The sequence below is a fragment of the Sander vitreus genome, chromosome 13 (assembly GCF_031162955.1).
Source record: "Sander vitreus isolate 19-12246 chromosome 13, sanVit1, whole genome shotgun sequence".
NCBI classification, from domain to species: Eukaryota; Metazoa; Chordata; class Actinopteri; order Perciformes; family Percidae; genus Sander; species Sander vitreus.
In genome coordinates, this window is record NC_135867.1 from 7,326,308 (window position 1) to 7,398,396 (window position 72,089).

General features: G+C 38.6%; 1 protein-coding gene across 1 annotated transcript; it reads right to left on the reverse strand.

Annotated features, from left to right (window-relative positions):
• Positions 1-14,758: 14,758 nt before the first annotated feature.
• On the reverse strand, positions 14,759-44,820 carry klf5l (Kruppel like factor 5 like). Its single transcript, XM_078265285.1, has 4 exons — positions 44,525-44,820; positions 30,913-31,858; positions 29,826-29,885; positions 14,759-19,571 (listed from the first exon to the last, which is right to left on the reverse strand). The coding sequence occupies exons 1-4, from the start codon at positions 44,663-44,665 to the stop codon at positions 19,393-19,395; spliced, it is 1,326 nt and encodes a 441-aa protein (XP_078121411.1). The 5' UTR covers positions 44,666-44,820; the 3' UTR covers positions 14,759-19,392.
• Positions 44,821-72,089: the final 27,269 nt, after the last annotated feature.

Sequence of the window (72,089 nt, forward strand, 5' to 3'; positions counted from 1 at the left end):
GAAAAATTCATAGTATAGCGTGTCGAAAAAAGAGATAAATAAGTCATATTATAGTAAGTCGAAAAAAAGTGATAAAAAGTCATAGTATAGCATGTGAAAAAAAGTTATAAAAAAGTCACAGTATAGAATGATGAAAAAGGTGATAAAAAAGTCATAGTATCGTATGTTGAAAAAAGTGATAAAAAAGTCATAGAATAGCATGTTGAAAAAAGTGATAAAAAAGTAACAGTATAGTGGATTGAAAAATGTGATAAAAAAGTCATAGTATAGCATGTTGTAAAAAGCGATATAAAAGCATAGACTGTATATTAATGGCCAACGCATCCGGTTCGGCGAAGTGCTGCAAATGCGGAAGTGCTTTAAACCTGCATTCTATCTGAATTCCAGCAGGGGGCGACACGTGCGGTTGCAAAAGGAGGTCGGTTTCTGTAGAAGTCTATGAGAAAGTGACCCACTTCTCACTTGATTTATTACCTCAGTAAACATTTTCATAATGAGTTTATGGTCTCAATCGTTAGTTTGAAGTCTTCTGCAACAAAGAATAATGTTAATTTTTTGAATTATGGTCTGGTTGATTTTAAAATTGGAGATAAAGCAGGGGGTGTTTTAGGGTATGGCTATGATGTGATTGCCAGTGAAAGTGTGTAACGTAACGTAGAGTGTAAGGGCTCCTCCCTCACTCCTCCCTCTCGTCTAAAAACGTCATGTCTGCAACCAGGATGGCTGCGCCCGTAACGGCAAACTCAACGACTCATAGCAGATCTCCACAAACCAATGCGTGACATCACACATGCGCTATCGATTAATATACTGTCTATTTATAAAAGTAATAGTATAGCATGTCGAAAAAAGTCATAGTATAGCGTGTCGAAAAAAGTGATAAATAAGTCATAGTATAGTATGTCGAAAAAGTGATAAAAAAGTCATAGTATAGCATTTCGAAAAAAGTGATAATAAAGTCATAGTATCGTATGTTGAAAAAATGGATAAAAAAGTCATAGTTATAGCATGTCGAAAAAAGTGATAAAAAAGTCACAGTAAAGTATGTCAAAAACGTAATAAAAAAGTCATAGTATAGTATGTCGAAAAAAGTGATAAATAGTAATAGTATGGAATGTTAAAAAAGTGATAAAAAAGTCATAGCATAGTAAGTCAAAAAAGTGAGAAAAGTCATAGTATGGTATGTTGAAAAAAATCAGTAAATCATGTAAAAAAAAGTATAGTATGTTGAATAAAGTGATAACTAATCATAGTACAGTATGTCGAAAAGAAGTTATAAAAAGTCATAGTATACTATGACGACAAAAGTCATAGTATAGTGAAAAAAGAGATGAAAAAGTAATTGGATAGCATGTCAAAAAGTGATAGAAAAAGTTATATTTAAAAAAGTCAGTAAATCAAGCAAAAAAAAGTCATAGTATAATACGTCGAATGAAGTGATAACTAAGTCATAGTATAGTATGTCGAAAAAAAGTCAAAGTGTAGTATGCAGAAACAAGTGATAAAGTCAGTAAAGCATATGGAAAAAAGTAATAAAAGTCATAGTATAGCATGTCGAAAAAGTCATAGTATAGTATATTGAAAAAAGGGATAAATAAGTCATAGTATAGCATGTCAAAAAAGTCATAGTATAGTATGTTGAAAAAAGGGATAAATAAGTCATAGTATAGTATGTCGAAAAAGTCATAGTATAGTACGTCGGAAAAAGTGTTAAAAAGGATAACACTTTATAATAACCATCATTAATAGATGGTAAATTGATAGTTAATTAATCTTTAGTTAATTGTCATTTAACTGTTAGCAAACCATTAAATTATAATTAATAATGTTTACTAATTATTAGTAGTGCTGTAAATTAACAGTTTATTGTTACACACATTATATCCCTCATATACTATATTAGGTATCAGGTAATGATTAAAAATGTTTGTAAACCTTTAAGAAACCAAACATTACATAGATAGATGGACCAGATATTCCCAACACTTTGTTAAGGCTTACTAGTTGGTTGGTAAACTGTCTTTAAACAGTGTCTGGATGGTTATTATAAAGTTGCAACATATAATATCTATATACATACACACATATATGTATATACTGTGTGTATATATATACATATATGTATACATATATGTATGTATGTATATAGATATTTATTTTGTATAGGTTGCAACTTTATAATAACCATCCAGACACTGTTTCTAGACAGTTTACCAACCAACTAGTAACCCTTAACAAAGTGTTGGAAAGTTATTTAAAGTCACAGTATAGAATGTCGAAAACAGTGATAAAAAAAGTCATAGTAGCGTATGTTGAAAAAAGGGATAAAAAAGTCAAAGTATAGCATGTCGAAAAAAGTGATAAAAAGTCACAGTATAATGTGTCGAAAAATGTGATAAAAGAGTCATAGTACAGTATGTCGAAAGAGTCATAGTATAGCATGTTGTAAAAAGTGATAAAAAGTAATAGTATAGCATGTCGTAAAAAGTCATAGTATAGCTGTTTCGAAAAAAGTCATAGTATAGCATGTTGTAAAAAAAGTGATAGTAAAGTATGTCAAAAACCTAATAAAAAAGTCATGGTATAGTATGTCAAAAAAGTGATAAAAGTCATAGTATAGTATGTCGAAAAAAAGTCATAGTACAGAATGTCAAAAAAAAAGTGATAAAAAAAAGTCATAGTGTGGAATGTTAAAAAAAAGTGATAAAAAAGTCATAGTAAAGCATGTCGATAAAAGTGATAAAAATGTGATAGCATAAATTATGTAAAAAAGTGAGAAAAGTCATAGTATGGTAAGTTGAAAAAAGTCAATAAATCATGACAAAAAAAGTATGGTATGTTGAATAAAATGATAACTAATCATAGTATGTATGTCAAAAAAAGTGATAATACAGATGTCGAAAAAGGTGATAAAAAAGTCATAGTTTAGTATGTCGAAAAAAAGTTATAAAAAGTCATACTGTAGTATGACGAAAAAAGTTACAGTATAGAATGGAGAAACAAGGGAATCAAACCTTGGTCAAAGTCCAACCTGCTGGTTGTCTGTTGAAGCAGTGCAAACCCCTGAGCCACTGTCCCACCAAAGAACCAGTATTGAAAACAGTCATAGTATAGTATGTTGAAATAAGCCATTAAAAGGTCATAGTATGGTATGTGAAAAAAGTGATAAAAAAGTAATAGTGTGGTGTATTGAAAAAAGTCAGTAAATCATGTCAAAAAAAGGTCAAAGTATAGTATGTTGAATAAAATTATACAAAAGTCATAAAATAGCATGTTGAAAAAAGTGATAAAAAAGTCAGTATAGTATTTCCAAAAAAGTCATAGTATAGTATGAAGAAAAAGTGATAGTAAAGTATGTCAAAAAAATGATTAAAAAGTCATAGTATAGTATGTCAAAAAAGTGATAAAAAAGTCATAGTGTGGTATATTGAAAAAAGTCAGTAAATCATGTCAAAAAAGTCAAAGTATAGTATGATGAATAAAAGTTATTAAAAGTCATAGTGTATGACGAAAAAAAATCATAGTATGAACAAAGAACTGATGAAAAAGTCATAGTATAGCATGTCAAAAAAGTGATAACAAAGTAATAGTATGTATGTCGAAAAAGTGATAAAAAAGTCATTGTATAGAAAGTAAAAAATAGTGATAAAAAGTCATAGTACAGTATGTAAAGCAAGTGATAAAAAAATTCATAGTATAGGACTAGAACCTGGGTCCAGTCCAACTTGCTGGTGGTCTGTTGGAACAGTGAAAACCACTGAGCCACTGTCCAACCAAAAGATTGCATTGAAAACAGTGATAGGTTAGTATGTCGAAATAAGCCATTAAAAAGTCATAGTATGGTATCTGAAAAAAGGGTTAAAAAATTCATAGTATAGGATGTTGATAAATGTGATCAACATTTTTTTAGTACAGTATGTTGAAAATAGTGATAAAAAAGTCCTAGTAAAGCATGTCAAAAAAAGTGATAAAAAAGTGATAGTAAAGTATGTCAAAAAAGTAATTAAAAGGTCATAGTATAGTATGTCGAATAAAGGGATAAAAAAGTCAGTGTGGTATGTTGAAAAAAGTCAGTAAATCATGTCAAAAAAGTCATAGTATAGTATGTCAAAAAAAGTTATAAAAAGTCATAGTGTAGTATGACGAAAAAAGTTATAGTATAGAATGGAGAAACTAGTGATAAAAAAGTCATTGTATATTAAGTAAAAAACAGTGATAAAAAAGTCATAGTATAGCACCTGGGTGAAAAAAGTCTTGTAGTATTGTACGTCGAAAAAAGTGATACAAAAGTCATACTATAGCCTAGTATGTTGTAAAAAAGTCATATTATAGTATAATGAAAAAAGTGAGAAAAGAGTCCGTATAGTATATTCAAAAAAGTCATAGTATAGTATGAAGAAAAAAGTGATAAAAAAAGTGATAGTATATATGTCAAAAAAGTCATAGTATGTAGAATAAAGTGATAACAAAGTCACAAGTATGTATGTTGAAAAAAGTCATAGTATAGTATGTCAAAAAACATGATAAAAAAGTCACAGTATAGTATGTCAAAAAAATGATAAAAAAAGTCATAGTATAGCATGTCGACAAAAGTGATAAAAAAGTCATAGTATCTTTGTCGAAAAAGGTCACAACAAAGTCATAGTATAGTATGTCGAAAAAAGTGATTTTTTTACAATGCGAATTTGATAACGTTTTTGTTCTTGTCTTGGACAAATATAAAATCAGGAAGAAAGGATTTTATATCAGCGAATTACAGATTTGTTGAAAATATAAAACTAAAAAACCTTTTTTTTTGGCATGGGAAACAGATGTTTACATTACCAAAGCATACATACAATAAGTAAAGATCTACAAGAAGAACATGTAAACAGAGCTGTGTAACTTTGTATTCAAACACTGTATATAAATGAAAATGGGTCAAGCTAAATTTAAAAATACTAACACACAAATTGTGAATTTTCTCCTATAAATAATCTAAGCATCTTATATTTAAAGCGATAGTGCGTAGTTTCTGCCGCCCCCATGAGGAATTCTAAGTAATGAAAACAAAAATTCTCCACATGATACAAGCCTTCTGTTATCGCGCAACCCCCCACCCCTCCTCCACACAGTTGCTAATAGCCAAGGAGGACACGGAGGATTAAAAACAAATGATGCCTATTGCTTGGAGATTAACAACTCACATATATGCCAAAATGAAACACTGCAATCAAAACGTAACACTCCTTTCTAAAAATGAAATTCTTGCAACAAAATCATACACACAAGCACCATTTGAATTACTCTTTCATATCACCAGCAACACACTGATGGGCTTTATAGAAAACACTGCAGTCTTTGGGTTTCTATTTTTATTGTCATTTTCTCAGACTCAGTCTTCTGTAAAACTCAAAAGTAGAATTTCTGCAGTAATCAAACAACAGTTTTTACAAAAAACAAACATTCTTACAGAAATAAAGAAAAATAGAATCACAAATCATCAAATTTAGCAACAAAACAAAAGTAAAAAAAACTATTACTGGATACTGTAAATTGCTATTGGGAAAACAAACCATATACTTGTTTTGTGTGTGTGTGTCTGTGTGTGTGTGTGTGTGTGTGTGTGTGTGTGTGTGTGTGTGTGTGTGTGTGTGTGTGTGTGTGTGTGTGTGTGTGTGTGTGTGTGTGTGGTGGGGATCTGGCCACAAGACCTCGTCAACATCAGAGGTGATGTCTCTTCCACGTCCGACTCCTCTCTCTCTCTCTCTCTCTTTGTCCTCCTCTTACTCTGACTCTCATTGCCTCCATGCTTGCAACGTTCTCAAAATGGTTTACCTGAGGCCTATTTGTAGTGCTAAGGCTCAGACCGATTGGTGTTCTGTTTTCTGTGCAAGTGTTTTCAGGTCTGTATGTAAGTGCCTACAATTGCCAGATGAGTTTTACATTTTGAACAGTGTTTTCCCAATGACAACAGGAGATTTCGTTTTTGAACAAAGTGTCTAATGTAAGAAAACGTGTAGTGTTTCGCAATAAGTGTGTTAAAGAATTGCAAACAAAGTGCAAATTTGACAATGTGTTACAGTTTTTTAAAACTTTCCCACAATTATCAAAACCTTACACTCAAGGAGCAAAACACTGGCCTAGATTTGCACAACTGTAAGCACATTGTCAGCTTCACACTTTTTGCTAAACATTACATACAGTGATTAGCAAAACACTAAACACACTTGTATGCATTTGACACAGAAATGTATCATGATGTCATGTCCTTGCAATTTCAAAGCAAAGCCTTTTAAATGAACACATCCATGAACCAATTGGTTAAACACAGCCACCAGGTACGCAAACATATGATTGCTTAATTGTAGACACACCAATCAGGTTTAAGCACTATATAAAATGCAGCAGGTAAGTTCACCTGCCTTCAACCAAAATGGAAGGAGTCAGAAGAAGAAGACTAAGAGTGAGAGGGGGAATGCACAGAGGAGGAGAAGAAGGTAGAGGTAGAGGAAGAGGAAGAGGCCCAGCCAGAGGTAAAGGCCGAGGTGGAGGTAGAGGAAGAGGGAGAGGGAGCAGAAGACCTGAAGCCGGAGAATATGCTCAAAGAAGAAGAGGACCAAATTTATCAAATGAAAGTCGCGCAACACTAGTGGACCATGTTGTGAACCACGGATTGATGCTGAGGGAGGCTGGACTAAGAGTTCAGCCAAATCTTAGATATACAGTGGCATCTGTCATAAAGATATTTCGACAAGGAAACAGGTAAAAGAAAATCTGTCTACAGTTACAGTAATCAGCTGCTCATTGTGTGCACCATATCAGCACTTATGATACTCCTCCCTGTGACATTTGAGGATTGAAGGTCGAGAACGACAAGGAAGAAGGAGGCCCATATTCACGCGAGGGTTTACGATCTCCGCCCCGAGGCCCTGGAACCCCCCTCATTCAGGCCATGGAGGACGCCTGTGAACAAGTCGACGCCCCAGCTGTGCAAGGATGGATTCGACATTCAAGAAGGTTGTCTTGCCAATGAGGATATTGCCTGTGATGTTGATGAAATTCTCTGGCCAGATCCAGCTAGGCGAAAAGATAATGTCTTGTATTTTCTGTACTTTTTCAGATAATTTTTTTGTTTGTTGTTGTTTTTTCTGTGATTGTAACCTGTACTGGATACCGTATTTTATGTGCTAACAATGTTATGCACACTACTGTAGTAGCATGAAAACTAGGACTTGTTTTGTTGTTGATTCTCCATGTCGACATGTTGACTGATTTGGGTATATGGAGAGAAATAAATTATAAATTATATGCATTGATGAACTTATTGTATATTTGTACTTGCTCTCTGTACTTCATTTACAGTACTCTAATCACTGAGAAGTAGAATTGCTAAAAGTGTTTTAGGTTAGCAACAGCAGTGTGCAGTGTGTGTAACTTAACGTAATTAAGTCAAATGAAACGTATGTGTTTCATATGGTAACAAAATATGTTTTTTATAAAATAGTGTATAGTTTTTGCAAGAGTGTTTCATTTTGCAAAGGGTCTGAGGTGTTCTGCTAATTGGGTGTGTGGTTGTGCTAATTGTGTGTAGTGTTTTGAAAAAGACAGTCCCTGTTTTCAAAATTGTGCTTAAGCAATTGAAAAGAACTGTAATACCACATTGTGGTTCTGGGCTGAAGGTTTGTTCCAGTGGCTCATACGGGAGAGTCAAGTCAGCATAGCGTAGACACACTTGCAAGTTGAGATGTCCTCCACAAGAGGGAGCACTTGAACAGAGAATGGGGCGACAACTGAAGGAATCCCACCAGTGAGGACTATGAGAGCCAAAAACATCCAACTCAGGTAAAAGAGGAAGTGTCAGCAGAGGTAAACAGCTTATCAGCTTGAGTCAGAGTTATTATAATAACTGGCTCATTTAAAATGCAAATTCTCTTTAATGTAAGCAAAAAACATAATTTGTTTGCAATTCAAACAGAAGGAGAACACTGTGATCAATCTAAGTTCATGAATAAAAAAATTACAGAATAAAGTTCATGAACAAAGTCATAAAAACCTTTTGTGTGTGTGTGCGCGTGTGTGTGTGTGTGTGTGTTGGCTTTGAATGAAACTCTCTTTGCCGTTTGCGCTTCATGAGTTTATTAGCCTCCTGCAGTCACGATCAGGCCAATCATTAACGCAAACAGCGTCAATCGTTGCATTCATCCAGATGGAGACGGAGACAGACACACACCATATAAATGCAATAAAGAAAAAAACTTTTGTGATTGTCAGATCACTGTAATGAATCATACCAGTTTGCTGTCTTTCTAACAAGCCTGGCCACAAAACCTGTCCGGACAGATTAGTGGAGAAAGCTTTTGCCTCTCACACAGACGATGAAGCTAAATCTGAATTTTGAAGAGTTAAAGAGCAGGATTCACATGATTTCATGAGACATTAAAATGCTCATGGTCAGACTGAATAACTGGCCAAACATAGTTAACATATTGTATCGGCTATAAGTTACCAAACCTAGGTTTATTGCAATAACTGTGCTTGTGCAACCGCTAACGACCGCTCTCTCTAACTTTACAACCCACTCAACGTTACTCAGTGAACTTTGCTTTTGCTACTCAACTGGTATAGAGAAGGAGCAGTCTCGCTTTGCCAGACCTTCCTCCACAGCGCTCGGAGGAGGGTCTGGCTAGTCCACACAGCATTCTGAGATGGGAGAGAAACACGCTCTGGTTTATTGGCATGTCTTTAAACCAATCACGCACATGCGCACGGAGCCCCGGTGCCGCTGCAAAATAGCCTCAGGAAGGAACTTGTTTTGGTGGAACATGTACATTCAAAAGTTGTTTTTGTTCTTTATTTTAAAAGGCATTCCACTTCTTTAACACATAGAGTATATCTCATCAAATAATAGACATTATTCCAGGATTATCCTAAGGACTATTTAATTTTCTGCCATGGCAAAAAAACACTCTCTCTAGCCATTGACATGTACATATTTCTCCCTGAAATAATGTCCCATGGTGGTCAATCAGAAGGGGAGGGACTTTATCTTCTGAAGGAAAGTTGCATTTTAGTAAAAAAATACTTTTTCTTTTCGTGTTTGACACAGCCAGTGTAGACGGACAGGACTGACATGACTTTTGGGCTGCCTGTGCAATACAACCGCTATAGACCGGTTGTTTTGACATCATAATACAATATATACTTTGTGGGTTTGGTGGGTCTTGTCCGAGCAGCTCTTTGCGAAGGAGCTAGGAGAAACAATACAGCATATCTGAGTGACAAGTCACAGTCTGCAGGTGGGTTGTTTTGACATTTATGTTGGCTGCTTTCCCTTTTCCATCTTCTCATATGTCATCTGGCCATGGTATGATGTGCAGGCAGCATTTGTCTGCAGCACTATGCCATAAATGTAACGGTTAAAACAACGCCTAAAAACTGCAATACCGGTCTAGCGACGTTGACAAAAGGATCCTGACCTTAAATGCCCTTTGACTGAGCCAGCTCTATTTCTACTGCTACTTTTGATGTTGTCTCTGGGCAAATGTCCTAAGAAAACAAAAATGACAACAGGTTTCTTGTAGATGACTGATGAAGAAATAAAAAGGAATTGTTATTTCTTTGTTATTCCAAACATGTAATGTTTCATTTAAAAGTTGTCATTAAAAAAAACTGCACTTTGAAACTTCTTCAAATGATAAGGAAATAATTCTGGAATTACAGACCTGTAAAAAAGTCACATAAATAGGTCCAATAGACCAGAACGTGAAAAGTGGCATTTTTCAGAATTATTTTTTCAGTTTAAACCGTTTGAGCAGGGTTGTGACATGACTGAACTTATTTTAACATTTTGCCAATGTTTTTTTTTTCTTCTCAAAGAATGACAAAGAGGGGCGAGCACACATGAGTACCAAACAACTTTTAACCAAACGTGTGGAGGGGAGAGAAAAGGACACTGTTAGTGTCTCTGTCAGACCAGGTGATCTGAATTCTCTCTAACAGCCCTTGACTCTGCCTCCAGGCTCTTTCAGGGTGGGAAGCCTGTTCAAGTCATCAATCATTTCATCATCATTTGATTGATTCATAAGATCATAAACCTGTGCACACCCATGCAGGTGTTTTACTTATTCCAGCTGATTAGACCTCTGCTCAGGTTAAAGTTGCATAGGATTATGGCAGGAATTACATGAGGTCACTGAAATCCATTTACTTAAAAGTACAGTAAAAGAGGAGGTTGACTCTTCCCAACCAGTGCAACAAAATTAACAGGGCAGTGAGGGAGACGTTAATTAAGAAGGCAAAATAAGTGAAAACACCTGTATGGACCATGAGTGTTTTTACTCTTGGGCTGTGAAAAAGGATGCAATAAAGGCTCAGGAAACAGATTTGAATACATCTCGAACTCACCCTGCCACTCACAGTCACAGGACGCCAGTCCACCGAAAAGCTAAAAAAATAAGAAATAAAAGGAGGTTGGAGATGTATTTGCTTGAGCGTAAGTTCCCAGGGTCCCATGTACCCCAGCCCAATATCCCTAATATGACTCATTAAGAAGGCACAGTGCAAGCAGACAAATCTCCACACACATTTGCAGAGCTCATGGCAGAAGTGTGTAGCAAAAGTCACATGTAAAAAGAGAGCCGATTGAGAGGCCTGCTGAGCGGTATCTGAAGAATTGTCTGTATTTCCAGCTTATGGAAGTTCTTACTTTTTATTCAGCCTTTGATATCTATGTACACATTTACAGATTTATGTACACATTTACAGATTTGTCTACACATTTTCAAATCTCAATACACTTGGAAATCTGAATACACGATTTGCAGAATAACGTTCACATGCACAAATCTAAGTAGACATTTAGAGATTATTTTACACATTTACAAATCGGATTACACACACATGAATTGAGAATGAGATAAAAAATCATGATCAACAATAGTTTTGCTACAATAATGGCCCCATAGTGAAACACCTACTGTATGTACGTAGCTACTGATGTACTGTTTCTCTTTTAATGAAGGTACAAGGTACAGCATCAACAACTCTTGAGAAGAAAACACAGATAGAGGACCATATTTTAGCTTGTGGTGTCAAAAAAAGATGCAGGTAACATCTCTCGATAACGTCAACTGTTTTTGTTTTATTTATTACAACCTTTGTATGAACTACTCATTTACACTAGTATTTTGCAGTGCCTGTTTCCCAGAGAGATATTTGACTCCTCAGAGAGGGTTGAGGGTAGTGCTGCAGAATCAGTCAGACAAGTTTTAACAGGAGTTTTAATGCTGCGACTGTGGAATGAGCTGGCCCTCAGGTGGAAGTATGAGGCCAAAGAAATGTAACCAAAAGCAAATGGCAAAGCAACTGATTGTAGATAGACAAGTGAGTCACCTGGGTGCCCGCAGGGAACAGCCTGTAGCACTGCTGGTGCCAACTTCAGTGCCTTTTGACATCTATAAACAAAACAGGTTGCCAATATGCAAATCTCTTATCTGTTAAGTTTTTCTTCAAGGAATCAAAGTCATTAGTATTTATTGCCTGGGAACCATGGATGTCTGTACTAAATTCTGTGTCAATCCATCTAGATGTTCAGCAATTATGTTAAGTGATATTTCACTGGATAAGTGAGAGGTTTTATCGGATGGTGGCGGGCGATAAAACGTCAGAGGATCACCAAAGTCAAAAGATTTCATCCTCTGGTGACCATGAATGTTTGAACCAAAAGTTTAAAGGAATCCATTCAACAGTTGATATATTTAAGTCTGGACCAAAGTGGTGGACTGGCCGACTACAAAATGCTAATATTATAAAATGTTCTTATTGTATTTATTTATTTATATATGTGAAATATCAAATATAGATTCTGTATCTGTTTTTTGACTGAACACCATGTTTTGATGGCTGCACCATAACATCAAAAGAAAAGATACTGGATGTCTTATGCATGATTTTATACACATTTCCTTTACAACATGCTTTAAAATAAGTATTCTGTATCTTTTGTAACTCTGGGAAACATGAGATCTTGAGTAGATTGCAATTATGGACCGATTGCAGGGTTTAGCAGGGTTAAGGATGTTAAATAATATGCAGAATAGACACAGGTAACATTTAAGTACCAATGGCTATGTTAAGTCTAACAAAGTTCACAGCAGAAAATAAGCAAACTTTAGATTTACAGGGATTTACATCAAACACGTTAGAACACCCTTGCACACACATGCAGAGTACATTACGTGTTAACATTAAGGGCGTTGTCTCAGATGATGAGGCAAATCTCTGAGGCTCCCTGCTTAAAACATCTTGGCACAAACCTAATGATTAGGCTACTTTCCCTGCCAGCGACATACAGTGATGGACTCCACCCTCTCTGCCTTTATACCTTTATTTTCAGACTTATGCGTCTCGCTTTATTGTTGACTTTCTTGCCCTGTTAAACCAGCATGTTATTTTGTGTCACACAGCCCCAGCAGAGCTGCCTGCCAGCGGGGGTTACCTTTCACCTGCCTCACCTATACCTATCTCCAACCTACTGAGCCATAATGGATCAGAAGAGTCGATGCAGGGGAATGATTAACTCTGCTTCCTCTATGTTTTTGTCAAAAGCTGTCAATATCCTCTTTGTAATGTTTGACCCAGTCTCCTCACAGATAGGAAGTTATTGTGGTCATGCAAAGAAATCAAATCTTTGAAGGAGAAGAGCAAATGTGTGACTCATATCACACAATTCTGAACTAAAGAAAAGCAATGCCAAAAAGTGTAATGTACAACGGACACTGACAGTATGGTTTTTCTAGTCTGAACCATGTATTGTTGTATTTGGTTCATTTTAATGCACACCGCCCAAATACAAGCCATACCAAACTCGCAGCCTCCAAACCATAGGGATTATTATTTTTCTGTCCCGGGAGCAGAAGCCCACTATCCTGGGAATCCCGGGAAACTGACTTGTTTTTAAAGGTCCCATGGCATGAAAATTTTTTAACATTAATATGAGTTCCCCTAGCATGCCTATGGTCCCCCAGTGGCTAGAAATGGCGATAAGTGTAAACTGAGCCCTGGGTATCCTGCTCTGCCTTTGAGAAAATGAAAGCTCAGATGGGCCGCTCTGGAATCTTCCCTCTATGTTGTCATAAGGGGAAAGGTTACTTCCCCTTTGTCTTCGCCCACAGCTGCCCAGAGAATTTGACCCGTCTATGAGGAAATAGAGCTACAACTGTAGCTGCAAACTGGTCAAGGCCACACCCCCACCCTCCACTTTGCCCCCCCTCCTCCTCAATAGCATTTAAAGCTACAGACACAGAAATGGCACGTCCTAAGTAAAGCTCATTGTAAGACTGGCTCTAGTGGTTGTAATTCTGCACCAAGGCTGAATTTCGGGAAAGAGACTTCAGATACAGTATTAGGGGACCACTAAGGTCTATATAAAAGAGACTTCAGATACAGTATTAGGGGACCACTAAGGTCTATATAAAAGAGACTTCAGATACAGTATTAGGGGACCACTAAGGTCTATATAAAAGAGACTTCAGATACAGTATTAGGGGGACCACTAAGGTCTCTATAAAAGAGACTTCAGATACAGTATTAGGGGACCACTAAGGTCTATATAAAAGAGACTTCAGATACAGTATTAGGGGACCACTAAGGTCTATATAAAAGATACTTCAGATACAGTATTAGGGGACCACTAAGGTCTATATAAAAGAGACTTCAGATACAGTATTAGGGGACCACTAAGGCCTATATAAAAGAGACTTCAGATACAGTATTAGGGGACCACTAAGCCCTATATAAAAGCATCCAAAGAGCAGCATGTCATAGGACCTTTAAGGTATAACTGGTGGTGGTATTAATAATTATTATTATTAAGACAAAAGAACCCCATTTATGTTAATCAACATTATAATGCACTTAACATAAACTTTGCATGAACTTAGCTTGAACTTGGCTGGCTGCAAGGAATAGGAAATGCCAAGTTCATTGCCTGTGAGCTGTCTGCTGAGAACAGCCTCATGGAAGTGATATTAAACAATTTTTTCAATGTGTAAAAAACAAACAAAATTCATTAGCGCAAGTCGTTTGGGATTTTCAAAGTCATTCTATTAAGCTGAGACAGATTCCGTATTCTGTTAGTGTTAACGTTACATTTTCACTGTTCAATCTTTTAAAGTATTTTCAGGCATTGTGTTGTGGTTGTTGAAATTAGAAAAATAGATGAATTTGGCGGGCCAAAAGGAAGTTACTGTTGTGCTGCTAAAGCTTTGTATCCCTGCCGACTACGAGAATTGCATATCGACGTGGGCGTATTTTGTTCATATCAGCCTTTTTGGTTAAAGCGGATTTCAGCCGATGTCAACCAGCTGCGGACATTTGTATGTTTTCTGAATATTTCTTGTGTACCTTCCCGCTCACGTCAACCAAACAATATTTAGCAAAGACTTGTGGGAACTGAACTCTGAGGACATTAACTAAGGAGAGCTTTAATAACTTCCAAACCCTTTCATTCAACAAAGGGGTTCCTTCGATCATTGGGACAAATGTATCATCAGTTTTTTTTCATGGGTGATTGACATTAGCTAATAGTTTTTTACAGTATTTCATGAGTGGCAATCTTTTTGGTTTGTTTGTTTAAAATTGTTCTATGTTAATTACTTCGTCAATGATTTTCTCTCACTCTTTACTTTTGACGAAAAACTCATTTCTTTACAGAAAGTATCCAAAGGCGAGGTGGACAACATGTGCTCGAAAACCAAAGAAACAACAAAACAATCTATCATTTTTTGACTCCTTTTATTATTTCATCGCAGAATCTGCACAAACAAAGCAAAAATACACCATTGTTGTTCTTATCAATTTGTACACAAACTGATACATTCTCTTACACACGAGTATCAAAACTAAATTAAACAAACATTCACATACAACTAATCTAAAATCCCATTAGTTAAAAAAAAGGAAACAAAAAATGAAACCAAACAAATATTTACAAAGTCTTCTGTTGAAACTAAAACTACAGTTATGTACACAGTGGGTGGTCAGCGCTCCCTCCATGAGAGAGACAGGAGAACTTTAAAACAATCACAGTGTTCAAATATTCAATTTTTCCCGCAAATGAACACGTTGGACAGACCTGTGTCAATCAATGCTTCATAAATGCTTGTTTTCATGGTTTACCAGGTGGAGCCGACAGCCTCAGCACAATACAAACAGGGTGCAATGACAACAGAATCCACCATAATGACTTACAAAAAGTTCCTGTGACTGTCTTCATGTTCTGTCATTACCAATCTGTTACAGTTGAAGAAAGTCAAAGTATCTGCTTGTAAAGTTTGTGATTTGAACAATCCGGCCAGTATCATCCTACGTCACCTACAGGCAATACAAATAACAGCAGCAGCAGTTTAAAACTACTATTGTAGACATGGCCACCTGCAGGCAAAGAGTGTTAGAACTTTTGTTTTTTAATAACTACTTTTGGAGGTTTTTTGATTTTACATTTTAAACCTTTGCTAATGAGAAAATAAACAAGTTCTGTCTTTGAACTGTGATTGTGGATAGTGTTATTGACATGATCTACATTTGTTTATTGCTGGAATTGCCTAAGTGCAAACTGTCTTAGTGCCTGTAAAAACTTTAAATGGCCTATATGGATAAAAACAAACAAATAAACAAACAGCAAAAACAGCAACTCTAAATAATAGTGACATTTAACAATCATTGCCTGCAGGCATTGCAATTGCAGGAGCTATTACTTTCTTTGCCTGTAGGGGGAGATATTGAAATGTCAACATCTGCAGGTGTAAAGTGCTGCTGTTAGGTTCCTTTCCTATAGGAGGCGCAGGTTAACAGGTAGAACTGTGAGTGACAAGACAGTTCCATGACGTTAAAAATCAATGGCATATTTTCTGCTCTTAAAGTCTATCTAATTTGTAGACATGACATTACTAACACACATTTTTGTTCCCTAACATGTATCTCTGTATGCGTTACTGTGGCATCTGGGATTTCTGAATTTTTGTAGACTACATGTTATGATAGCATGTATCATGTCATTACGCCGACAAACAGGAAAATGTTTGCATGGTTTTCCTGCAAGAGTTAATAATGAAGTAGCTCCCTGAGTATAACGAGTAATCTCATACCGGGAAGGTTTAGATTTACAAAGCAACAAGTCTTCAAACTGTGTGTACCGATGTTACTGTTTCTTTTATTTGAACTTTTAATTTCATTTTGTCTAAAAGAGAAAAGGTGGCTGAGGATTCTCAGGTAGAATGATGGTGACATTGAATGTTTCAATATAAGAAATCAAATTCTGGATTTGTACTGTTCAAGATTTTTTTTGCTATGCCCCTGCTGTAAAATGCGTGGGCATCCCGAGCTGGCAGAAAATACTTTTTTTCAAAGACTGCGGGAGCCACAACTGACAATTAATGTCGTGCAATCAAGTGAATGTTAACCTCCCATTCATCAGGACTGACTCTGCAATCCGTGAGAGTGTATGTACCAGCCTCACAGTTCATAAAAAACAATCAGGAATGATTACATAACAAGCCTATCCACCCACCTGTATCTTCTTTTGAGTTGAAGTGTTGAACAAATACAGGAGAAAAAAAAGAGGGGGAAACAGCGCTGAATAGAGACTGCAAGCAACTGTCGTCAGAGGAGCTTGTTTGCCGTGGCAACGGGTAATGTCATGGATACAAACATTGGCAAATCGCTCTGCTCTCTGAGCTCGACAGGTATTACCTGTGCTGAAACAAGCATAACTAGGCGATTATTAAGTTTTCCATGGAGAGTTCCCTGATTGTGTCAGTTGATTGTTTACTCTTCTTTCTTTTTTTAGGCCCTTAAAGGAAGATTATATCGCAAGGAAGTTTCAACATGGAATATTACTCATATTAACATTTGATGTAAATAAAAAAAACTATAAATCTCAATACATTCATTGTATTCTCACACACACATATATAAACAAGTATTTACAAAGGCAGGATGGAGGGACATACATCTGCAGCTCTCCTTCAAAGTTCATACCTCAAAATGATAAGAAACGGTGATGATTATGATGATGGAGTTGGTGGCGGATTTGTAGGCAAAAAAATAGTTCATGTTGCTGTTGCTGTTTAGAAGAATAAGGTGTTTCCAGGTTGTAATCAGAAGGAGTCCCAAATGCTTCAAGGAGCCTGACACCACAGTTTTGATAAATGCAATATTTGCAGTAAGTAATAATGCGTGAATAATAAGTGTGTGTGAATGTGTATGTATTGCGTGTTTATAGGAGTTAGACCAGTGCATGTTTTAAATCAACATCTGTTTAGGGATGAGAGCAGACACCAAAATCATCTCTGAGTCCCTGGTAGATCATTAGCTCTGGTGTTAAGACTTCAGCAAACACAGTGTTGACTGATAGCAGACGACCAGTATTATCTCTGAAATATTGCATGCTATAGAGCTAGCAATGACAGTTCTGTTCACAACTGCCATAAGAAAGTGAAACTGCAACTAATGATCCCAATTCCAATTTGCATGACCTGTCAGATATTTTCATCTTTAGATCCCTGAAAAACTTGCCTTCAACTTTTCTTTTTCTTGCATTTTTTCCTTCCAACCCATAGACTGTTAATATTAACGGACAAAGCATCCAGTTCGGCGAAGTGCTGCAAATGCGGAAGTGCCTTAAACATGCATTCTATCTAAATTCCAGCAGGGGGCGACACGTGCGGTTGCAAAAGGAGGTCGGTTTGTGTAGAAGTCTATGAGAAAGTGACCCACTTCTCACTTGATTTGACCTCAGTAAACATTTTCATAATGAGTTTATGGTCTCAATCGCTAGTTTGAAGTCTTCTGCAATACAGAATGATGTTCATTTTTTAAATTATGGTCTGGCTGATTTTAAAATCAGCAATAAAGCAGGGGGTGTTTTAGGGCGTGGCTATGATGTGATTGCCAGTGAAAGTGTGGAACGTAATGTAGAGTGTAAGGGCTCCTCCCTCACTCCTCCCTCTTGTCTAAAATTGTCACATCCGCAACCAGGATGGCTGTGGCCGTAACGGCAAACTTGACGACTCATAGCAGATCTCCACAAACAATGGGTGACGTCACACATGCTATGTATTAATATTATACAGTCTATGTTCCAACCCCGTTGATCTGTGGAAGGTGTAAACCACCAGGTGACTCCTCTGATACTCATTTATCAACAGTGCGTAGAAAATGTTCTATTGCATTTATCGAACCTGTGCAAGCCATTAGTACGCACATCAGTAAGTATTAAATCTTGATAAATCCCACCTATTCTTAACGACCATGCTCGTTCACGATTAAGCCATTTGCATTCAGAAACGCCTCCAATTAACCATATATGGTAACAACACATCCCTTAATCAACCATGTGAACGTGTTTTTTTCCCCCCACTGCAATAATAGTAAAGAGAGCAAAGCAGAGGAACTTCTCAAACACAGAGATGACCTCCATCTCTGTGTTTGAGAAGTTCCTGCTACTGGTAGATGAGGTTGGATCCAACCAACAATATTGTTTGGTTCACTCAGTGCAGGAGGAATTACAAAAAAAAAAAAAAAAAATGCTGCATGGGTGAAGGTCATGGATATCATGACACAAATCCAGCAGTACATTTTTGGGGAAGCGACACCTACTTAGAAGCCACTCTGTGCCCTCGCCAAGCAGATCAGCGCGATCTTTGAGCGCGTTGTTTGCCAAGTCTTCCCGTAACGCAAGATAAGCCATTGCACTATATTTTAAACATTTGTCACAGCTGTCTTTTATAGGGTTTGACAACAATTCGCAACTTGTCTGTTTAAAATAAGACAAATGACTGAGTGTTTTCTAAAAAAAGGAAACACAGGACATATGTGGATGTTGATTGCGTCATGCATACTGTGACACTCTTAAATGCTTTTTATTTGTCGTACTGCCATTCTACCACTAGATTCTGTTCGTAAGCATGGCCAGACCTGTGCTTATATATTTACACACATCCGTAAGTGTAAGTACAAGTTGGTAAATTCCACACTGCGTGGCAATGTTATTACGCATTACATACGCACACATCTGTGTGTATGCATGGTTGATTAATGATGCCGCTGGAGTCTGCCTCTTTTCACATGCCAGGAAACCCTGACCAACCAGTAGGTGCAGCGACAAAGACGTGATGATCACTGGTTCACCACCTGCAAACACCACTATCTGTGTTTGTTGTTGTCCTACTTTGGATACTGCTAGATGCCCGTTATCGCTCAATTTATGGTAGCATGGAGCACCAGAATAAACATGGGTGCACAGGGATGATTTTGGTACTGTGCCTGTTAAGTTCAGGTGGCTGTAATGTATGGATACTGCTATATTTGCGTGTGATAACGTGATGGTTTGTACATACAGGTATGTTTAAGTTAGTTCTGGTGACGCTTCATGTGCAGGGCCAAGTGGTCAGAACGCGAGAAGCAGCGGCTGCAGGCGACGCACTTGAATGGTTTGGCTCCGGTGTGTTTCCGGTAGTGTCTGGTGAGCTCATCCGATCGGGCGAAACGCCAGTCACAATTTTCCCATGTACAACGGTACGGCTTCTCACCTGCAAGAGAGAGAGGACAGGATGGAGGGATTAGAAATTTACAGAACATTTTCTCAGACTTTTTGTATATTTAGTCTGTTTTACAATGTTAATTTCCAGCAACACCCCTGATTCATTCAGACAGCGTCCAGTTGTGCTGCTGGTCACTGAAAAGCCACACTGCAGTAAGCGCCTTGCTCAACGACACCTCGGCAGTAGTTTTAAGGCAAGGGAAGAGTGTTACCTTACCCACATTTTCTCAGGGACAGAGCTAACACCATGACATATTTTAAAAGATGAAATGGGTTTGCATGATATAGCTAAATAACTACAAAATGCCTGTATTGCTTTACATTAAAAATAGGAATTATTTAGTATTTCATTCCTTCCAGGCAGGGATTGGTTTTCCGTTTCTATCAATTTGCTATGAAAATCTATTTCCAAGACTTGAAACTTGCTCAAAATCGATAATTTATCCCACTTAACAATGTGTGACCTTTATTCTTCTTTTTGTTAAACATATAGTGTATCATATATAGTGAGCACGGCAACGCAGTCGAACAGGAGCTCTTTTATAAACTCTACATGTTGAGGTGTTAAATGCATTTTGAATATCTAAAATTTGAGAATTGGCTGTTGAACAATGAAAGAAAAACAACCAAATAAGCAGTAGTTGCTGATGTTTGGTGGTTTGTTCTCAACCTGTCTGTTCCTGCCCTATTGGACAAATACAGCGATGTCAACACATCAATGACATTGGTGACAAAAATGTCCTTTCATAATAAAACCTGAAAGTGTGAGTGTGTGTCTGCCTACACAATGTGTGTAGCTGTATTTCTAAAGGGGGGTAATCAGTATTTGGGTATTTTTAGCATTGTTTTTTAGCAGTGTGGGTGAGACAGTATGTGCTTGTAGTGTTCACAGCTCCCTCTTATTTCCATCAAGCGAAAATCCATCAAATATGAGACAATGGGCTCATCCACAAGAGCATGTAACAAAATGTTGTGGTTGTTTTGCTCTGTTAACACGTACAACAATATTTATGTGGTATTCCTCATTAGATTAGAGAGTCAGAAAGAGAGACAATATGGCATCTCCGAAAATAAAAATAAAAAAGTCTAATTTAAGTGATTTTCATGTCTTCACTTGACTCAAAAGAGAGGACTTGGTTGCTTCATTCACAAAACCATTGCAGAACGAAAAAACAAATGCATCATTGCAACCACGAGATTATGCTTAATAAAATAAAATAATAATAATGTTTAATTATCAAATTCCTGAGCAGTGCAGTTTGTGAGGAGCATTCTTACTCTCTGATACAACTTTCGTTTGTGAAGTTATTCATTTATGATGGAGGCAATTTGCATTCTTCACAAGAAGCAGATATCTGACCAACTAATGTATTCTTTGAATTTATTTCACACTGGGGTAAATGCCAATATGCTCGAAGGGTTTCGTCTGTACCTACTGAAAAACCTGTATGTGAGAAAATGCTGCTCAGTGGAAACTTCAGGATGTAAAATCAGGATGTGCTTAGGAAAATACAGGACCTAGAATGTCCCTCATAGCTAAATGACAACATTGGTTGTTTACAAAGACAGGCTGTGTGAGTGTTAGTAAGGCAGCCACACTGGTAAGACGAAGACACGCCAACAGTAATTGCTTCAGGTTTTGGCAGTAGGCTTTGCTAACGTGCCCTGTGGAGTTTTTGACCAATAGTCGGACTATGGAGCAATGTTTGATGAATGTGTGCCTGTTGTATTTCAATCTCACGCTTGCAAGCATAGAAAGAAACAATGCTACAGTTTAAAATACTCAACCAAATATTGAATGAGGAAGGAAATGCTTTCATAAATAAAAGCATATACTATTGTTTTATAAGTATAAAGTAGTCCTGGATGAGAAGGTATGAAAACAGTGAACCTTTAAATGGAAATTCAAAGCACTGAAGAATAACGAGCCATGTAAATCTTAAAACAACACTTACCCTACTCCACCCAAACACTGACATTTTTCTGCTGTGCCACAACGTGCTATTGCCAAACAGTGAGCTAATGATCAACAAAGAGTAAAAGCTCTGTTGAAAAGGTGGACACGCAACAGGAAAGTAAATGTCATCTTTCATAGCCGAGGTGGAAATTAATGTCTGAGAATCAATGCAAGGCATGAGCACAAACCAAACTGAGAAGGAGATAACTAAACAATAAAACTCTGCTGAAGCCAAATTCCTTAAACTGGGGTTTGGTACTTTCCAGAGCCAAAAGTGAAAGAGTTAACGTCCTTAACAAAGTTTAAAATCTCTGTTTTTTTCATCTTAAAGTGCATCATTTTAGAATATAAAGGATCCCGTTTGTATTTATCATTGGTTTTTCCCTCAACAAGGACTAAAAGTAATAGATTTTAAAATAATGTTTTGTCTTGTGTTAACTCAATGTCCTCCATCCTTTTAAAGAAGAATGTTGTTTTCAGTTTTTTTTGTCAGATGTTATCCCATAGATGTTTAATGCCACCAAATGTAATTTCTACACTGCGTTCCTGGCTGAAAATCCCAGAGGAAACTCTTTTATTAGCCAGTGTCGAGGGAATGTGGCTGTCTTTGGCTGTTTGGGCCATCAAGTTCTCATTACCAGTATGGGCCTCGTTAGTGCTGATTAGATAGCTTCTGCTTTTGAACATTAATCACTCAGTGACAGCCATTAGTGGAACAAGGGGGTCCAAAGAGCACACAGGGAGGGTCAGGTGATAGAAAGAACACAAAGTATAGCAGAAAGTGTGTTTTTTGTGTGAGAGTCTCTTAAAATGGCATATTTTTAAAATATCTCAGCCTTACTAGTCAAAAATATATAAAAGTGAGTTATAAACACATTTGGATTATTTCGTCTAACCCGACACGATTAAACCCGGGAAGCCTTTTTTTAAACAGAACAGAAAGCAGTTTATTGCCATAGTAGTGGAACTACATGGAATTTGCCTTGGTGACTGGGTGCATGCATACAAACAAACAAACAAACAAACAAACAAACAAACATACTTTTATCCAACAAGCACCTAAACCCAACACATCAGAGGCTCAGAGGAACTCCAGCCTCCTATCAGGACAATATCCTGTTTCTAGAGTTAGCCGCACTTGATGTGTGTGTAGAGGTGGAGTACAAATGTCTCCATATAAAAGGCCGAAGCTCTCGAGCTGCAGGTGTGTTTGGTTTTGCTCTATAGCTGCACTGTCGGGGTCAAAAGCACAGCCGCCTCTCTTAGACTATTATCGCTGAGGGCTAGCAAATAGGCTGGTGAAATATGACACATACACACACACACACAGAACAAACATACTTGAGTGGTATATATTCCTAAAAAAGCTGCCAAAAGGTCAGGTGAAAACCTACCCCTCCACCCATCTGTACATGCTTTAATTTTCCTTTGTCTAAAGGAGAACAATTATTAAAATATAGATGTAACATGATTTATTTTCAGCTAAGTGAGTCTGCACTCATTTAGTCTGCAGTGATTTATAGCTATGCAGTTTCTCTTCTCCCATTTTTAGCTTTATATATATATATATATATATATATATATATATATATGGAAGCATGATACTGTAACTAACACATATATATCTCTTAACATGTCAGTTCACCATGCTGCTCTTGCTGAAAACGTGCAAGTCTCCTCTAAAACTAAAAGGCATCAGCGCTCAAAAGCCTTTACAGGCCTTTGTGTTAGACGGACAGCAGCTGTTTGATCAGGTGGCTGATTAAATACGGCCAAACTATTATCTCTCTCTCTCAAACACACACAACTACTAATGAGTGCATGCACTGAATACGTCATAAACCATAATGGACACTTTCACAAACACAACCAAACACACACACACACACACACTCAGAAATGTACAGGCAGTGTAACAATACATCAATCACTTTGGGACAAACAAAAGCTTTTGCTACTGTACATGTGAATATGAACTTTGTAAGGACCATATATATATATATATATATATATATATATATATATATATATATATATATATATATATTTACTCTATAGGGGGCTTCAAGTCTCTCTGACACCCTGAATCTGCTGCATGAAAATTTTGTAACAGCTCTTGTGATTACTGCTGATTTCTCTCTGCAGTTATAACTAATGAGGACGCAGTGAGGTTCGAATGAAGTCTGTATAAAAATAATCTACTCAAAAAAGGGTAATTAATTCACTCGCACTTGTGGAAAACCTGAAATAACAAAATTGCTTTACTTTCAGCCAAAGAAATTAAAGTGAGCGTTTTTTTCTGAAGTGTTCTTGTCCATTAATAACTACTACATTTGCTGCATATAGCAACTTTAATCTTAAGCAATTTACATTTCAAATAAAGGCATTAAGCTGATGGTCTTATTAAGGCTAACTCAAAAATTAGTCTAACATTTTAATTTAATGATTTAAATTCCTAAATGCAAGTGACAAAATCACAGTGAAATAACATGAGTTATATGACAATGTAGTATAATACATCAGGATTATAATTATAACATTTTATAACCATCTCTGCCTGGTTTTACTGAGTCAAAGAGCAAACACCTTCAGGCTCTCCAGGACGCCCATAAACTCTTTGTGGACCTCTTAACTTTATCAGCTCAGTTAGTGTTTGTAAAGAGGGCTGGAGGGTTCCCTAATCAGGCTGATAGCACTCTACTCTTTACACATACATGTACACACACACACACACACACACACACACACACATATGCACACAAACCCAATAACAAAAGTCAATGTGTTGAGCTCAAATGGCTGCTAAGACCATAGTCAAGGTTTCCTGTACCAGTGGGAGGGGCAGTTTGAGCTGTCAATAAGTGCAGATAGTGATGCATTACAACAACATGCACATCAACAGCTCGCAGGTGGTTTATGCCTTGATCAAAGGCACCTTGGCAATGGTTGCTCTTTCCATTTATAACATTGCATCTGTGCTGGTGAAGGGATTCAAATCGGCAGCCTGTACGTGGTCTGCCAAACAGATGTTAACAGAGGTGGAAGAGGTATTCAGATCCTTTACTTAAGTAAAAGAAGAAGAAATATCATAGTCTAAAAATACTTCACTTTACTTGAGTAAAAGTACATACCTACGCAATCACACAACTTCCTGATACTATCGCCTTAAGGTAAAAGAAAAAAGTCATATCTCACTTCCAGTGTGTCGAAACAGACAGTTTCACCATATTAATGATGTTCTGCTGACACATGACAGTGTTGATGCAACATCTATATTACTATGACTGTAAAGAATGACAGCATGGATATAGAAATGCTTATTCTGACTCTTCTAAAAAAAAGTCCACATAATGATTAATCAATTAATTGATCGTAAATGGCAACAATTTCTCATTTTCAGCTTCAGCTTCTCAAATGTTAAAAAATGTTGCGTTTTTTCCCTAAACAGAATATCTTTGGGTTTGGGACTGATGGTCTGACAAAACAATTCCAATGTCAATTTGGGCTTCTGGATATTGTGATGGGTATAGTTGTTCTGATAGATATAGTATTCACTGTTAAATGAAATGTTTAACCCCAACCCAGGAACTGTTGATGTCTGTAATGACCATTAAATCCCAAAATCACATTCTAATGGGGATACAAAGATTGTATTTTATTTTATCAGTAAGTCTGTCAATAACTGTCCATCAAATGTAAGCAAGAACGCAAACAGACATACTCTATGTTAAGAATCTATGTGAGGAATAATAATCAAAATAATAATTATGTCTGGAGCCAGGCAACAAGAAAATATTTAAAATCAACTGGAAGCCAATGTAAAAAGGCTACAATGTTATCTTTTATATTTGCTGTTGATCGGAGACTGGCTGCAGCATTCTGTATGAATTGAAGGTGTAACAGGTTTTACTATTCAAGTTGGCAAACAGAGAGCTGCACTAATCAATTTTGGAAAAGATAAAGCACAAATGACTACCGTCTACAAGTCAGAGAATGAAAAGAAAACATTTTTAAACGATTTTAAGTTGATGCTACGACGGAGCATTAGGGCCACATCAAAGGAAAAAAAATAAGGAGGAAGATATTTTTTTTATTTATTTTGCTTTTCGAGAATAAAGTCGAAATGTCGAGAATAAAGTCAACATGATGAGAATAAAGTTGAACTATACCATTTTGAGAATAATGTCGAAATGTCGAGATTAAAGTTGAAATGACGAGAATAAATTCAACTCCTTTATCACTTAATCACATTAGAGCGACTGTCCGCCATGCCAGCTGCCATGTAGGCAGCATCATAGATATGGGTTACATCCTTGGAGTGCCGCGTTCGCCTGAGCGCCACTCCTTCAGGATCAAACAAGTTGATCAATTGTCTTATTGTGTATTGTGATACAACATATCCTCTCTGTATTGCACGTAGGTGTAACCATCGATACCCTTGCATCTGTCCATTACAAGCTATTTCAGTTTGCAGGAATACGGCCACCTCTTCCAAGTTTGTGTGGTTTCTCCGCCTGAAGAGACGCAATTTTCGGCACAATCTCTTCAAAGTCCTAATACTTATCACCATACTGTGTTTATGCGCTAAAAGAGAAAGAGTTCATGCACTTTGTAGAATACTATAGGTAAAGTTAGTAGTTTGGTTTATTCTCAAAAGTCCGACTTGATTCTTGAAATATCAAGTTTTTTCTCGACATGTCGACTTTATTCTCGAAAAAGTATTTAAACTTTATTCTCGTCATGTTGACTTTATTCGACATTTCGACTTTATTCTCAAAATGCAAAATAAATAAAACATCTTCCTCCTTAATTTTTTTCCCTTGATGTGGCCCTAATGCTCCGTCGTATGATGCAAACAGGACTGAACTAATTTAATAATGCAGGTTTGCAATGCAAGTTCAGAGTAAAAAAACTGTTAAATGTAAATTGTCAGATTAGCAAATTCATCAAATATATGAGTTCAGTGAGCAGAAAATGACTAATCTTTGAGTTGGAGAAGAAATGTTAAGGCTACAGATGATTTGTCCTGGAGAGAAAACACACACACACACACACACACACACACACACACACACACACACACACACACACACACACACACACACACACACACAAAAAGAGGACCTTGCGGTTGCGGTGAAGCACGTATATTCAAAACAAAAAGAAAACCTAGGGAAGAGCCTTGAGGCACTCCACAGTTAAGAAGATGCAGAATAACCCAACCCTTAACAACAGTGTTTGATGGATAAAAGATGAACAGATTTAGAGTAACAGTGATGGCATAAGAGACAGTAATGAGAGAAGAGGCAGTATATCACTGAAGATCTATGCCATGTACACACACTGGTTTGGGTTTTGTTAATTTGCTTGATTTGCCTGGAACATATTCTGCAGGTTAGGTCATTCAGCTCAATGTTTCGTTTTGTGCTCAACTCATGAGTCATCATTAACTGAATGCAAAACAAGACTAGGCAAGTCTGGTTTTGCCAGATCAGAAGTAAAGCCTGATTGTGATATTCACCAAGTGACCGGAATGAGTAAACCAGGGCATTTATTTTTCCTTGATACATGGCAGTCTGTTACATGGCAGAAGGGACTGCAGAGTGTACACGGCTTTATTCAAGGGGACGTTACTTGGCTGTTTATTGTAGTCGTAAAAGCTGCCAATTCTAGAAATACAGTTGCTAAGTTATCAACACTGGGTGATTTTAAGTGTGTCTTATTGCAGTAGATAGGAAAGGAAGAAATAACAAATGGTTGCTTTAATTGTTGCTTTATCCTTGTGAATAACTGTAAAATGATTCAAATAAAGCAATCTGAGAAGGAGTAACCTCTCAACCTGGACACAACCTGTAGACCATTAACCTGTGACAAGTGATCACAGTAAGGCATAGCTTTCTTTTGAGGGATCAAAATCCAAAAAAGTTGGGAGCCAATTGGATCTCCTTGAAATTATTGTACATGCTCATCTTAATGATGTTTTGGTCTGTCAGTCAGGAAGATTCACTTGCCGACATTCATTTGCCACATCGTGTTAAAGACTAGCAAAAAGAACCACAAAAAATAGAATCATGCCTACTGTGAACAGAGGAATACACAGTTTAAATAATTTCATATCAAACCTCGTCCAGGTGCCAAATTGTTTTGCAGCTGTGCACTGATAGGCAATCACAGATGAATCAACTATTGACCACGTGGTACTTAATATCATAAGTGTCAAATATCAAAGTGATACAGTGACAGTGAGAGCGTTAAATCTGACCATGTTATACTGGCTACTGGAGAATGTACTGTATAAAATACTGAAAAGTTTTCATTTTAACAAAAGATTATTATTTAAACTTAGAGGACCATGGTAACAGTGTAGCAGCCACTTGGTGTGCTGGTAAACTTAATAATGCAAATCTCTCCAGTATGATCCATACATGACATTTCCCTTACAGTTTACATATGCACTGAAATTGTCAACAGCACACTTGTCTGTCTCTACTCTCTTACTGCTTTATTTTATTGTTTTATTAACTATTCTCACTGCATATTTTACAGTCTTTGTCTTTTGCGCTGCTGTATCCTTTTGCAACAGCCCAACTTCCCTACTTCCATTACGTTTGATCTTATCTATTTATGACCATAGAGAGATCTGTTTCTATTTGCACATTCATTCATGGGATCGCTTTTTCTCTCACTGTTGTCATACTGGAGCTTGTGGCTTTTATCGCATGAGTAAATCTCCAAAATCCAGGTCTGAGGTTCCTGGGAATCTACAGGTTTCATCTTACAGAAGGGAAACACATCGAAACCAGCCTTCCCCCACTCTGCAAACCCCCACCTTCCTCCTCCTCCATCCTTAGAAAAGGGACTGAAAAGCAGGAGTAACTGGTTTGGCCTTCGTTTTAACAAGACGTCTTCCCTCTTTTTTCCCTCTTCCCTTCATCCTTCTCCTCCTCCCTCGCTTCTTTGTTCTCTCTTTCTGGGGAAGCTCGGAGGACAGGTATGAGCATGTATAAACATGGCGGAGAAAAAACAAAGACTCCTGAGCAAACTAAATGTTGTTTCTACGTTGCTTTTCCTCTTCATTATGTTCTTCCCCTCTATTAAAGTTACTGGGCGTATCGAAACTGGCGATGTGACAAAATATGCAACGTACAAATAAATAAGCTGAAGCCAACTAAGCGCTGAGCTTAATGGTTGCAGTGGTAAGATTGTGACTGGACAGTCGCATGTTTTGAATCCGAGGATTAGTTAGGATATCTAGACAGTGAATAAATGTGATTTCACAGGGCAGCACAAAGATGTGAATTTGTGCCTGAACTAATAAAAAAAAAATCTTTATTATTATTTTCTTTTACAAGCCAAAAAGAGAAAGCCATTTTTTTTTTTTTTACATTAAAGAATATAAAGTCGTATTTAGTACTATTTACAATCAGACAGCCAGTCAGCCAGTCAGTCAGTGACTGAATCTCTAATCAGAAAATCCAGTCATCTGTTGCAACTGATGGGGTAGGTGAATAAGACCTAAATCAGCCAGATAATTCTCTACTGTGTTGAATGGATTATTGTGTTAATTCAGGAAGAATTTCTACTTCACCATTAAAAGCTTATTCATCAGTAACTTGGCCACTAGCCGCCCCACAACCCATCCAATCATACCAATTTTGATAAAAATGCAGATTTTACTAAAGTGTCTGTGACTAAACTGTATGCAGATAAAGTAGTAGTTGGAAAAGACCATTCAGAATTACCCAAGCGGCAACTTCCGGTGCTGATAAATGAAGCCAACACGGAAGTGGCGAAAAATGCAGTTCCTTGAATGACCACTTGAGACTGGCTTTGGTCAGGAACGGTTTTGGTCCCTATAGCGAACTTTCTAGTTGAGATAACTGTACAGTTTTTTTTTTTTTATAACTCACTCATTTAAATAACATCAAGGCTTAAAATTATGCATAATTAAGGGCATGCCCCTTTGAGTGACAGGTGTTTGCCATCACAGGAGACTGAAGGCCCGCCTCAGATCCATTCACGCTCCACCTCTTTGCCCATTTTTAAATTAGCGTCCTTAGGCAACATCAGACACTGCCAAGATGGCGACAGCTGGAGCCACCGGGAGCCGCCCACTTTGAGCTTCATTTAGGCTTTTCAGTACACGGAAACTATGTCCATCTTTGATACAGTCTATGGATTTAGCCATCAGAAAGCTGATAGCGGACAGTAAAGTGCAATTATATTTCATGGCAAAGAAACTGTCTGTCTAATTCAAGATAACCCCCCAGAGAATATTTTTCTCACCTGTGTGCGTCCTTTGGTGTGCCTTCAGATGAGAGCTCTTTGTGTAAACTTTGGAGCAGCCTGAAAAGAAATCACAGAGATCATGAGCCAGGCTGACAGCAGAAATGTGCTCACCTGACGCAAAGTTTACGTTGGCCATAAAGCTGTTATCCGAAGAAGAAAATGTTCCGTTTCTTGAGTTGTTTTTCACCCATGACCCAGTGAGACAACACAGGAACAACAAAAGCACTCCCAATTAATCAAAATCTTGAAGGCTGAATAATAGACTAAATGACTTATTGATATCAATGTTTTTGCAGCATGTTATCAAGAATGCTAGCAACCTGGTTTCAGTTTGTAACATGTAAGAGAGAGGCATTGTATTACTGACAGATTCACATTTGTGCTTTTGCTTTGGGAGTGAAGTTTATTTACATAACAGTGACATTGGTAGAGAGCAATTTGAACCAACTTGTTGGAGTGGTTATGTTGAAACTTGTTTTCATGTGTTACTTGTATAGCAAACTGTTAAGAAAGCCCAGAAAATCTTACAGGGTTCCAGCTTCTGATTATGCATATTGTGTTAAAAATAAAAGTATACAGTAGTAGCGTGTATGGGCAGATATTTGAGTGCAAACTGTTTTGAATGTTGCCCAAGGTGCTCTACATGTGATCAGTGGTACATGTCGTGCTCACTGCAAGGTGCACAGTACAGAGGCAAAGTGTGGCGTCGCCAACCTGTGCCATGTAGCAGGAAAGCTATGAGGTAAGAACCTGACAATGAAAAAGGGTTTGTGTGCATGAAATGCCCTTTTCATCCATCTTCGGTTGCTTTCAGGTTATGAGGTTTGGTATGTAAATGAAAAGATGCTGCCAATGAAGCTTTAATTTCAGTGACACTATCTTGCAACTGGTAGAATAATCTGTTTAGTTTGAAGACATTGTTAGAAGTCTAAAATCCTTTAAAAAAGTAGAAGAACTGTTAAAACCGAAGATGTGTCTTGCCCCCAAGGGAGAATTATTAATCTCACTCAATGAAAAATGATTCTTAAATTAAGACAAACATGTTTTACTGTGATGTAAAGTTACATGTAAATAAAACACAGACCTGGGTAGTCACAGAAGTGGATCCTCCTCTTCTCCAGCTCTGGGTTGTTCCGCCTGTTGTATTTGGGACCTGTCAGGACACCCTGGCCATGTGTCATCAGCATGGCATGCGGGGACAACCCCGTCACTTTCATCCCTCCCATACTCTGCAGGTATGGAGGCTGAAGTTGGGGTGATAAGCTGAGCAGCTCTGCCTGACCGTCTGGGCTCCCTGGCTGAGAGTTTGGGGGTGAGGGTGGCAGGCTGTGGGGCGCTGTGTGCTGGGATGAGTTGGCTGGAGAGGCTTGGTAGTAACCATGGTGCTGGGATAGTTGGTGCTCAGCCATCATGTAGTTGCTGAGATTCAGCATGGTTCTGCCACTAGTGGAGGCATGTGATGACGGGCTGGCGTGGGACAGAGTCATGGTGAGGTCAGCACAGCTGGTGATGGGCATTTGGGCATAGACCTGCGACTGGGGGGCCGGAGGTCCAATGTGAAGCTCTGTATCCAAATTTTGCTGCTGGTGCTGCTGCTGGTGCTGCTGCTGCTGGTGCTGCTGCTGGTGCTGCTGCTGGGACCCTGCATCCCCAGTTACAACTCCTCCAGAGCTCATCTCTGGTTTGATGAAAACGTTGTTGACTACAGGCGGCACGGTGAAGACAGAGGTGAAGTCCGGCAGGGCCTGGGTGGGGACGGAGCAGGGCACCTCCAGCCCGGGCTCTATCTTGATCTGCTGTGCCATGAAAGTTCTGGGGTTAGACCGGTAGAGGCCTGTGCGGAGGTGTGTGGTGCTGGGAAGGATGACGTTGATGTTGAGGCTGTAAGGGGCAGCAGTTTTGTCCTCTGAGAAGAACTCGTCAACCACAGAGGCGCTATCTCGTCTGTATTTCTTGTCAACAGTGTCGATCAAGTTACTCAAGAGAGGACTGTTGACCTGGGGGAGGTATTTGTCCAACTCTAATCGAATCTGAAAAGAAACAAAGAAGAGAGAAGGTTTAAGGAAGAGTTCAATATGTGTAATTCAATTGCAATTTACTACAATGTTTATTGTAAATTCCTTGGGACTGGGTGTATAACTAGTTATTTTCTACAACCTGCAAGTGATTTCCCAAATTCTTTACCATGCATTTTGCTTTACACCAGTATGAACCTGTTTTCAGTCAGTGGTCAGAGGTGAGCTCACTGCCATGTAAACAGAACACCCGAGCCAACTAGTTCATGAACACTGAGGTGTGTCCTGGATTGTGGCTGTTCAAACTCATAAATCCTAGTCTATTCTATGTCAATGTCTGTATCCAAGTCCGAATTTCTCCTCTCCCTGTATGTATTTTTTAAATGTTGATTGGTGCCAAACGGCAACTTAAGAGAATAAAGCTCCAGAACATGACCACAGCTATGCAGGAAAATTCTTTTCAATACAGGAGAACTATCACTGTATAAAATGCTGCACCATCACTGCCAAACACTGTCGACACATCCACAGCAGCAGCAGCAGCAGCAGCTCCCTTTGGGTGCAGTATTTGGTTGGAGTACTTGTTTAACGGCTGTAATTATTTTGTGAGATTAATGGGCTACAGATCAATAAAGAGAAGTCTAAGTCTCTAAGTCGAAGCACCTGCTGCATGTTTGGAGATGTATTAATCAGTGAACTGATATTGTGTTAGGTTGGAATTACAATCTACAAATAGTCGAGTCATAAAAGCAAACAGTGAAGAGCTATTGATGTTATTGCTCTTTTCTTTTTTAAACGGCATTCATCAGCTGATCTTTGGGTAAGTTTTGGAGTCGCAAAAAACCGCCTACCTACTACCTACACAGTTAAAGGCTTTTCCCTTTACTAATTTAAGATCGCACAGTCCAACTGTTGCTTGACACAGGAAGTGGTGCGTGTACATTTCCATTTCATTTGGAATAATATAATCTTATAATAATATGATAAAGATGCAATCAAGCCACAAAAAACGTGTAAAGCTGCAATGCAATACATGTCAAGTAAAGAAAAGGTCTTTCATTTTAGACTGCGAGCTTACAAAATTTGACCTGTGATTGTCACTTTGGTTGCTGCAGGTGAGTATGGTGGTGTCATATGAACACACTATTATCTGACATACTGGTTATTTTTGCACAAAACTCTTTTCACTGGTATTTCCACGCACTAAACTGAACTGACAATAAATGAGTAAAAAAAAAAAAAAGGCCTCATCTGATCTCAATCCTGATTAACTGGTATGTGTGTTATTCAGAGTTTGTGAAGCAGAAAGTCACTCCTTTAGAGGTGCACAGGCCGTTATGTTCAGAATCTGTGCTGCAGAGACCACACACACACACACACACACACACACACACACAGGTATGCAACTGACACACAAACAGAGTTCCCTCCATGGGTGTGGTTGATGGAAGTGGTTTGCTGCGTGAAGACAAGCCAAACCAAACCAAAATAAAGGCTGAAGGCATGAGAAAGACATAGCGAACCTTAAACACTGTCAGGTAAAAATAGACCTGCCAGACAAATCTGATCTACAGAGTGACAACAGACACACAGCGCTGAAGAAAGGATGAAGGGGGGGGAGGAGGGACAGCAAAAAAAAAAAGAGTAGAAGAAGGGAATGAGAGAAAGAAAGAGAAAAAAGTGAGTTAATTATGAAACTGATACTGAAGCGTGAATGAGGGCGGCTAATCTGATGAGGAAATCAGAATGGATTCAAAGTAACTGTTGATCAGGAAGCTGCACACAAACTCGCAGAATTCAAAGAAACACATTGAACATTTTGCTGCTGCTGCACGGACGTAATGACAGCTTTTCATCACAACACTAATTTTCCTCAGTTGTGTTACTGAATGCATGTTTAATTGAGAGGTTACTCTTTACTTTTTTATCATGGCTAAGATAACAGTAATCAACAAATTAATTTAGAAATGATGATGCTTAGTGAAAATGATCTTAATCATTTGATTTTATTAGTCCTTGATTAAATCTAGAAAAACAAACAAAAAAGCGTGTATATTTACATAGGCATGCATATATATATATATATATATATATATATATATATATATATATTTCAATTATACGGACATCAAATACAGTGGTGGAAGACGTATTCAGATCCTTTACTTTAAGTAAAAGTACTACTACCACACTGTAAAAATATTCTGTTACAAGTAAAAGTCCTGCATTGAAAAGGCTACTTAAGTAAAAGTATTTAAGGATCATCAGGAAAATGTACGTAAAGTATTAAAAGTAAAAGTACTAAATGCAGAAAAATCCTCACATTTTAGAAACTGGAAACGATCAAAACAGTTCTGTCAATTAACTCAGTGTTTAATTTGCTAATCATTTTAGTTGATGGGTAGCTTATTTTATAATCAAACATCGTATTTTATATATGTGTTGTGTGCAAAAATCTTAATTTGTAAAGTAGTAACTCAGATTAATGTAGTGGAGTAAAAAGTACAATATTTCTCTCTGAAATGTAGTAGAGTAGAAGTAGAAAGTGGCATGAAAAGAAAAGACTTCAGTAAAGTACAAGTACATCAAATTTGTACTTAAGTTAGCGTACTTGAGTAAATGCACTTAGCTACATTCCACCACTGATCAAATGGGAGAAAAAAGGAGGCAGATCATCAAATCTATGCAGCTTATTCTAACTAACTTGAATACCTTTCTGTACATTTTGTGCTATTAAGAACCACATTGAGTTTCGGGACCTATCAATGGGAGGTGAACTGTGTGAACTGCAACCCATAGAGAACCATAACCCAGTGTACAGTGGACTGAATCAAATGATTTGGGACAAATGACCTAACGAGGTGCTGATGTGCTCGAGGTCGTGTTCAGCAGCTGAACAGGAGGCACAAAACAGCAGAGAAGGCCTTTTTCAACACTGTTATTCTGCAGCACTGCTTCAAGTGCCAGCACTGTCAGCACCACACACACACACACACACACACACACACACACTTCTTTGTGTGTAATACTGTATAAATGTGTATGCGTGTCATGTGATGTGTTTTAATGTGGTCTTGAAATTTTTGTTTCTGCTTTTATTGTCGACTAAATAATTTTAGGCTTTTCAGAGTTTTAATTATAAATGCATATTCAGTTCACCATAATATCAGTTGTCAGTATTTGCAACAGTTATAGTTTGAAAACAAAGCAACACATCTTTTTCAAATGGTATTCAGTAGAAACAGAAAAAACATGCAGCACATTTTTTTGGGTATTGCATATGCATGTGTCTCGGTTTGTATATTTGTTTTATGTGTGTATGCTTAAGTATCTGTGTAAATACGTGTGTCTGTGTGTTTATTCATTTGTGCACGTAAGGCTAATAAATCTTTTATCGCTGGTGAACTCACACCGCCTTGTCATCAGTGCAATCTGAGTCCTCGGTGAAATTAAAGTGTTGGATATTTACGGTTTCCTTCCCACTGAGAGCTCCTGTGTGCCTTTCAGGACAGGACACAAACAGGCCCTGTGCTGCTGGCAGCTGTAACCCTTGGGTGCCCTTGGTCACTTCCCCTGCTGTTGATCCCTCTTGCTGTCAACCGCCGCTCTCTGAAATGCTTGTGTCTTTTCTCGCTATTGACGTTTCCCTATTTAGCCTATTATATTTATATTTTCTGTGCTGTTCATGCAAAAACGTCATTGTGCAGAGAAAGGTCGATGTTGCCAACAGAGGATGCTGCTGCAGTTTCCTTATCAGTGAGTCGGGGGCTGCATTGCACCAAAAATTTACATTTTTAAGTTGTTTTGAAGTTTAAACCTCAAACAAACTTATGGACACCCTTATTTATGTCTGCACGCAGTTCGAAGATGTACTAACGGGTTAGCCTGGCTTAGCTCAATTTATGTGTGGCTATGAGATGAAGTAGCAGCTCCACCCAAAATAAAATAAATCCACAAAAACAATCTCCTAAAAATGACGGTCTAACGGCACCAAATTTTGTATTTGATGTATTTATAAGCCACTAGCTTTATAGCACAGCTAAAGGCAAACTCTGCCATTTTCAATAAAAAGGTGTGGGTGTTTGTCTTTTAAGTATTTTTAAAAGAGCCTTGTTAGTAATGTTAACAGTCCCCAAAACATTACACAAGAGGCTCGGCAACCTTAAAGGAAACTAGTTGATGAACTACAATTCAAAACGTCTTTGTATCATTTTATGTGGTAAACATGTAGGATATCTTCGGGCCATGACTTAGTTAATAATTGGAGAACATGTACAACTGCTCTGCTATGAATCCTTCTGCCTGATAACAGTCAGTCTCTTATCTTACCTTCTGTTCAGGTTTATGGGATGGAGTGGGAGTTTCCACACGTCCAGCCAATATGACATCCATCCTTACAGAACCTTCATGTTTTAGCCCCATTTACTGCACAGGGAATCTATTTCAGCAGTCATATCAGTGTTTTAGATTTTTTTATGTTGTTTTTGTTTGGCTTACAGCCACTAGTTTCCATTCAGTTCACCAACAGTCTGAAAAACAACTCGCAGACTCTTGCGTGGGACAGTAATCCACCACACTGAACATCTCGTCTGCTTTTGCTGACGGTTATATTATTGTTGAGTGCAGCTGATAGGATTTTGAAAAGTCTGCATATTGTTACCACACAACAGCCTGATTAAAAAAAAAGCAGACATGACGTTCACTGATGCCATAACGTAATCACAAGGGTCAACCGGCATCTCTGTAATTTCCCACACTTGCCACTTCCCCACCTGTCAAAAGAACCAACCTGTCTCTTCCCACATTGAACAAATGAATTGGCTGGTGGATCTTACATATCAGAACTAAATCTGTTAATAAAATCAGATGTCAATAAAATCCTCAACAGATGGTTACACCACATCTACCCATGTCAGCCTCATAATGAAGCAATTATCCTAATACAGAAAAATAATAAAAACAACCCTTTGACCCCTCTCCTCTTTCTCTGACCTAAACGACTCCAAACTACAAGGTCTGCCATCTTGATCAGACATTTTCCTTTGCTAATTACAAAACAAATGGCTGCGTCTGCACTCCAGTTTGCCTTTATGGCTCTTAGGAATGCAGAAAAATGGTGGCCATTCGCCTTTGGATCTCCATAAAAAAACAGAACTGATAGTGTCAGGGGCCCTCGTCAGTCTACACGCTGTGAATCAACAGAGCAGAAATCATGACAGGGTCATCGGAGCAAAAACAAAACCTTTGAAACTGTGGTGAATGTTTTATGGCCGCTAATGGAGGAAGAGATATGGAGGCTTGCATTGGCTTCACAGGACAGTGAAGAGTAAAGACAAGAGTTAATTGCTGGATGGCCAAAATCCACTTTAACTCTTCAATGTTAAACATGTGATCATTTGCTACTTCTATTATACTTAAGTGCAAAAACCAAACTCTCTTTTCATTTTCCACTGCGGATAGTATCCCCTCAGTGTAGGGGGTATTCTCAGCTAATCGCCGTGGCGCCGCCGCATGAAACTGTCATGACATCTTCAACGCAACACTCGCTGAATCCTTTCACCAGCAACCAAACAGAGAAATCTCCTCACTTTGTCAATTGTACAGTGAACTGTATGGCGTAGTTTTGCAGGCTACCATTTTAAAAAATCTAGGTCGAGTGAATCAAAAAATTGGGATCGCTACTATCGGTAGCTAAAATGATGGCTTCGTGCAGGATGTCCTGTGTGATGCTAGTGACGGTTCTCTCTGACCAATCAGTGCAGTGTGTTAACTAAACCTTCTAGTATTGGCTCAGCTTGCTTGCTTGGAACCTCGACCGAGGTGGTGCCAAAAATAGTATCACATACTATCCACAACTTTTGCTAATGGAAATGCAAAATTAATGATTCTAATGTGCAACAAACTGAACTGCTTGGTGTTAACACGGTTTATACTGTATAATATTTATGTATGGGTGTATAGGTGTTTTCATGGTTGACAGTAATCCCACGTTCCAAAATACCTGTGTTGGCCGATTGAGAAATTTCTCAGCAAACTTTGTTCGTTGTGTTAATTACTTTATGGAGCATCTTAGCTTCAGCCCTTTTAAATCATAATGAGCTGAAACATGAACTAACACACCTCTCTAACTCAGTCTCAAAAGCTCTTCTTTGCCATTAATCATAGTATAAACACAAATAATTTCGGGACAGAACTCTTTGGAACAGAACTGCAGCATTATATTCACGTTTGTCCAAACAATAACCTCTCTCCTGCATCATTCTATTTCGGTCTCTTATTTCTTGTCACTCTTTGTTCTATATTGTCCCACAAGACAAAAAAAGGTCCTTCTCAAATGCAGTAAGAGGGCGTGGGGTGTTAAAGTTCCTCTACTGGTATTTTGATTTCAAATGTCACAAGATACTTATGAATAATCGCTGTGCATAAGGATATATGTACAATTGCATTACTTTACATTCTAAGGAGTTCAAACTGCCTGAAGAAACTGGAATAAAGACAATGTGGAACTTTGTTGGGACGATGTGGACGAACATCCACTTCCTGTACGTAACTAAATGTTTAGAGACACTGAAAGATTTCTTGTCTCACCACAAAATGATTTCACCTTTTGTTTTTATTCACCGGAGCAATTTCTATTGTTTTGTCCAGACAAGTGAAGGGTTAACAGTGCTAGTCATTAAAGAGATTTTGCAGCTTCAGTAGATGAGTTTGCAGACCACAGGCATTAGGAAACAGTAGAACAGGACTGCCTGCGGGCTGCGTGTGTTGTCTTGTACACAGACACAGCCGAGCATGATGGGTACAGATGACATCAGCAGACCGTTTCTAACAGAGAACAGCATGAGTCAAATGATAAATCTCTGCTCGATCCGCTGGTGAACTGACACTTTGCAGGAGGATCACACTATTATGGTCTGCTTTATGGGTCTGCATATGTATAAGGCTGATATAATAAAATGCTTGTTCATCAGCCAGTAATGACATTTTTTGCCAACATCATGCAGCTTCATCACAGCTGAAAAAAACCTCAGAAAAAGCTGCGGAAAAAATAACTTAAATGTGCACAAAAGCCATTGTTTTTTTGTTTTACTTAAGGTGTTTACGTGGTTCTGAGGATTATATGATTTATTTAAAAGTCATATCAGTTCATTCTGGAAGGATGTGAGATAATATGCAGAAAAATTTAGTAGGTTTGTTAGTTTATACAGTTTTTATGTATTGATGAACAGTTGAAAGCAATAGTTTGTGTTTATTTGCTACCAAATCAATGATTCCATCAAAAAGAGAGCCCAACACAAATTCCTTCATTAGAAACTGGAACTGTCCTTTTGCCTCTAACCCAGTGTCCAAAACATAAAGACAAAAAAGTCTAAATTAGCTCAATCTTCCTTCCCTAACCCATCACCAATCAGTGTGAGATTCTGCGAGCTGAGACTCAATGTCAGCAGACACCTGCTCAGATGCAAAGCAGCCGTGTGTTGTTCTGCAAGTCAAATCATTAGGCAAACCAAAACCATTTCATTGGACAGCAACAGTGATCTAAAAAAGACCCGGGAATGAACAATGAACAATTCCCGAATGGAAGGCTGACATGACAGGAAAACATGTAGAAGAGGGTCAGTCTGGTCAAAACCATGACATCAGAGGCATAAACTCAAACAAAAGTGAGGTCCCAGTACAATCCCAGGATGTAAAAAAAAAAAAAAAAAAAACATCTTGAAAACCACTTTAAACCATATCTGAGTATTGATCTTCAGGAATCATTAGGTGTGACTGGCAACACACTCTTGATCTGTACGCCATGAAGTTACTCTGTAACTTCCCCTGTCTATGCTCCGTCTAACAGGAAACCCATTGGTGATTTAACAACAAAAGAATCTGGAAATAAGTTTCATATCAGTTACTTATTCTGTCATTACTGCTGAGGTACATGAACAGTTTAATTCCAGAATAAACATGCACTGTTTGGAAGAACAGTACAAGGATAATCTTCCAAAAGACTGACAGGCATCTTTAAGACGTCACATTGGACTCTGGGAACTTTTGCTGGGCATTTTATTACCGTTTTCTGATGTTTTATAGACTATATGACTAATAATGTAATCAAACTAAACTGATCAACACATTGCTCGATAATGGAAATAATAGTTGCAGCCCTGTAACTAACACATGTTCCACCATCGAATGACATTAATTCCAATCCAGCTGATGTCGGTTCAGTGCAGAAACATCACAGACCAAACATAACAAATACTGGACCTCTAAGTTGACCTCTTTCAATCATGACCCTGGTCACCCATGTTAGATCTCCAAACTCATCAAGCAGATTTAGTACCAGTGTAGTTAAATGCCACTGCTATAGAGCTCTATTGTTTGCTTGCTGCACTATACAAACACAGATTCATTAAAAACAGGCGATTCCTCCATTGATTGGAGTTATGCAAGAGAAGCATCTACTGCTCCTGTTTTAAAGCTGCACTAACTGATATCTTTATATTAACAACGGATTAAATGACTATGTGTAATGTGAAAGGGGTGGCTCATAGTGGTGAACCAACAGAGTATTATCAACTGACTCTGCAGTTCCCCTCAACTCTACAGACGTTTTAGCATCTTTCAATGCATTGTTATGGTTTTGATGCCTGCAACTTTAATGTTTGGTCCACTTTCTTAGCTCTCATCAACCTCATTTCCAGTAGCAGCAGACAGGTGTTTTAAGGAAAAAAGCTCTGATAGCTGATTAGGGCTGAGTGGGTATCGTTCAAAAAATTTCGATATGCGTACCGATACCAATACCGTGACTTCGATACCAATTCCTAAACAATACTTTTTCAAACATGCTGTATGCTTATTGGCTCACTGACGCTGATGAGATTTACTCCTTTAGGTATTGAAATTTGGTATTGAATGAAGAGGCATTTGAAACTGGCCTAAGAAGTATTGAATTCGGTACCCAGCCCTATAGCTAATACACTACCTGCCTACGTAGCACCACATGGCAGACATAAAAGTTAGTGATTAGCTGGTCAATATGGTGGAGCATTTAGGAGCTTAGAAGTCAGATTTCCTTCAAGGGTTGGTGATCATAACAGGCCATAACAGAGATAAAAGGAGGTGATAATGTCAGTGCTAGGTTTAGAGCATGTCACGCTGAACCCAAATGGCCAATATATCAATACTAGGGCTGCAACAACGAATCGATCAAATTCGATTATTAAAAAAGTTGGCAACGAATTTCATTATCGATTTGTTGTGTCGCGTGGCACGCCACTCAGTGGCGCAGATAAAAGCAATTGAGTTGAGTGCCGTGCGGAGCGGCGCGGCGTGAAAGAAAAGAAAAAAGAGCAGAGCGGGTGTAGAGGAAATATGGAGAGAGACCGGAGAGACCCGTAACATTGTTCTGAAACACATGGCGGAGGCAGAGAAATCAGTTCGACCTAAGTCATCCAAGGTGTGGGAGCATTTCACACTACATAAATTGAAAACGTGTTAATTGCAAGATAAGCAAAAGCGACATGGCATGGCACAGGCGCACCACGGTGATGATTCAGCACCTCCTAAAACAAACATGTTGGAGTCCTTGATGCGGAGGAAACAGCAGGGTAAAGTCACTACAGAATCCTACTTTTGTTCCATTTTGAAGTGAGGAACGTAACGTCCATCTTCTGGTGCTGGTGTGGTATTTACTCGTTATCCAGCTTGACAAGCATGATGAGCTAGCGTTAGCTCGTTAATAACAGTAGTAAAGCAGGGGTGGTATAATTTGCAAGACTAAAGACACGTTTTTATTCACTCGCCTTTTTTGGCCCATTAATTTTTCAATCTGTTATCATGTATATATTCTGTGCTTTATCCCATATCAGTTATTGTTGACAAATATATTTGTGTGTGTTGTAGTTCTTTTATAGCACTTGGTCATCTTAAGCTGTGTTTAAATGTGGTGTACAAATGAACTTAACTTGCACTTACTACAATGATGGTAATAATTTAATGAATAAGTGAACGTGTGTGTGTGTGCGCGTGTGTACACAATTATTAACTAAAACAACAAGTATGTAAGTATGTATTGAGTCGATGTAAATTAATGTTTTTGTTTTTTTTATCCGATTCATCGATTAATTGAAAAAATAAGACAGATTAATTGATTATTAAAATAATCGTTAGTTGCAGCCCTAATCAATACATAATATTTAAAAAGAAAACCCCTTCACTAGAACTCTTAGAAAAGCTCAAGACTCCAAGTGTGCTATATTTAATTTTACTCCATCTTCTCAAGATTGAACCGCTTTAACAGCCTCCTTAGAAACTTTGGCACATTTAAAAACTGTGGAAAACTCCATTAGGTGCAACAGACGCAAACTAAAAGATCGGCGAGTCCATTTACAGACAGGTAAAGAAATCCTTTGGCGTACACAAACGCTGATAGAAAACAGTGAAGACAACTACAGTCCTGGTGCCTTTCACTGCTGCTTTGACTTTCTCATGAGGTCGGCCTTTATGATCCTCCCTATTGCCTCGAGGCGGCCCACGGAGATGCGGGCCCTGCTCAGACAGGTCGGGCAACATACTGCTGTCACGACACCAGCTCAGTTAAGCGCTCTTTAAACCCCAACACAATGACACAAAGACCCAGTCTCAGAGAAGGAAAAGAATTAAGCGAGAAAAAAAGACAAGAAGAGTGGGAAACCCTGTCTGTGAAACAAAATTAGGAGAAGAAAGAGGGATGAAATGGACAGTGAGTGAGAAAGCGACTGGAAAAACAACAAGACAGACAGAGAACGACCTGAGTGATCTGTGAGGAATGTGTTTGAGAAACAATCTTCATGCACATTCACCTTTTCAGCTGCATCACATTGTGATTTATGGAATAGGGTGCTGAGAGAAGGGCAGGCATAATAAGATGTGGCTTCAGCCTTTGCCTTTTTGTGCATTTCTATTATTATATCTGTTTTAGTTTATTTAATATTTGAGCAGCAAAAGTTTTTTAAATATATAAATAAAGGTATTCTATTCAATTTAATTGTATTAATAGCGACAATTTATACAAACCGTGCATAGATAGAAGACATATAAAAATACTAGAGTTATGCTAGTTGTATGATAAAGTGGCTAGGTACTTATACAAGACAAGACAAACTCCTGATCCAAAAAGATTGAGTATCTGAGTAACACTGCTGCACAATGCCCACTTAACTTAAAAGACAAATTGTACAGACATGCAGAAACAGATAGGTTTGACTGCTGCGAGGAAATGTTGGTTAGCTTCTATGATCGCACCTGCCAAGTCGTCAATGCCAACAAAGTCAGTATGAAACAGCCTGTGACCGCTTTCATTTTATGTATGCAAAATATTCAACAGCATGCGCCCGGCCTACTCAACTGATGATGCTTTGTGTGAAAAAGAGTGCATCATATCCACATGCATCAGCACTACCAGAATAGAAAAGAGCAAAGTGAACAAATATCTTTAACCTATCAAATCCAATGTTAGACTCAGGTCTCAGGGTCTGCCACCTGTTTACCAAACACCTGGCAGGAGGCCAAACTCAGCACCTTACGCAGGCTTCTGGTTACAGTTTGCGCTCTGTTGTGACCATGCAGGATTGATCTACAATTCACAGCCATTTAACTTTAATGCAGTTGTCATGTCTCTGCTGTGATCGCGTTTAACAAAAGAAGGTGGTAAGGGACGTCGTACAGTGTTGTAAATACTTTTGTATTACTAATTTTCTGCGACTGATTAGGCCATCCTTTGATAAAACAAGACACTTTCTGAAATGTTCAGGCTCATATCTGGCATCAGACAAGTGACAAGTATTCACTGATAATCTTGGACAGACAGATCTACAGAGGAATGCGATGATGGATGGAGAAGAGGCCATGGTTAACAAGCAGCTTCATGTGTCTTTAGCTCCTCTCCGACCAAGCCGTGTGGTGTGTGTGTGTGTGTGTGTGTAATAGTCAAAGTAGAAAAAGCCAGCAGGGTATTAACTTCACAATACATTTATATCAACAACACAGTAGATTTTTTTGTGGGCAAATACACTCAAACAATTACGAATGACATCAAGCTTGTTGTTGCTTTCCCATAAATATGTTGTATGTGACAGTAGGCCTATGTAATTAAATAGCATATTTAGAATAAATGCAATCAATAGGTGTCTTGAGTGTGTGTGAATGCCATTGTGTTAATAAAATCTTTAAAACAACATCAATTCATAGCAACTTCAAACCAAATATAGGCCTACTAAAATAAATCTCCCTTACATTACAGAACTACAATTAAAGTTTGCTAGTTTGCAGAACTGCCACTAGTTGCTGTAAAGCTTCCAGGTGAACTTTACCTGCGTTTTCTAACATGTCCGGTGTCTGTGAAGGACTTTAACCTGCCTGTCTGTACAGGTGAGCGGTTTCCTTTGACAGGTAAAAGCAGCTTGATAAATGTAAAAAAGAAAAATGTGCACAACATGCAGCTTAACTGTAAATCAATGGTTATTAGCAGCTTGGGTATCCTCAAAACGACGTTATATTTCGACTGAACAGCACCTGCAGCCACACTGTCCGTTAACATGAAAGTGAAGGCAAAAGAAATAATGAACAGTGATTAAAAAACCCAGGAAGGCCGGGCCTCCGGTTCACCCGGAGCCAGGCCTTCCTCAGCGGGTCGGCGAAGACTCTCACCCCGGGTTTGACGTCCTCAAACACGGAACCATCCTCAACGCCGTCCGCTGCCGGCATCCTCACCGGCTTCAGCTGAGTGAAAACCGCCCTTTCTTCTGTCGTATGCGGTGGATTCATGGCCAGTCCTACCCTCGCTGCCATTGTAAAAATTACTTATAAAAATATATCTTCCTGTGAATTTGAGTTATAAGTAGGCTACATAAAGAGTTATTACTGCTAAATGCGCCTTATTGAAGCTGAAAGCTGCGTACCTTTCCAGATCCCTCCCTCTCTTCTGTTGCTCAGGTAGGTTTTACCTGAGCTCACTCAAGTATGGACCTGCTACCGGTCGACATACAGCCAATGAAAGCAGAGGATGAGTCTTGTTATCCAATCAGCTGCGTGCAGGGAGGCGGGACTCACCTGAGAGATCCAGAAAGTATTTATCTCCTCAACCACTCACACACACACACACACACACACACACACACACACACACACACACACACACACACACACACACACACACACACACACACACACACACATCTCTCTCTCTCTCTCTCTCTCTCTCTCGCTCTCTCTCTCTGTTAGTATAATCATACAATTTATTTTCTGAACTTCTTCCTTCTCTGACCTGATGGAAGCCAGCAGGTCAAAATAAGCTGTTTTTAAATATATATATATATATATTTCTACAACAAACTAACTGCCAAATGAAGACTTTTGTTTTTCTGGTCATCTTTCTTGAGTTTGTCATTTTGGCAATACCGTGTATCCCCGTTACACAAAAGGAAATAAATGAGTCATGCTGATAAAGTTCACCTGAGGCCGTGTGCACCGTTAAAACCTATTGTAATCGACAATAGGCCAAAGAAATAATGGAATTAGCAGGTCAAATTGGAGATGAAGCCGACAATATACCGTACCTTTATGACTAGTGGCTGTAGCCTGTCCTGTTGTTCATCCTAATTAATTAGGTTGGATACTGTAATAACGTCTCCACGTGAAAACACAGGATGAAGTTAAAAGGTGCCAAGACTGTATTGCATGTTACAGTGGGTTCATGATAAATCTTTAGTCACGGTGAGTAATAACAGCAGCAGCACAGAATAATTGTTTAATAGAGGTTTAATAGAAAAATATATATAGATATATAGACCAAGATCATGTGTATGATCAGAAAACGCAGTGTGTTGTTTATGACATGGGCCAAAAAAGCAGTCAAACAAACATGTTTTGAGGCAAAAGAATAAAAGATGATTAAAAAAAACAAATACAGTGAGTCAGTGCTGCGATAAGAGAGCTAAAAAAGATGGATGGAAACATCAACAAAGCCAGAAGGTTTTCATCACTGATCCTCATCAATTTCATTTCTTTCACTTTTTATGGTTTTACAGGATCAGTATTCTGGGCATCTTCTCCTGTGAGACATTACAGCATGGTGGCACAATGGTTAGCACTGTGGCCTCACAGCAAGAAGGTTCTGGGTTTGAATCCAGGTCGTTCCGAGCCTTTCTGTGTGGAGTTCGTATGTTCCCCATGTTTTCGTGGCTTTCCTCGCGGTGCTCTGGTTTCCCCCCCACCATCACCCTGTACTAGGTTCTCCAGTCAGTTCCCTTGATCAAGGCACTGGCTCAGATCTGGAGTTGGTCCTGGGGCTGTAAATGGCTGCCCACTGCTCCCTTGAGGGATGGGTTAAATGCAGAGAATGAATTTTACTACGTGTATGTGACAATAAAGTACCTTTACACTAAGGGGGCAGGAGTTTTAGAGGCTTGGCTCCAACTAGGTGCAACAGGATAAACTTGCAGAAAGCTACTGTGTTCATTACAGTAATGTGCTTCTGCCTTCCAGTGTCTCCAAAATAACGTACATGCTTATTTATCTAAAACACATGGGAATAAATTGTACTAAACATTTTTTTATATTGTTGCTTTGATAAATGACAACACACTCTTATCTGGGAAAAAAAGTAATAGACTACTTGCTCAAATATAGATTGAGATAAGCCACAGCCACATGCACTATAGCTCAGCAGTGATGCAAGCGACAGATACAGTAGTGATGCAACTCACATTCTTTAGTGAGCATTGACAGATGACATGCCTCTCATTTGGGCACTTGATCGAGCTGTTCCTGCTCTCTGGATGTGTGCACTTAGTGTACCACTCTGTATTCAATATGGAACACTGTATTGTGAAGCACATGAGGTTAGGACATGGTTTTACTGGGTCACAGGAAGACTTGTTGCCAAAACCTGTTGTTTTTCCGAGGGTACATCACCACTGAGCGAGTACAAAGTGGGTTGTGTTGTCCTGTTGTTTATTTAGCTATTAGACAGTTGATTTATTGTATTTTTCTCTTATGGCATCAGTTTAATATGAGGACTGTTTGCCGCAAAGACCTGGAGCATTCACGATACAGTTTAGTTTATCTCGCCAACCAATTTGTCAGGCAATTTGTTCATCCTGTCCAAGGTTTCTCCACATAACGGGGAAGACATTTGTCTGACATTGTTTTCTAACTGGTTGTGGTACACTTGTCACACCTGATTGGAACATTTTGTCACCACATGAGTAAAAACAACCACTGGGGCGTTATCGTCTGATCGCAGTTTACTTCTGTCTAGTCTCGATTTGCAAGACCATCCACACGCTGCGGAGAGGAGGAGGGTCTGGCTACTCCACACAGTGTTCCAGGATGGGAGAAAAACATGCTCTGGTTTATTGGCATTTCCTTAAACCAATCACAACTGTCATGGTCATGGGTCGAGCTAAGCTCCGCACAGAGCCGCTGCAAAATAGTCATGCGGAAGAAAACTCAAATTGGACAGATAGTCTAGCTAACTGTCTGAATTTACCCTGCAGAGATCTGAGGAGCAGTTGACCATAGTCCTCATAAATCCACCAGAGTTTAAAATTACAACACAAAGAAAGAAGAAGGAAACGGAAATCGGCGAAAATACAAGCATCCAGTGTAATTTCCTGCGGCACCGGAGCAATCCCGGAAGTGGAACGTCAAGGATGTAGACTAACTGCTGTCAAACCCGAGGTCTGTGTGTGATTATAAACAGTGAGTAAATTCTGTACTGGTGTGGATTCTGTTTATACTGACAGGGGCTTTTCTGATCTGGTCTAGTTTGTCCTACTGGTTATTAGCCTGCATATTTGCATGGTATAATTATACCACAGTAGAACATGGCACGCTGGTAATATATACAAAAGCTGATACAATATCCTGTGCAGGTTTCTCCCAACTGTCAATGGGAGAAATTCCAGGAGGTCTATTAAGTTATTCCAAATGCCTGTTGAGTATTGCACAATAACCCATCAGGAGGGTCAGCCCAGCAGGGAGATCCTGGCCTATCTGCTATATGAGGCTGTTCTTTATTTCTCTTATTGTAAACAAATCCCATTAATAGACCAAAATCAACAATGTGTTAGTCTGTCTGCATTACTTTCTGACTTCCCTTACCTCTCTGTGGTGCCCCAAGCCTATTACTTTCTACTGAAGATATAAATCCTTAAAAATTGAAAACAAATATATAGATTATTTTCTAAACAAGACAGCCATGTCAGTAGCTCTGTGTGGCAGTTTTTAGCCACAGCAGTGGTTCGAGTAAAATGCTAACACCAGAATGTCAACATGCACAATGACAATGCTAACATGTTGCTGTTAAGCAGGTATAATGCTCGCTCACCAACTTAGTTTAGCATATTAGCATGCAAACATCTGGTAATTAGCACTAAACACAAAGTACAGCTGAGGCTGAGTAGTCATGTATTTATTTATGAATGAAAATATTGGTTAAATTCCCCAAAAGACCAAAGGGAAGGTCAGGGGATCACCAAAGCCATTAAGTCACAACATCTGGGCACCATGGATAGCTTTACCAAAATTCATGGCAATCCATCCAGTAGTTGTTGAGATATTTCAGTCTCTTGGCCAAAGTTGTGGAACAACTGACCAACTATCATTGCCATCCAAAAAAAGCCATGCAGCTAGCATGGCTAAAAAGGCTGGTTTGTTAATTAAAAGCAAAAGTAACTATTTTACCACCTCTAGGCAACATTTGGAAATAGTAACTCAGTTATGGCTGCTGAGACTCAACTTTGCTCATAATGCCGAGCTTTTGTCTACCAAGAAATGCTTTACTGAGACTTTACTAAGAACTATTTTGAGGAGGAGTACAGGCTGGAGCCACAGAACCAGTTCTGTCAGCTACATTTTTGATGATTAAGATTTAACTACAGGGCATAAAACTGACTTATGCTACTTTTGTTGTGCTTTTGTTAACCAAACATAATCATACCATTGGGAGTGGCTTTAAAATGATACTCCACCTACAATCTTTGTGTAAATTATATGAGCTGAGCCTTAGTACATGGGGCGCACGCTCAACCAGGTGAGCTACCAGGGCGCCCCAATGTTTCTGTCTTTTTAGACAACGAATGCTGATAACAGAAGGGGTTTAACCCCTCAGTCATTACAAACTCACACTGTGCCACTAGACGTTATTCAAATCTCCAGAACTTTTCAAATTCTAGTGGAGATCCCAAAGTTTCCAAAGATACCAAATATGTTTGCCTGAATAAAAGGGAAAATTGTCTAAAATGATGCACAAGACATATTTGTATTTGATGATGAAGAAATGAAAATGGTGTTGATGATGTTGATATGATGCAGACACACACAAGTCTTTGTTTTGAATACTTCACTTAGTGTACACATCATACAGCTTCAATGAAGAGTTAGGTAGTGTGCAATAAGACTATTTTGAAAACCTTAAAAGTAACTGTATGTCATTAAAAATAATTAAATGTGCCTACACAAAAACGTGTACATGCACCCAAGCTACTGGAATTGATTTATTGTTGTTGATGATAATGCAGATTGTTTGAAATATTGCATCTTGAAGACAAATAACCCATAAACCTGTCATGACAAACCCCAGACTCTTGCTCCAGGCGCGTTCCTTTTTCTTAGTTTCATCAATGTCTTGCATCACTCTATGATTTATCGTTGATACATAAAACATGCTTCTCAAATTCTATTTGTCTCTGACCTACCTTACTAGAACAACAGGCTGCAACTTGGGACACAGGCAAAAACCTGTATGACCACCTACATTTTGTCAATTGTGTGTGCACATTTGTAATAGTTAGTATAAAGGACAGAGAACAAAGACAAAGAAAAACAATAACTCAGTTTAAATGAAAGACAGAAAGGAAGAGAAATAAAAGGAAATGGAAATGTTTTTTTTTTAATGCTTTATCACCTAATTGGAGGGGAAGACATCTGAGGATAAGAGAGAAGACACTGGATACACTGCATTCCTCTCTGTCGCTATGTCTCTCTCTCTTGTTGTTGTCTGTTGAGTGCAGATGAGGACATTTTCCACACTCAGCTGAGTTAACGCCCCCTGGATCTCTGCTCACAAGACTAGTTAAGGTGAGACATGTATACTTTGTGTCTGTGTAATCCGTGTTTCAGTGATGTGTCAGAACTTTTGTAAAAAGTCAAGTAATACCCCTTTTCCACCAAAGTTAGCTCAAATATGCGGGGTATTTAATCACGGGTAAATCAGCTAAAACAGGCAATAGACTTCTTTGGTCTGTTACTTATTCAGTTTCTCTTTCAAACTCTGTGCCGAATGTCTTGCTGCTTGGGCAGAGACAGACTAAATTTGTGGCCGAAGTGACAGAAGTTACTGAGGGAGGGGACGCGCAGGGGCGAAAATTGCCTACTCCAGGTGTCATGTTTCCATCACTGCCGACCTGAGCTGGAGTAGATAAATACCTGTGACTACCGCAGAGTCATTTGTCCTAGTGAATACCGATGGTAACAAAAGCCAGATGTTAGTGGGTGTTAGTGTTTTTTTTGCCAGTGTGAAAGGGGTATAAGTAGCTCTAATGTACTGTTACGGTAGATGGTTATCGATCAAAAGAGGAAATTCCATCTGATGTGAAAGAGAAAATGCATCGAGGTACTGAGAAATGGTTGCCTACAGTACATTTCCTGTCCACATGTACAGTGTTATTCAACATTATTAAACTTTAATTTCTGATGCTTATCGCATTAAGAGGCATCTTGATGTTGCAGCTAGTCAAACAGGAGCTAATTTAACTGCTGTTGGGTTGTTTCATCAAAGAATATGCATTATATTTGGTCAACGGGTCAAATGTTTTGGAAGAACAAAGTACATGTTTGTTTCTGAAATGTAATGGAATACAAATATAACGTAGCATTAAATGTAAGTATCTCAATTTGTTTTATATATATTATATATTCAGTTACATTCCATGATGGCAGCATGGTGGTGTCGCCTCAAAGAGAGAAGGTCCTGGGTTTAAACCCGCTAGCTGGCTCTAGTCTTTGCAAAATGTTTAAATATTTAAGACAAGACAGCTTGAGGCGGTGTGAATCAGTTTTGTTGGCATGAGTTCTATGAAGTTGTTTGGTGTCAGAGCTGTTAGAAAAGGAAAGTACAGAGAACTCACATCTCTGACACTCTTATACAAGTTGACTGTTCCTCGACAGTATAACCACTGTATAAACACAGGCCTTGAGGTGATTGACTACTCAAATACTACATACTATGTCTGTCTTTCACTCTAATACCAGCAGTCAAAGCACACACCTTAAAACGTCTAATGTAATTTGTCTTCTGTACTGGAATACACTGCGATGTACAATATCATTCAATATCTTGTGCACAGTACAAACACTTAACCTTAGCCATACATCCTGTGTCACCACAACTGCGAGTACCTGAGATAATTTGACGAGGTCTTCTGCGTAATAAGTTGAGTAAGTGACTCAATATAAAAGCAGAGATAGATGATCTACAACTGCAGTGGCCCAGAGGGCCCACAGATGTCAGTGGGTGCTCCAGCCTTGAAGCTACGAGAGGTGAGGCTGTTAGAAGAAGGTCACGGGTTTGAGACTCAACATAAAAATATTTTCCTGAAGGGAAGGCGAGAATTCCAGAGGATGCCAACAGCAATTAAACAAAGCTGCGTTCATGTATGGAGGTCTGTAACCATATATGAATTTTAAGGGAGTATTGAATAACAGCATGGCAGCTAGACAGAAGGAAAACTACCACTTCCACTTTGCTTAAAAAATTATCAAATTGTATATGTTTTCTTTAAAATGAAGGACAAGTCTGCGTTAAAACCAGCTGCAGTAGGGACGGAAATCTGCCAACACAGCACTTCAGAAAATGGAAACAAATCTTTTGCAAACTGACAACCAAATCTTCACCTCTGACCCATGTTACTGCTGATGCTATCACTTAGCTGAAGGACAACGGAAGACCTGCAGCTATGATAGGGAGGGCTGAGTTGGCCAAAATTGATCATCATATGGCCTTAAAGTGCAACATTTTGACAGTTTTCAGGAAAAGGTGGTGAGACCTAGAGCTTCAAACTGTTGTGTCTTTATTCAGTGTACAGGGCAAATGCAAAAGACTGAAGGATCACATGAGAGCAATTAACCTTTAATGTTAAAAGGAGGCAAAGCTGCTAAAACAGAGATAACAAATGAAGCATTCGAAACTTAAAAACTGCAAATTTAGAACACAAAATATTTACAATTAAAATGTACGATGAAAGAAATTTGAAAACAGCAAAGAAAATTGGGAGCAAAATAATGAGAAAATAAAATAACCCAAAGAGAGAAAGCTGCATTTGTAGCACAAGGTTTTTTTGGGTTGATTCCCTAAAATCAGATCAGAAAATCATGTAGATAAAAATGTTATTGAGAGGCTTTTGAGAACTGCCCTGGATTTATAGCGGTTTACAACTAAATCCCTCATGTTTATTGATGTTGTCTTTTTGACTCCTGTCCGGAGAGGAACAACTGACTGATGCTATCTGCTTCGTCAAGACATGAAAAAGCCTCAGAACTAACTAAGACAATTGTTTTTACTGTAAGATCCTTATAATGTTGTAATAAATACAAAACAGAATCCACAAAAATATATTCCACAAAAAAATATTTACCCAGACTGGAGAGTAAAATCAACATTTCAAGGACCAAAATCTTGGCACAGGAGGTGGTACCCAATCCAAGTTGATTTAAATATATTAACTTTAAATCTCATTTTGTGTAGATGTGAGAGAAAATCAATATTAGCACCACTTTTTTTTATTGTTGTGTGCCCCACAGTTGAACTGCACTTGTCTCACATAAAAATGTTTCTAAAATGTGCTGGTCTGTGAAACAGTGGAAACGCAAGGGTAGAACATCGACCCAAAGCATTATGGGTTCTTCAAACTTCAGGGAAGCTGTAGGTTAAGTTTTGTCAAGGTCCTGTTGTGGAAAAGAACCATTTGTTGGGTTAGGGAAAATTATCATTGTGACAGAAGCCAACATTGATCATTGGTCTGACTAATAAAATTATCCTCAACCAGCTGGCTGCCGTGCTAACCAGCTGTTCCAGCTAACAGGACCAACCTGATGATGACCCACATAACTAGCTAACATCGGTTATTCACTGACCTAGCTACATATCCAAAAAAGACAGCCGTTCCCTTGATCATTTAACTTAACACATACAAAAAATATTGGTTAAATTAAAGATGACATGGCACGGAAACTACGAGCTAGCTGCTGCCCATCGCTGTACAAGTCAGGTTTTTGTGTACTCCCGCCTCATCTGTGCCATGTCAAAGGGTGTTTTCTAAGGCAGGAGAAGTTATTTCCAAAAGTTACCTCTATCTTTCTCTACATACCCTTTGCATGTGACATCAAGCTCCACTTGCACAAATTATGAACACCATGACGGACGGAGGAAGAACTATGCTGTGGACGGACGGCAAGCTAAACTCGTACATTTTCGTGTTTGTGTTCTCACATTCACAATCTGCAGAGTAATCCTCACCAACACAAGCTTGCAAAGTAATCCTCATCAACACAAGCATGTGTATGTGTTGCCTTTCTGTTTTAAATGAGTGATAAATAAAATGATCCTCAACCAGCTAGCTGCCGTGCTAACCAGCTGTTCCAGCTAACACGACCAACCCGATGATGACCCACATAACTAGCTAACATTGGTTATTCACTGACCTAGCTACATATGCAAAAAAGAAAGCTGTTCCCTTGATCATTTAACTTAACACACATACAAAAAATATCGGTTAAATTAAAGATGACATGGCACGGAAACTAGCTTCAAAAAGGCCAAAAAAGCAAGTTAATTGCGGGTCTGCGGAGCTCCTACCCCGGCTAGCTCACGAGCTAGCTGCAGCTAGCTTTGGACTGCTCGCTAGCTGCTGCCTATCGCGTCGTAATATCCACCGGTCAAATCTTAACATAGGCTACACAGCGAATATAATCACAGATAAGAAGATGGCTAGATGTTACAATTATGGGTTGTTACTACTGATCTTAGACAACTTTATGAGGTACCTCCCCCCGCCGTTAGCATAGCATCGCGTACCTGTAACCCAGCCAGCTACAAAGAACTGGTAAGCATCCAGACTTTTAAAAGCTTTGAGATCAGCACCAGTATATGGGGATACCCCGTTTACCACATAGTGTTACAGATCGTGAAGTCGGGCACACTCTGTGATTTAATGAGGTCTGTGAAAACGGTAGGAGAAAGAATTAAGGGTCGGTATCCAATCCTGCTATCTACAACTTCTCCAAATACTGCTCTTTGTGAGCACCTATCAGATGCCCTACCTCGACCGATAATGGCACGACAACTTGTTGTTCAATAGAAGAAGCCATAAATACAGTTTATTTAGTGTTATGTATTTCAAACTGATTGAAACTATGAAACTTTCCGCTCGTCTACTACTGTTTAGCCTGTGCTTCCGCCGTCCGTCATGGCGTCGTCACGTGGTCGTGGTCACGTGTTTGCAAAAGGTCTATATCTAAAATAAGAAATCACCTCAGCCCTAACATGGTTGAGAAATTATTGTTCCTGAAGAAAAACAAATAAAGGTTCCTTCTATATCAATATCCTAGTTACACAAGCACATTCACTGCCCTCTGCCTGGTTAAACCACTGCTACTCCCAGTTTTAGAACACTAATATTGCCCCTCCATTATTATATTATGATACAATTATGGACCAAAGGATTGATTTACACACATGTAATGCAATGATCACCAGACAATGACAATTTATTATACAGTTATGTTATATAATCTTAATATACCGACCAGAAAATAGACTCTATATTTATACAAAAGGATTACAGGCACAATTTTTAAACAGTCAGATATGATCAAAAGATCATATCTGACTGTTATTCACTCTTTGACCAACAGGTGGTTTTGTGTGCACATGAAGCCTCGAGAAATTAACCCTTTTGTGAACCAATTTGCTGGAAAGCTTTACTGATTCATGCAATCCTAACTTGTAGAATCATCCAATAAAACATCCAGGTATGACGGGCTGACCTGTTAGAAAAACCCACCATCCGTGTGTTGAGTAATGTTTGTCTAGTTAGTTTTCATCTGTTTGCTTTTTTAATCATTCAGTAGAGAATATATATTGAGTGGAAGGAGAAAAAAAATTGGGCAAGCAAGGATAAGAAAAATTAATCATAAATCATGGTAGTAATTAATGGACAGTAAATATGTTAATGACAATATTGTTGTGATGATGATGATGACGATGATGAATGTGATAATGATGATTATAGTAATGGGGTGAATGGTTCTTTCCATCTTAGTTGTGTGGTTCTACCGGTGAACGGTGGGTGTGATGAAACAAAAGTGTCAGATTGGCTGTTTGGACTCGGAGGCCTCTTATTGACTGAGGGAGGAACCTGTGAACAGCCTCCGATTGTTCGAGAATGACGCCTCCAACACAGGCCTGTTTACCTTTCTTTAAGGTAAGAGCTTAAGCATTGATCCAAGTAAACTCAGAAATGCTATACTTCATAACGTCAGTTATCAGGAGTATGTACAGAAGTGAGACATTATCAAATTCAAGGTGGTGAAGACGGACTAGAGAGGATTGAGGAGGGTTATTTTACAGGTAAAAGAAGAGAGGTTGGCAGAGATGTGAATCACAATCAAAAAACAATTTCAGGTGATAACATATCAATGTTTAGAGCTTCTTCTTCTTCTTCTTCTTCTTCTACTACTACTACTACTACTACTACTACTACTACTACTACTACACATAACAAATGGCAAAGGGCAGGGTTTGAAATACAAAAATCCATACAACAGATGAATGCACAATATACTGCAGACAGAGAAACAGACACAATAATGCTTGCTATATCAAAATAATGTTTCTAAAAATGTTTTTTAAATGTATTCTACAAATACAAATTTAAATGGAAACATTTGTATGCACATTTTGTAAAATTCTTTTGATATCATAATAAGTGAAGCGTAACCCACCACAGTGTAGGTGAATGATCACTGAACGGAAATTCATAAAATACTTCCAAAATGAGATTAGAATCTTACAGGATTACATAAAATAAACAATGACACCGGAAATCACTACTATATTAGTATCATCTGGATCACTACCAGGTTATCATACACGTATGCTGATGACACCTTACTTCCTGTGACGGCAAAGCGTGATTAGTCGTTTTAGAGCTTTTATCTGTCCAGACACGGCAGTTCACTGATCACTGTGTTTCAGGAAAGGGACAGCCCTTTTCATATCTATCTTAGTCTACAGTCAAAACTGCACAATACTGTTTAGGCACATTAGTCCACATTGAGATAACAAGAAATTACAATGATTAATCAGTGATGTCTAAAGCTGGAATGTAATTAAATATATGACTACATACAGTTTATGGCTTGACAACACAACATACAAGCTGCCAAACACAAACAGTAATATAGGACAAGTAGTAACTATTCCAAATCCCAAATTGTTTGTTTTCTCCTAAATCGTGACAGAACAGTTATAACAGTACTGCATTTTGAATTACACAGAAAAGTGACTAATAACAGCTGGACGTCTTTGTTCAGAGATTACACTACAATTATTTTATGAACAGCTTATAGTCTTGGGTAGAAAGTAGAAAGTCTTTCACACCTTAACTGTGAGATTTTAGGGATATAAGCCTGCAAACTTGAGACACATGAGAAACCATTAAAATTAAGAGAACAGTTACAAACTACTGACTCTGACATGTCTTATCAGGAAGGGAACTAAGGCAGTTTATGACCATCTTATATATGTCAGGAATACATTGTACAAAGTGGTGAAGCACTGCAATATAGCAATATATTTTCAGGAAAATGTGGTTTATTTCAAAATTGACACATAACCAAGTATATTACATGTGTTAAGTTGTGCTATCTTCACTTCCTGCAGGAGCATGTTAGTGATCATCTGAGAATAAAATACTTGTGGTTTTGTGTTTGCATCACTTAATGCATTAAAAGATCAGATATTTGAAAAACTGGCAAAAAGTAAAGAGGCCGGTTGCTATTACTTTATTTACATGTCAGACCTACTATAGTATATCATTGTATCCTTTTTGCCAAATGCTTCAAGCACGAAGAGAGAAAACAAGAACTATGTTTCGCAACCCCAACGTTGCTGATAATCCTGCAGGATGTGTGGCCATATTTGGGTATCAGGAAGTCCTGGAATTCCTTCAGGTGAGATATGAGTGAGTTGGTGACATCATCATGCAGGAGGGAACGAGGGGGCGAAAACACACTGAATGCTGTGTTATTCGTTTCCTGTAGCTAATAATCGGTTGAGGCAACCCACACCATTTCCACAACACTGTGTGATCCTGAAAGCTGCAAGTCAGGGGAGCAATCACACACTGACAAAGATTCACTGATTAACAGATTCAAAAATCATAAATTCTCCACGCGTACTCCACATGTACAATCACTGCTGCTATTACTTTTTTTATACAGGGAATCCTCTTCTTTTCTGGTCTCAGCAATAGCTTTATCGCTCCAGTTTGCTCGGTAAACAGCAGATTGTTGATTGTTATTTTAACCCCTGAGGATAGAAAGCGCTCACCATATCAAGTTACCCCTCCACCTGTCTGAGAGAGAGAAAAAAACCAAAGGGGACAAATACAAGCCTTTGGTAGCACCAACAACTGGTTCTGCAAACTTTATCAGTGGAAATGTGACACATTTTTGGTTTAGTGATATTTAATTGGTAGATATCACTGCTGTAGTGGTTTTATGTACAGTGGATGAGTTTTGTAAAGATCGGAATCACCAGCATTATAAAAAAACTCACAATTCACAGGAAGTATTTAAACAAAGAGGGAGGGGGCTGGACATCCTGTAAATGATCTGAGCTGGTGCTTGAAGAAACAACTAAAGCGCTTCTTTATCCATAAAAATTCAAATGAAATCTGTTAACTGATAATGAGTGTGAGTAACTCTTATGGTGACATGATCTCTCAGGGATATAGTACCCAAGTCCTGTCAGTGTGGGATGTACTTCACCTTTTCATAACACTCCCTTTACCAACACAAAGTGGCACAATAAACTCACTATCGCTGCAATGAATTGTCAGTGCATTACGTCAAAAAAAACCATGACCATGACATTGCAGAAGCCTAAATTAAATCAGTGATTAGGCTTTAGTTTTCGACGCAATGCTAATGTTGGTCTGAACACGGCCTAAAAAGTAAAGCCCGTCACAATTGACAATAACAAATTATGAGTGACAAATTAAAGGAAGACACAAGATAACGTGTCCAAAAGTGTTAATCTGTGTGATGCTAGGTTGGAGCCGAGGGGGTGCAAGCAAGCAGCAACCTTCATGTTTGACTTTGACAGGGTTACACCTTATGCGTGAATTGTATTGTTAAATACTTTTATTTTCTGAAACAGCTAGTTTGTTAGTATGAGGATAAAATACAGACCAACCAGAGTATCATGTCACATAGAATGTCCAGTTTTTGTACCAAGTTAAAACGTAATTTTTAGTCAGTTTATGTGTGGAAGAAGACATTTTTATTTTAAAAGTTTCAGTTGTCTTGATGTTGTTGTTAATTGCTGCAAACTGGTTTAGACTGGAAAGTGTTCCTTTACATTTCTTCTCTTTTGTTTAGTCTTCACAGCCTGTTTCCTTCTCTTTTTAGCCAGATTTTATGATTTACTGATAAGCATGATGTTTAGCATTACACACACACACACACACACACACACACACACACACACACACACACACACACACACACACACACACACACACACACACACACACACACACACACACACACACACACACACACACACTTAAAAATGAGTATGCATCTTTTTAATTCCTGAAGCAAAGAGATAACATAGAAAGTTACAAAAGACACTTTCAGACTGAATGATATTGGTGTGTGTGTGTGTGTGTATGCACGTGTGTGCGTGTGTGTGTGTGTGTGTGTGTGTGTGTGTGTGTGTGTGTGTGTGTACGTGTGTGTGGTTGGCCATTCATTCAGTGCCATGATCACATTTGTCCTCATTTATCATAACCAGTTATTCTTGTTGTGAAATACAATGCCACATGTGACAATACTGATATAGAACACTGTGTGTTTCTTTGATAACAGCAGCACAAAATACATAAAACAAATGCTTTTTTGCCTTGAACCTGAAATGTAAGTAAATATAGGTGAAAAAGTAGAAGGTTTCCTGATTTTGAGTCATCACTGCCGATTCAACTGGCAGGAAACTTCTTGAGGAACAGTTACGGAGGTGAATGATTCACTTTGAACCAAACACCATAAAACTTCTGGTGGCACACATGCACATTCATTCAAAGGTAACTGGTTTCTACTTTGGCAGCTCATATTATGGCACTGACACACACACACACACACACACACACACACACACACACAGACACACACACACACACACACACACACCATTGCTCCTGATCTGTCAGCATCAGGTTCTCTGGGTCTCTATGTGGGTGTCAGGGTGTCACACCTGAGTAACTTCACCCCGTCACGACACTCTCAGCGTGCCAACAGGAGCACCGTGGACCACAATGCAACAGTAAAACTATGTGCCATTGAATGGGTGACAGCCAAGTGGCGCTTAATTTACTTGCAGGCAAATCCCTGGAGATCTGAGACGATCCATGTGTGTGTTTGAGGTTTATGTTTGTAAAGAGACTGAGGCAAATAACCCCACTCAGATTGTATATTTGAGAAAAACACAAGTGGTTGTGTTATAGTATGATGTTATTATCACAGTAGCCTTGTATCCATTAACCTATTTTTATGCACATTTTAAAGTTAAAGCTGTATGGAAAACGGCAAAAATACGATAAAAGTTCCACAATTGTGCAAAGAAGTTTTTACGCTCACTTGAGGTGGTTTTTGCCTTTGTGAAAAAGAGTTAATGTGCTAAATGGGATATGGAAACTAGTTTGCAGAACAAGTTTCTTACATAGTGAGCATTTAACTCACATGACTGATCAGCTATTTCCCATTTCTGCGTCTCCCTGGATATTCCCATAAAGTGTCTTTGTCTCTGGACAGCATATAACACATGTATCTGCCAATACTAGCAGACATGAAATAACCATGAAAACTTGCTCCATTGACCCAAATTCCTGAAGAGCTCTATATTTTTCTTTCGTAAATGGGTTACATGGCCATTGCAACTTGTTTTTAACCAGTTAATAGAAATGCGCCTAATTCCCATTTCTTTATTTTTTTGCCACATTTAAAAAAAAAGTTTGCTTAAAATTGACTTGACAATTGAATGGAAACATGGCCAGTGTCGTGGGGACTTGGCCTGGAAACCGGTTTAAGTCCCCGCACGGATCAAGTACACAGTGTGGAAGAAGGGTCCAGTTCACAACAGCTCCCTTGCTCTGACATTTTCTGTGCATGTGTGTTTGAATATATATCACAACAAGAGAGGGCAATACATTGAGATTACACCATTGCAGAGGTAACTGTTAAATATCTAGCTTAACTAAGTCAAGTTAGCTGCAAAGAGGGTCGTATGACGGCGCTGATCTGTGAGAAGGATGAGTGATAATGTCTAAGAGGCTCTAAAAACACTTTTAAAAAGCTGGTGTTGTGGATTGCCTTTAGGACAGTAGCAGGTGACACATCTTGCAAGCCGATTACCTACAGCAGTGTTGTTATATGATAAATTAACGGCCATTAATAATGAGTGAGCTAATGCGTTATGCCTGGTTGACTGTGGATCGGACACCGGACTCCCTAAACCTGCTGACACTATGTATGTCATGTAGGTCAGACCATCACCATCAACCGAGACACATTAAATAAACATGAGGATATTTTTTGCTGGGACACAAAAACAATGGGTTTGTCTTTTTTTAAAACTTTAATTCTTAAGTCTGCAGGTGAATGTAATGAAACCTTTTGAAATCCCACCAGATAAATCTGTTCTACCTCATGACTGTTTGTAGACTCAATATGCAATATTTCTACAATGATGGAATTGTTTACAAAGTCATGCCAAAAGGTACACTAGTAAGATCTGTAAACATTAGGGGTGCACGATTTAGAAAATGTCACGATTCGATATCGATTTTCAGGCTCAAGATTCGATTCAAAATTGATTTTCAATTCAAAAACGATTCTCGATTAAAAAAAATATTGACAGTATGTAAATGTAGTTACTTTTCTCATGTGATTGCAGTAGACTGAGAAAAAAATTTAAAAATATGATAATTTTTTGAATTCTATGAATGGATTTTGAATCGGTAGACCTTGAATCGCGATTCGAATGCAAATTGATTTTTTTCCACACCCCATGTAAACATGATCCAGGTTGTAAAACAAACAAAACAAAGTGGCCTTTTACAGGCCTTATAACCCTAAAGCTACACAATTAAACAGGCAAATTAGGTATCTTGTGCTGTGTCTCCCAACAGCTGCTGCACTAGCAGTAAGAGCTCATTTAATGACAAGGGTGATGGGCTTTTCCTAATCCACAGAGGCTCATGGCATGGTTTTTAAAGTTCAAATACAAAACTCGATTGGAACAATTAAGTTTGGTGGTGGGTGGGAAGCCATTGAGGGACAAAGACAAAACTGTACGATGGTTTCATCAGGACAGAAAGTTCAGTTGAGGTTGAAGAACACTGGAGGGAAACTGACGTCAAGTAAAATGGAGGGCGTTCTCATTCAGTCATTCATTTGATTTACAGCATTGAAACAGGATTTTAAAAAGAACGGTACAATGCAAACATCTCAGTATTGTGTGTTACTCTGATAATTACCTATAATTGAATAATTATTTGTATGTAATTGCAGCAGCTGCCTGCAGGAAGAGCCTAGTCCGAGACATGCGGTTACATGTTTGAACAAATGCTAGCAAAGAGGAAAATTAGTTCAGCACGCAACATCACCAGCAAGCAGAGCACTTCCTCCCTCTGCGTCACAAACAGCATGCCAAGAGTCACTGAAGAATCCTGATTGGTTGAAGCACAAAGTCAGATGATTCAACCAAACTACCAAACTGTTGTTTTGTTTTGTCAACGGCAATCAAACCATGATCAAGTACTATAGCCGCAGGGCGGCGAGTGGATTGCAGTTAAACATCTGCAATCAGATGTGAATCTGTGCTGCCAGAGGTGAAATACTGTCCAGACTTTAAGCACTGAATGCAACACGTGAGCAGCAACAAGCTCTGGGACTCAAAAAAAGATAATTGTAAACCAGTAGTTGTATAAGAATACTAAATATTAAATATAAATATTAAAGCCAATTTCTCCTTTTATGGCTCTGCCTGCTGCCATTTCATCTCTTGCCAACCTGCTCCAAGACAAAATACTTAAGAGGCTTTGTGACTTGTTGAAGCATGACACACTGAGCAGTTTGGCAGAAAACCACCATCCATCCATGATCATTTATGGGCCAGGCTGTTCCTGCTCATTGAAAGTGATGTTACTAGCTGCGACAGCAACGCTGGTATTGTTTTCACCTTCTGAATCTGTGTGGCATCATGACAAAATGTGGTCCTGGAGACACCTGTAGCAGGAACTACCACTGAGGAGGTTTTGAGTACTTTGCCATGTGTTTATATGTCTGTGAAGTCACCGTGATAGCATCACAACTGTGCAAGATGCAGTCATGAAACTTTACAGATGTGTAGTTAAGATCAAAATTAAAGCTGAGTTTGAAAATGGGTGTGGTCCGAGCAAGGGCGCCAGACGTAGGGGGTAGGAAGTAATGAAGGGGCCAATGGCCTTTATGCCCCTGGCCCGATTTGGTGTCACGTCTGATGAGATGGAAAAAAGAATAGCATCCCGACTTTTAAGGTGTTATCAAATAAAATAAAAAGTTGAAACAACACATGAGAGATTCTTCTTCCCATAGGAAGCATCAAATGCTAGTTGACATGCATCTAGGTTGCAACAGGTCTTTCTCATCTCATCTTAAGTCTTTAAAAAAATATATCTTGTTGGGATGATAGATAAGGACAGATATGCATCAGTCTGATAGAGATACCTTCTGACAACCCAGGAGATTATAAAGGTTGTATGTAGATGGTGGGGATTTACACTTTGTTATGTCGAGTAAACTCTCAGACTAGCAGGATGTTGCGGATGTCACTACACTTTTGCATGTAGTTTAGCAGCCAAAAAAAGTAAGAGGAAATTGCCTGGACTAAATTTTCAGTTTCTACTCCTTTCGACACAAATCATTTCCTACAACTTCACATCTACATTGGCTTGCTTCAATGGCTTTTGACACCAGGCAGCATCGCTCTCCCCTCCCTCCTTTAAAGGCAGAACAATCAGGCTGACACTGTGCACATGTGCATGAACACACAGGTGTTCAAAACATTTCCTTCGTTTTAGGTTTTAATGATGAACCAAAACTCCTGTAGTCCTGCAACTGACTTAAAATAAATCTTAGAAACTGAAGAATAAATCGTTGTCATCAAAAGTTGTCAACAGAAAATGTAGCCAGTTTACAGAATGATGAACGAATGATTCCAAGCATTATGCATATTTCCAGAGCATAATTCCCCGAATGGATGGATGTACCATTGAATTATTTTTGTCATCGTCATATCTTCATACCAAAAAACACTATTTTTAAGCCCATGAATTTCACCATAACAAACTTAGAGGTAGAAAACTGTAGGATGAGAGACCTTTGTATCACCATTACCACAAACACTGCGTAACCTATCATGTCCATCTATTTTACTTTTTATTTTTTTTATTTTCTTCCTTCTGTAAAACCTGATGTAACTACAGTTTTACTTATTTAATGCACTGGAATGAGTAGATTTAAAGAGATAAAACTCAATTTATGTTGCAGGGAAAAACAGACAAATCTATCATAGAAATCTCATTAATCACTCATTCATCGTTTTCTCAGTCTTGGAGCTGGAGATGGTTTAAAATGGGAGCTTGTGTCACTTCATAGACATTGCTTCAAAACATCAAGATATGTGTATATTAATGTCTCTAGAAATAAGTATAGGGATTTAAAAAAAAAAAGACTGCTATATTTAAAGGTCCAATGTGTAGGAATTTCTCTCATCTAGCGTTGAGATCATATATCGCAATCAACTCTCTCGCACCACACAGTTCAAAGTACGTATTACAGCTACGGTAGCCTTCACGCTTCAAAAAGCCGGTCTCTTGCTCTTTTCAATATAATTTTTCTTTTTTCTGGGCGAAGAAGAAGACTACTGTTCCTGAAATTTGGATTTTTAATACGTGTGGTCCTCCATGTTTCCTTCTTCCAACTTGCCGGGGCCGGGAGGCGACGATACCCATTAGCAGCATTAGCAGCACCTGTGAGTTTATCATGTGATAGTGAAAACGCGAAATGCAGAGCAGTATGTCCTGTATGTCCCTTCCTGCCTAATGTATTTCAAGATGGCGCCTGAATATGGAGCGTCTACCCCAGTTCATGCGAATGCAAATGTAAAATTTCAAGCCAAAAGGAATAATTGGAATTGATGGGGGTAAATATTCATGAAAAAGGACAGGTTTGTGAATGGGCAACACAGATTTTGATAATGAACAACTAAACACGTTACACACTGGATCTTTAAGCATAGACACACCAAACTGTTATCTTTAGAGATGACGACTGAGGGAGATAATACTGTGTGAGGAGGAAAAAAAACTGCTGTTTTTTGTGGTATTTAGTTAGTTTTAATTGTTTGGAAAAGTTCAAACTGTTCTCACATTTCAATGAGTTCAAGGATTTTTTCACTCAATTCCTTTTGTGTGTTTAGTGGGCGTCAGATTGACTTCATAACTGACGTGTGCTGGCCTTTGAAACCACACTGACTCAGACTCAATAACATTCTTAGACGCCCCCACACAATGCACATTTTAAAGATCTGGAATGGTTACGCATGTGGAGGAAATGACGCAAGACAGACAGAGGAGAATATGGAGGGAGATAAGGCTCTGTTCAACATATACATAAATAGGCCACCGCCTTGGAACAGTCCACACATGTCTCATCCTTCACATTTCAGATCAAATCTCTGCTTTATGCAGATGATTTCATCCTTTAAATATACTTGAGTGTTATTGTCAGACCTGGGACATGACAATAAACACAAAAAAGATTCAAAAGTCAGGGAAACAAATATCCATTTACAATTGGACCACAAACAATAGAAAACTGTTCAGAATATAGTTATTTAAGCCTGCAAATAAGCCGGTCTCTTGCTCTTTTCAATATCCTTTTTCTTTTCCTGGGCGAAAAAGAAGACTGTTCCTGAAATTTGGATTTTGAATACGCGTGGTCCTCCATGTTTCCTTCTTCAAACTTGCCAACAAGCTACAATACCCATTAGCAGCATTAGCAGCACAGCAAAATTGATACAAACTAATAACATAAAAATTCATAAATATATAACGAAACAGCAAAAAAAATGAGGGAATAAAGCTATTGAATTAAAAACAGATCAACGTGTGTGTGTGTGTGTGTGTGCGTGTGTGTGTGTGTGTGTGTGTGTGTGCATGCGCGTGTGTAAAGGATATTGGTTAATTTCTCTGTATTATTAACCACTGAACAAAAGTAATGATATTTTTTGGCCAATTTCCCTTTTCAAAATCCAAAAGTTATCAATTAAACATACAATATGTAATTTTCTGTCGTTAGGGGTCATTCAATCAAAACAATAACATTGCAGTCAGTTTCCCCCGGTTAGGATTTCTCCAATGCTCATTGTTTAGGAGGTTTTTACCGGTTTTTACACTTTAAAAATCAATGTTTCCCAGACGCTGCAAACCTTTGCTCAGCTTCTTTTTCTGATAACTTTAGATCCATGAGACGTCCGATCATGTCCAAAGTAACTGGTGAGATAGTGACTGCAAAATAAAATGCAATCCAGGAGGTAGTTTAGGCACAGCATAGTAGTTTATAATAGCATGAGACAAGATTTGATGTCTTTGTTATCATGGCAACAATCATTTTATCTTTGCTGTTAATGCCGTTCAAAGTAATCTGAAGGAATAAAGGAATGTGTCGAATCTTTTAAATCCAGGAATATGCACTTGCAATGTTCTACTACTACAAAACAGCACATTTTAAAGTTTTTAACTTTTCTGACAGAGTTGTATGCCTCCACCAACCAGTCAAGTTGCAGTTTACATCCATGTCTGTCCAGACTCATACAATTTGTAGTGAAGACTTTGAAGCAATTTAATAAAAGTAAGTGAATTTTTTGGCAAAACGTGGATGCTTCACACACATCTTTAACCGGCAGCACAGAAGATCTGAACAACCACCACCGTCTCAAGATTAGTCTCACCAATTCAGTATCCGACCAAATGTCTCCCCTTCTATTTGTTTCTTGAGTTATGGTGTTGAATAATGGCTAGAAAAGCATAACTTTTGACCTTTTCGATATAAAATGTCATGACTTCATTATTTATTCTATTAGACATTTGGTTGAAATCTTGTCATAATTAGCCTTGGAAATCCTGAGATATGTAAGGCGTTCCTGAGATATCACGTTCATGAGAAGGGGATGGATACGTATGGACAGCAGATGGACAATCTGAAAACATAATGCCTCCGACGCGGAGGCAAAAAAATGCTTTTTTTTAAGGTATTTTGATTGATAGAGATGAATGAAAGAAAGACAGACAGACAGACAGGGAGATAGAGAGGGTATGTGTGGGATATTTGCGTTGTCATTACGCGTTTCAAACTGTTTTCTCTGAGATTATAGCAACAAAAGCTCCTACATGGTGCGACCTTTAACCAGCCTTATTCTGACAGTTACTGTATGAGACTGTGATGGATGGACGCAAGAGCTAACTGACTGTCCAAACACTACCATTCACATCAATACACTCACACACCGACCTTTTTTTAACTTGTGAGAACATTGTATTGCATTGGTCCCTAAAAGGTTTACTCTTAACCATAGCTACACACCTAAATCCCTAGCCTTGACTCAGTCATAACTGCAACCTTTAATGGGAACTGCTGCAATTTTACACATCAACGTCTGTTAAAGGGGACCTATTATGCTTTTCCTTATATTCTGTCTTAAATACAACGTTACCGTTTCGGGTATTCATATTAAATGTGGCCACAGCTTCAAATAATGAGGTAAAAAGTTACATTAGAATAGCCAAAGTGGCTTCAATGTGCTTTGAAGGCTTTTTGAGTTTATATTTCTCAGAAGAAAATATAACCTGTCACATTTTGACTAAATAGATTACAGCCACATTTGCTTGTTATGTGTCACAGCCTGTGGGGTTTGACTGCTGTTCAGTGGCCTGCTCATCTCCTATGTGTGGCTCACAACTCCCTCTGCTGGATGGAATAAAGTGTTTGGTTTTAAAGATAGACTTACAAAAGAAAAATCCTGAAATGCTATAAAAACACCTGAAACATGAAACAGGAAGACACACTGTTTAAACATTAACAGAATGATTAATTTCTTGGGAAATGAATCAGTGAACTTTTTGATTCCAGAACGATAATATAATAGTAAAACTGATAAGTGGATGCTTGATAAATTAGATAATGTAGCGACTATTTTTCAGGAAGAAAGCAATTACAGTGAGTTGACAATGTGTGCTGTGAAAAAAATCATTCACCTCCTCTGTGGAAGCAGAAGTCTTAAATACAGATATCTCAAAAACCTGGTGAAATATCACCAAAATGATATGCAATTGAGAGTTAAAATTAGATGAACCGACCTAAACCCATCCAGTCATCCAGCCTGCTACAGACAATCTTCATCCAAGGTTCATATGCAACACAGAATAAAAAGTGTAATTTGGAAAAGGCAGTTTACTGTGTGTATCATCTCCTCACTTGGGAAGTTTGTGTGTGTGCTTGAAATGTGTGTTACTACCATATTGCACAATGTGGCCACACACACACACACACACACACACACACACACACACACACACACACACACACACACACACACACATAGTGCGTTTCACTATCTTTGTGGGGACCCGTCATTGACATAATGCATTCCCTAGCCCCTTACCCTAACCTTAACCATCACAACTAAATGCCTAACCTTAACCCTTACCCTCACCCTAACCATAACCTAATTGTAACCAAGTCTTAACCCTCAAACAGCCCTTTAAATTTGTGGTGTCCAGCATTTTGGCCCCACAAAGCTGTCCGGACCGCACAAGTATACTGTATTCCCGGTTTTTGGACCCAACGAATATAGTTAAACAAGAACACACACACATCATTACGTAGCCTGGGTTGGTCTGTTTATTCTATTCTGTCGTGGTTGTTAAGCTAGTATAATGCATATTGATGATCTAAACACAAACACACACACACACACACACACACACACACACACACTTCACAGGTTGAGGATATGAGGTGTCATATTTCCTCCTGCAACAAGGTCCTATGGTAAACAGATGTGAGCCGACCAAGATAGATCAATGCATGTGTGTGTGTGTGTGTGTGTGTGTGTGTGTGTGTGTGTGTGTGTGTGTGTGCGTGTGTGTGTGTGCGCCTGAGTGCGTGCATGCTTGTGTGTGTGTGTGTGTGTGTCAGAGGGATCAGAGATAATCAGAGCTGTCTAATGACCTCTCCAGAGAGACCTCAGCTAATCCCCTTCACCTCTGGGACAGACAGGCACGCGCACGCACACGCACACGCACACACACACACACACACACACACACACACACACACACACACACACACACAGCTCTCATGGGAATGTGTTTGGTTCTAGCCTGGTGAGGACCGGGTGGGTGGGGTTATAAGAGTAGAGTGTTGGTTCAGGTCAAAGGGGCTTCAGAGGAGATGAGTGTATAGCGTGGTGAGGGATGTGTGCGTGTGTCTCTGTGGATGCATTCACTGCCAACCTATCTCAAGGTTTACATTTTTTAATTGATTTCTAAACCTTGGTTTGGTTTTTGGTTTCAGTTCATTTCAGTCTAATGGGAAAAACTGCTTTCAGAAACTTTGATTGATGGAAAAAGGGAATCTGTTAAATTATACACTTTTCCCCTTTATATTTGTATGGCAAGTGATTGTTGCATGGTACCTCATCTGGTGCGTTTAAGGACCTACTGACATCTGATGTTTGAGAGATGGCTTCTGAATAGCAATTTATTTGTGTCAAGAATTTTCACCATGTTCACGCTTACTTATTGTAAGTCATCTACAGTGGGATTACATTTGGAACAACATAGCTCATCAATGCAATGCTTTTTATTTGGCAGGACTGCAAGTTCTTCACTGATGTAAAATATTACGTAGTTTAGGTCTTCACAAGTTCAACTTACACAGCTGAGATCAAAAGAAACCAATGGCTGCCTGGAGGAGAGAAATCAATCACACAAAATCAAACACTTTTGACTTCTTCACACTTGTGTGTGGGATGTGGCCCATGAGGTTACGCCTCTTTAAACATGCAAACACTGGATTCCAAATTCCCAAGTTCCCCACTGACAACTATAGCTGATTAATGATAGAAGATTTACATATTGACATTGGCAAATTCTGACTCTGCGGCGTTACAATACAATACAAATGCAATGTGTGCCTCTGAATCGGTAAAGGACTAAATATACACACTGATAAAAAGCTGGCTGCTTCCGTTACCAACTCATTAGCATCAGACATCTAATAGCAGCAGTAAACTGATCGCAGAAAAACTAAATGACCAAATTGCAAAAACAATAACAACTCAGCTGTAATATTCTGGTAATGCTCTGACAAAGTGCATTAAATATTGAAGAGACCTTTCAATATTTTCTTGGTCACAGATACAAAAGGCTAGATGTAGAACAGTGTCAGGAGAAGAAGATATTGTGATATTGTGATTTCAATATGCTCTTGGTAGTATTCACAAAACATTTTTGTCATGTCAGTGTTTCCCTGATAATGTTTGAGATGACATGACCATGAGACATCACAACATGAGGCATAGCGACATGCGTTTCCTCTGTGTGTGTGTGTGTGTGTGTGTGTTTGTGTGTGTGTGTGTGTATGTGTGTGTGTGCGTGTGCGTGTATTTACTCTTGCCCTCACCCCTTAACCTCTGCTGAGGCTCATATCCTGACAAAAGACTGAATTTTAATGCAATTAATGCAATTTTATATGCAATACATGAACCCCTTTGAATGAATGCATGACTGTAAAGGATGCTCTTGATAACAATGAAAAGGTTTTATGTGAAAAGTTAATAATTCTCAAAACTCAAACAAATAAAATGAAATGTGTATGTATTTTAAAGGTCCAGCCTGACAGTAGTCATGTATAATGCCATTAAAGCCTCCATTTAGTCTTTATAGAGGCAAATCAAAACACAATCAATCAATGAAACACAGTGTTGTTGACCAATCGATTGTTTAGTCCATAAATAGTATAAATAGTGGGAAAAAATAGTAATAGATCACAAGTTCTCAGAGCCCAAGATGAAGTCTTTAAATTGCTCGTTTTGTCTGACCAACAAACCCACCAAATATTTAGGTAAGTCAGTAGTGTATGGTTGACTTGCATATTAAATGCTTTGAGGGCCTTCTGTGAGTTATTTCGGGGCACAATGGTTCTGGACAAAGCTGCAAGCATCAATACAGGAGGCCAAGCAATCGGCCCGTTCCAAACAGGCATGTTTTTGAACGGGCACTGCACCAGTGATTAAAAAAACAGATAAAATTAGTAAATTATTGCCTTTGAAAAGCTTCAACCACAGAATGTTTGGAACGTTTTGCTTCATAAATAACTTAATTGATCAATCCATTGTCCAAATTGTTGTTGATAGATTTTCTTTTGACCGACTAATCAATTAATCAGCTAATCCTTTTCAGCACCGCAATAATCATTTGGTGAGAACTGATGGGCTACTGATCTCTGGGAATTGTAGACTGAAACAATCTAATGCAGATGAATCACAGTGTATAGACAATACAACCACATAAGGACATAGTAAAATGACCCCAAGCTTAATTAATATCATTAGCACAAATATTTTAAAGAGTCTGTGAAACTCTTGTCAGATATTTAATCCCAAAGATCTTCATGTTAAAATAATCCAGCATGCATTTACTTTCTCTGCAGAAACATTTGGGTACATTTCATCTTCATGAGGACAGATTACATAGATGTTATTCCTCTAATGTCAAGGGAAAATACAGCGCCTGTGATGAAAGAGCTCACCTGGGTGAATCCAGGTTAGTGTTTGATCTCTGCACTTCAGGCTTCAGCACTTCAGTCCACCTCCGTCGGTGCAGATGAAAGACAGGTTGGTGATTTGAAGACATCAGTGTTTGGACAGAGGCTGCAACTGCATTTCAGGGAGGTGATTCTGACAACAGGTATATATGTTACATTTGTACTCTGTCTCTCCCCAATGCGCCTGTACAACTCTGCTAACGTATTAAAAGAAACAAGAACAAAATCTACTTCTGTTTCGAACAGAAGCTCTTCCAATCCGCATTCACACACCTCTCCCAGGCTGCCGTGGAAGAAGTGTTTCATCCTCTGGCTGTGCTGACATGATCAGCCATAACATCACCTTAGGCTACCATCAGCTTCAATGTAGATCACCTGCCAGCAGAGAGCAGAGGTGGGCCGCTCATGTGGAGAGAAAGCCACTGAAATGTGTGGGAGACTCGACTCGCCACCAGGTGGCAGTGGAAGTCAGAGTTCATGGTCATCTCCTAGGTTTGCCAGTCAACACGTTTTTCTACTTGGCAAAGAGCCATATTTATATTAGGGGACAAGTTATTCTGAGCTAATTGGCACCTGATGTTCACTTAATGAAGACAGAGTCAGACGGAAGGTCCCTGAGAGAGAGAAATCTCCTGACATGACGAAGAAATGATACCACCTCCCGGTAATTAAGACGCAAGCATTTACAGAGAAACACGCAGATACAGAGACACACGCACACACACACACACACACACACACACACACACACACACACACACACACACACACACACCACTAATGAGCTCAACATCCTGTTCTAATCAAAACATCATTAAGCTAATTAACAGGAGAATCTGTCGTTTGGAAATGCCTTTTTGTGATATCATTTGGTCTCTCTGATTGTGTGTACTTTTGTTGTACTTTTTGCATAAAGCAAACCTTTATGCAGGTAGACTTTGGTGCTTTGAAGATATCACAGTTCATCCAAAGTGCTTTATAGATAAATGTTTATCATGTT

Bases quoted from the DNA above. Each gene is read 5' to 3' on its own strand.
- klf5l (XM_078265285.1), bottom strand. From the start codon at position 44,665: ATGGCAGCGAGGGTAGGACTGGCCATGAATCCACCGCATACGACAGAA. The intron at 31,859-44,524 runs GTGAGAGTCTTC...GTTTCTTTTCAG, and splicing joins TTGAGGACGTCAAACCCGGG to ATTCGATTAGAGTTGGACAA. The intron at 19,572-29,825 runs GTGAGAAAAATA...TCTCTCTTGCAG, and splicing joins ACACCAAAGGACGCACACAG to GTGAGAAGCCGTACCGTTGT.